Genomic DNA, 72089 nt, shown 5'->3' with positions numbered 1-72089 from the left:
TTTGGTGTCTATTTCTGGATTATCTGTGCTCTTACACTGATTTTTGTATCTATTCACGTGCTAGTATCTTACAGTTTTAATTACTCAAGCTTTTATTATAGATTCTAATAACTGATAAAACCAGCTCTCTACTTTTTTTTTTTTCAGGTTTTTCCATGCCATTCTTGCATATTTATTTTTGTAAATAAATGTCAGGTTCCTACAGGTATCTTTATTTAGATCATATTAAAGTTATCAAATCCACATCTTTAGGATGATGAGTTGTGTGTTCCAACCCAAGAAAATGGTATGGGTTTTCCATCTGTTCAAGTCTCCAATTAGATCATTCCTCTTAGTGTTTTAAGTTTTCTTCAAAAATATCTTGCATGTTCCTGATAAATTTATCCCTAAGTCTATTATCAGTTTTGTTATAGTTAAAATGGGATTCTTCCATTATATATCATAATTGTCTATTTGTACATAAAGGAAGTTAGTCAGTTTTGTATAGTAATGTTGTTTTGAGAAGTCTTTCTGAATTATGTTTATCATATTTAAGTTGATTCCCTCGTGTTTTCTATGTATTCAATTACATCATAGAAAAAGATCAATAATTCAATATTTGCTTTCATTCTGTCATTTTCTCTGATTTTTGGAGAAAAAAGTTTGAAATTTTAACAAAAAATAGTAATTTATAATAAATTTTCGTTTTTTATAGAGATATTATTGACATTAACATTATAATAATTTCAAATATACAACATAATGAATCGATATTTGTATAGATTATGAAATGATCCCCACAATAAGTCTAGTTAACATTCATCACCATACACAGTTACACATTCTTTTCTTCTTGTGATGAGGACTTTATGATTCTCTCTTAGCTCCTTTCAAATATGGAATACAGTGTTATTAACTATAGTCACAATGCTGCACACTACACCCCATGACTTGTTTGTCTTATAATTGGAAATTTATACCTTTTGACCCTCTTTACCCATTCCACCCACCCCCCAAACCCTAACCTCTGAAACCACCAATCCATTCCGTATCTATAAGCTTTGTCACTTTTTTTTGTTTTTATGTTTTTGTTTTCTTTTGTTTTAAAATTCTACATATAAGTGAGACCATATGACTTTTGTCTTTCTTCTGATTTATTTCAGTTAGCAAAATGCCCTGAGGGACTTCCCTGGTGGCGCAGTGGCTGAGAGTCCACCTGCCGATGCAGGGGATACGGGTTCGTGCCCCGGTATGGGAAGATCCCACATGCCATGGAGCGGCTGGGCCCATGAGCCGTGGCCACCGGGCCTGCACGTCCAGAGCCTGTGCTCCGCAACGAGAGAGGCCACAGGAGTGAGAGGCCCGCGTACCGCAAAAAAAAAAGTGTCCTGAGGCTACATCTATATTGTCTCAAAGATACAATCTTTATTATGGCTAAATAGTATTTCATTATATGTATACATATACATATATCCATACATGTACATATACATATATCAATACATATACATACACATATCTATACATAAATATATATCAATATATATGCATATCTATCAATACATAGACGTATATGTATACCAACACACACATATATCAATACATATATCAATACATATACGTATATCAATGCATATACATATGCATATATCAATACATAGACATAGACATATCTATAATATCTTCTTTGTATATTCATCCATCAGTGGATACTTTGGTTTCCATATCTTGGCTACTGTAAACAATGCTGTAATGAACATGGGGTGCATATATCTTTTGAATTACTGTTTTTGTTTTCTTGGGATAACTACACACAAGTGGAATTGTGGGATCATCTGGTAGTTCTATTTTTGATTTTTTAAGGAATCTCCATAATGTTTTCTATAGTGTGGTAAAGTTCTTTAGTGTGATTTTTTTTTTTTTTACAGAAACATTTGAAGAAATAAAGTATTGGACAATATTTTAATTCCTGGAATTTATTGTATAATGGAGGTTTTATGAATCTCTATCAAACTTATCATTACGCAAAAGAACTTTTGCTTTGTCTCTTACTTCACGTGAAAGAAACTTTTTGAAATTAAAGTTTAGAAGTATTCTTTGATCAGCTATTAATGAAGATAAATGAACAAGTCTCAAGTAACAGAGAGTCATGTTAGTCTCTGTTGAACATGAACATACAAAGAAGATCAATTTGATAGTCACTGACAAATTGACAGAAGTTAATGTTCAAAACCAGGAATTGTAATTTTGTAATTTTTTTCTGTGACAAATATGGTTACAATTTCTTTGTATTATGTCACTTGTGTATATCCCTGAGCAATGTACATTATTATTTTGTATATTTTAAAGCTTTCTATAACTTGTATCACACCATATGTATTCTTCTGAAACTATGTTTATCCCTTTAATGTTTGTTTGTGAGTCATCTCTGTTGATATATGTAGTGTTAGATCATTTATTTTCACTGCTCTATCGTGTTCCATGGCATGAATATATCTTTTTTTATGCATCTTCCGGTCGGTGAATATTTATGTTGTTTCCAACTTGCTGCCACTGTCTCTCTAGGTCCAACCCATATAGCTATGAGTAGAGCAACTCAGTTAGAGGGTGTACATTTCTTAAACTTTACTAGATATGCCATATTGTTCTTCAACATACTTATACAAATATATATTCTCATGAACAATGAGTCAAAGTTCCCACTGCAAGTAGTTTTTAACTTTTTCAAATGTGCTTGCAAAATGTTTTATCACTGTGGTTTGATTTTATTTCTCTAATTACCAGTGAGGTTGAACATCTTTTCATATGCTTTTTGAATTCAGGTTTTAAGCCCTTGTTCTATAAATCTCACTGCTGCTTCTCCACATCCCCTAACAACCATTATATTCTTGATATTGTAATTGTAGAAATTGATATTTATTTATTTAATGACTGTTCTTCTTATCAATGGCCAACAGTACTTAAAAATAATTTATTGAAATCAATTATATGTTAACTAACCAGGAAGTCATTAATTTTGTAATTATTCATACAGATATTTACTATTAGATATCATATGTATCTGTATTTTTTCTCTAATTAGAATGATTTAGTATGTTATAATTTTTTGTTAAAGCGAAAATATTGAGAAATACTTATTTTTTGTCATATTCTTCAGCAATACAGAGAGAATTATCATCTTGGGACATAAAAATAATTCCACAAAAAAATCTAAACAATTTAAACACACATGAGAACTTGTGGAAAATACAAGTCAACGTACAGACCTGTGTTCAGTGTTTTGTGAAATCCAAACTTCTGATCCTAGCCTACAAATCTCACTTTCCTGATCTCATGTCCTTCCAAGCTCCCCTTCCTCATTTGGAGGAAGCAGCCACTCTGAGTGGTCCCTCTTCTTAGAAATACCCAGTTCGTGTCTGCCCCCAGGCTACAAAACTGGGGTTCCCCTCTTCCTGAAATCCCCTCGAGATCTTCTCAGGGCCTGACTTCTAAACCAAATTAACCCCAAACTCTCTAATCTCTCTCTATCACATTCTTTTTATTTTCTTCATATTACTTTTTTTCACCTTCTGATATGGTCCCTTTTTACTTTTTATTATCTGTTTCACAGATAATAAAGATAATAAAGATCAACACTGTTCCAAGGGACCAGGGCTCCCTGTATCCCCGGTGCCTGGAACTGTGCCTGGCATGCCAGCAGGCAGTAAAAGTACTTTGAAGGTTTACTCATTCAAGGTCGTATTAGAAGTCACACACTTCTCACATTAATATATTAAAACTCATCCAAACCTAGGAAACTGTACTAGTGACAATCACAGTATTGTCATGGTGGCTTTTATGACTAATGCAATGCAATTCAATTTACTTCTTGCATTTGGAATGCCAGACCTTGGCTTTCATGTTGAAGAATGATTCTCCGGGACTAGACTAATTGAAGGGCATTTGAATTACAAACACTTGACTATGTTTTTTTGTATATGGAGAAGAAACATGTGTGAAAATAAAGCCAACTTAACCATTTCATTGGTCTCCTTATCTGATAATGATGCTTCAGTAATAGCTGCTCGGATGCTGCCTGCAGGAAAGAGCCCAAAGTCATAATTATTCAACAAATAATAGTCGATTCATTATTCTAGCTCAGTCTAAAAGGCAGATGACACGGAAATTTCAGGTATGTCTTTAAAGCTGCTTTCTATTCACATTGCTGAAGAAACCTTTTAACACAGAGACCTGAAAGGTTAGTGGATTGGGTCTTTGCAGATGTTTTTGAGTGCTAAAAATAAACAAAACAAAAAGTATCATTAGATGTTGAATCTTTATTTGGATTCTTTTTAGAATATGAAAAAAGTGGCCTCTTGTTTTAAATTGTACACATTAATGCACTAATAACATGAATGTAATAGGCTATAGAAGCAAACCACATTTTTTAGATCTACTAATTGCAAAAAGAAAAAAAAACCATACTCATAATTCAGAGAGTTGTGTGTTGATTCTTATCTTTGCAAACATTTTATTCCAGATGTGACTAATTAGTAGTATAAACAAGTTTGCTCACGGAATGTTTATATTACTTAGTAAAAAGCATAATTAGGGAAGAAGCTACAAAGAACTTACCTCTGGGAAAAGCTGCAGGTTTGGGTGATTAGCATCTTACTCTGAACATCCCCTAAAGACCCTTTGTGGGGATCATCTATTATGACTATTTGGCTATTTTTTTTTGCATTCTTAGTGTTAATATATAAGCATGTCCATGGTGCTTATTCTTATATATAAATAGTAATATATAATACTTGTTTAATATCACCAATAACACCACACAATTATCAACAAGGAACTGAATTTTTGAGAAGTAACTCAGAAAGATCATTTTTTCTATCAGACTAACTAGAAGTCATGACTCCTAACTCCAAAACCTGAAGTATTTTTATACAGGTTTCTGAAGGCCCTTGCCTGCATGTATATATCACTGTCCATCTAAACTCATGAGAATTTGGAATCTCTTGATATTTCCTGTATTATTATTTTAAAAGCATAAAAATAATAATTAAATCATGCCAACTTAGCTGATATCATCTGAGTATAGAGACACTTACTTTCCATATCTAATTAAAAAATTATTCAGACCAAATGGATGCTCCCTAGCTGAGAGCATACTGTTTGTATTTCAGGTAGTCAATTTTGTTCTTGTATCATTGGAGATACTAATCCGCTAGAGCAAAGCTCATCTATAGGTGGATTCCAGGTAGATATATCTTCTAAACTGAGTTCTTTAGGGCTTTCCTCTATCCCATGAACCCATCCCAATCCATTGAACTGGATCTGATAGTCATTGAAGGAATGAATGGATGAAATTTTCAATGCACAATTACAAATGGATCTTTCTTCAAAGAAAGTATTGTTGACCAAACCCTAGACAGAGAACAAGCTTAAGTGTATAATTAAGGCAAACTTTGCTTCCAATTGGCAGTTAATGAGTATTTGGGATTATGCACAGAAATGACCAAACAAAACAAAAAATCCCACCATGCCTTACATACGTCTCCCCAAACACAAGTATATTCCACATGTAATCCTTATATCTTTAGCCAAGGCTATAGAGTTTTTGCTTTTCCTTCAAAGTCATTTTCATTTTACATATTAAGACTTTAGTAAAATTCTGAACAAGTTTGCTAGGTTACCTATTTTAAAATTTCAAACTAATAAACTAGAGCGTTTAATATATTGTTTTAGCCGATTGTGTTTTTGAAAAGAAAAAAAATAAAGCCTTCACATGGAGTCAATTACAGTAAAATTAAGGGACACAGATATTATATTATTTAAATGTGCAGTTTAAAGCTACATATTGAAAGTTACGGCCCATTAATGTAAATTATTTTGCAGTAGGAATATCTAATTATCTCTTTCAGATAATAAATGTAAATGTTTCAACCTATTCATAATAACCTGCCGGGAGAGAAGCTGTACAATTAGAAATCCAGTATGTGCCCCAAAGTTGAATTGTCTATGTAATTCACCCTTGGTGTCTCTGCTGTGCCATTTCTGGATGTCTGTTTTATAGATCAAGGGAAGAAAATATATTCGATTTTTTTGTGTGCTGAAATTACATTTTTATAAGCGCAATTATTTGGGGTGATTAATAATGTCAGTGATGTTTTTATACTTGCAACTAACATGGTTCTCCATAAAATGCATCCCCAATAGTGAATTATATAAATTAATTCCAAGGACTTTTTTCACCCACTGATTTCATGTCAGAATTGTTAACTTTTCCATAGTTAAAGGCAAATAAAATATTACAAGCTTCAGATCTGAAATATATACTGAAACAGATCATTTTGTAACACAAATAAGAATTTGGACACCCTTTAGAGGTTGTGACTTGCCCATGTTTCATTTATAGGCATTTTCAGACTAGGTGCTGTATGTATTTCTGTTTGAACATTACAGCAGCAAACCCAAACATCAAGAAGGCTGAAGTCCTAGATATGCAGCCATGATCTCAAAAGCATCATTTCGTTAAGAAAATGTCTTGCTGTTAGCAAGCAAAGAGCCGGAAAATAAGGGCTTCTGTTATAATGAGAGTGGAAGAAAAGCTTGCCATATAAGTGGAAGAAATTAAATATTTGGTTTACCTTCCCTTCCTCCTGCTCTCATTTTTAAGATATACTCTTTTGTTTAATGAATTGAAAAACACAAAGTTAACATGTATTTTCTCAATACTGTGCTTCAGAATTTTTCTTATGTCTTCATGTTAACATGAGCACCGTAGGTTGACATGAGCCAGGTTCTTGAATTATTTGAGTTTCTTTAGGTGGCAAAACACAATGTTCTTCCAGGATGACCACAGGAGTAGGGGTTCACTGTAAAGTTTCACGAGGGAGAACAACAACTTCATCTGCACAGCTAAACCAAACAAGAAGGTCGCATAGTCTCATGAAAACTAAAATATCACTGGGAGAACGGAATGGTAGTTTAAGGCACAGCTTCATGAACTATATTATTGTCACCCTGACTCTAGTTTCTGACATTAAATAATTTAACTACTGTCCCTTTTTTCCTACTACTCCATCTACTGCTTACTGGTTGGTTCTCCCTGCAGAGTACTGATCTGACAGATCTGACAGGTGACTAACCCCTGAGGCAGAGGATTCCTCCCACATTGTCTTTAGGTCAGAAACCCATCTCTTTTCCATTTGACTGCAGCCAGTGTGATCACAACTGGATTCAGAACATGTAGATTCATGGCTCACAATTTTTCAGAACATAGCTGAACAGAATCTTCCCCAAATATTCCTGGGGTTTTAAAGTATTCATATTTCTGGCATGCTTAGTCTTTCCCACAAGATTATTAAACTTTAAAGTACTTTGCAGCTCCTTATGTCTTGAATCAACATCTCTGGTCTTTCAACTTGCCATATACCACACCCATCCTCCCATACTGAAATAATTTTAAAAGGTATCTGAAAGCACCATGTTTTCTGACAGCTCTTTTTTTTACATATCTGTGACCTTTGTCTGGAATGGCTTTCATCAACTCTTCTACTTGGCTAAATGCTACTCATCTTTCAAGATTCGGCTCAAGCACTAAAACAAGTATATCTTGTTTCCTTCCTGTCCAACAGCTCTTCCTCCTTCTTTTGGTAATTTTTTTCTTGGCAAAACACTGTTCTCTTACTTTCAGCCTGTATTGTCTGGATGAAGCTTACCCTGTGCTCGGACATCAAGATTAAGGAGATAATATTGATCAACTAGTACTTTTCATTCTCATAGTCACGTGTTTGGATCAAGAGTGGATGTGTGCCCCAAGAACTTGAAATCATCTGGGGCCATTTTATAGAGTTATTAGGAAAGAAGTTTTGTTTGTTGGCTTGCTTGTCTTTATAAAGTTGATTGGTAAAATTCAAGCTTGGAATTTCTAATGTCAATCTTTGTTACCACGTGGGGATAACCAATGTATGAGAAAGCCAAAACAGACATATCTGGAGGTGAGAGAAGGAAAGAGGAACCTGGCAACATTACCCACTGGAGCACCTGGATCAAACTGCAACTGAATATATGCTGCTCCTGTAATTTTCCCTTATGCATGACAATAAATTTCTCTCTCTTTTTTTCTTTTTTGGCTCAAATGAGATTGGTCTGACTTTTCTACTATCTGCAATATAAAAAGACCTAACTAATCTGAGTTGTTTAAGCCAGGTGCTTTTTTATAGCACTTGCTACGATGTATCACATATTTTTCCTTGTTTTTTTCCTGCTCTAGACTGTGAGCTCATGGGAGGCTGTAGCTGTGTCCCATCTTCATGGACCAATGTCTGATGCATTGTATGTTATATCACTGGCATTTTTACATATTTGCTGAACAAATGAAACAAAGATGGATAAACGTTTTAGCTGTTTGATCAGTAGCGGTAATTTTTAAATTGCTAAATGTGTTTATTTTAGTTCAAAAAACACCAAATGTATATTTTAACTAGTAACATGTGTTTCTTAATCAAATTTAAAATTTTTCTCTCTTCAGTGTTTCCCTACCAAAAAAAATCCAAAAAATTTTGCACTGTGTTTTCTCAGTGGAAGTATCCTTTTTCAAGCTTCAGTCTATAGATTCCATTTCACTGGTTCAACACAGTGAACAATTTAATAGAGAGAGAAATGAGGTTGATGAGGGAATCAAGATCCGGACCATGGAGGGTCTCAATTTCTATGCTAAGCAGTTTGGATTCGGCAATTTGGAGCCATTGAGGAGTAACCATGCAAGATTCACACTTTAGAAAAGATCCTCGCGGCAGGTTCAGGATGTAGGAAAGAGTCAAGGGATTCCCCTGATGTAGAAAAGACCCAGCCTAGCTGAGCATAATTGTCCAAACCACCGAAGAGGCAGTTGAGAGTAAAAAGGGAAGACGTGTAAGGAAGTAGTAGATGCTGAAATTAGGGACTGGATATAAGGGATGGGGAAAGAGATCAAAGATGATCTCAGACTTCTGGCTGGGATGATAGCCATTAATTAACATTAAAAAAGTAAATAGGATAAGTAGATGGAGAAGAGAAACTAACTTGATTTTTGGACAAATCAATTAAAAAAACGGAGAAAGAACTTGCCAAGAATAAACTTGTGGACTTCGTTTATCTTTGCCTTTTTCTGGCAGTAGCTCTTTATCTGGCAGCTAGAGCTGGGCCTCAGGTTCTTCCGCCTTTAGGATGTCCTGTCCATGCGACCCCACCCCGTCCAGGACGTGAAGGCAGAGCTCACCTCTGCTGACCTGGGTTTACAACATCCTCCGAGGAGCATGCTCATGGCAAGATTTCCGCAGATGCTCCCATGTCCCAGCTTTAAGGGAGCTCTTATCTGGCATACACAGATTGCTGAAATTGGGCATGGTAAGCGGCATTCCACTCTAAGGTCTTCTTGTATGGGCTTTAAAAAAAGTTGAAAGAATGTTGAATAGTGTTTTACTTATGAAGTTTCCTTAATTCCCAATGAGTGTCTATCATTGTGACATTCTCCCCCTGCTGCTCAGCACCAGGTGGGAATGCTGCAGACAGACAGGCTGAAGGAAAGCCTTCCTCAAGGTGGGCATTGGGCCGGGTAGAAATCCCAAATTGCATTTGATCACTTGTATCTGATTTCTCCCTCTTTCGCCAATAGATGTCCCTGTAGCAAATGAAAGAATTTTGAAAGGAGTCCAGGGGTGTAATTAAGTGAGACAATACAGATGCCAGAATTTAAACGCTGCCAGTTTTATGTAATTTAATTAATGCTGTGGAGAGGAAAAATGCTTTGCCTGTGCAGTATTTTGTGCAAAGTAAAGAGGCCGCTGATTAAAGGGCCTCGTTCTGACAGAATCCAGAGAAGTAGAGAGTTGATCCATAGATGGCTCTATTAGATTAGAAAGAACAACCACAGGCAGAGTCCTGTTTATTATTTTATGTCTGACATTTTAGGAGTCTGTGTAATGTCATCATCTATAGAAATTCCAACAGCACACCAATTGTCCCATACAGGTGTACCTGTCTTTTCAGACAACCTTCTTAGACATCCATTACTTATAACACCTGTTTCCTTCATGGGAGGACTGGACTTTACAAGGGGCCTTTCCTTACAGATGAGAATGGAGGAAAGAAATTTTGAAGTGAAGGGATGATTCTTTTGCTTAAAAATACAGATATGTCAGCATTGTTATTACCAGTTTTACTCAGATTTATTCATCCAGGACATTTTGATAAATATATATTCCATCTTCCTGAGAGAAGTAGTGGACAATGCTTTAGATGCAGACTCAAAATCAATTTTGGTAATAACTGTGGGTATAGCTCACAGCTCCCTAAAAGAAAATCAGGTAATATGAAAAGAAAAAGCAAGCCTGTGATCAGCAAAACACCCAAATAAGGTCCTGCTGTCTCAGGTGGCCCCTCATTTACAGCTTATGGATTTTAAATGAGGGAAAACTTTTTGAAAGTTCAGAGAGTTTGGGGTTTTAAATTTGTCTTCATTTAAAGTGTTCCTTTTTTCCCTTTGTGCTTTATAGTTCTTTTCAAAACTTTCATCCACAGTACACAGTACACACTGCGTTCCAGAAATTTAAAAAAAATAGGATGATAAATAAAAACGATGAAAAATGAAAGGGTGTGATGACAGTGAAGGTCAGAGGGCTCCTATGACGTGAGGCTTAGTCCTTCACTCTGGATACATCATCCTAAGATTGCTTCTATCTGTTTGTTTTCATCAGATACGATTGTAGTTAAATGAAGTAGTCAGATTAACAGTTCTAGTTAGAAATACAGATTCAGTAGAACCAAAATAAAATATTGGGGCAATTGATCAGCTTTTGATAGTTCAATAAATACATGCCAAATAATTCAAGTGCAATTACAATAACATGTCCCTTCTATTTTAATTAAGCATACTTAAGATGTACATGCAGCCACACTTAACGTAGCTCAAATTTCAGAAACTTTATCACTGGCTAAGGGCAGCGACAAAGGCATGAACAAAGCCACTGGATACCGTCTCCTCTCAGTGGCTGTTTGATTTATTTACTGCTGAGTAACAAACTACTCTCAAAACTTTGTGGCTTAAAATGACATTTCATCTGTTCACGATTCTGTACATCAGGTATTTAGACAGGGTTCTGCCTGGCACTTCTTTTGCTCCATGAGACACTGGCCAGGATTACAGAATTACAGTCAGGTGGCTTCACTCCCACGTGTCACCTTGGAGGGGAGACTGCAGGGCAAGAACCTCTTCCTATCTCCACTTACCCAGCTTGGGCCTCTTGACAACACTGCCGGATCCCAGGAGAGGGTTTCAAGAGGAGCTAAGCTTGAAGCTTCTGATGAAGGCCCAGCTGTGAATGTTATATCTCATCCTTCCACTGCACTCTCTTGGCTAAATCCAGACAAAAGGCTGATTCAAGGGGAGGAATTCAAGGGGAGGAAAATAGACCCTGTTTCTCAATTGGACGAGTAGCAAGAATTCACAGCCATCTGTAATCTACCAGAAACCGTCCTCTGGCCATGAATTACTTATATTCTCTGACATGCAAAATACACCTTTCCCTCCCAAGAGCCCATAATTCTCATCCCATTATGGCACCAGGCACTAACGCAATGACCAGGATCTAATCTTCTGAGTTAGACACAGGTGCTCATAAGGCTTCTGCCATGAGGCTCCTCAGGTAGGGAGACACTTGAATTAAGAAAAAAGTCGCAGACAAGACAGAATATACATGGAGAAGCAGGCATCGAATGACTGCAGTCAACACTTCAAATCAAAGAGGGGAAATGGGAAGCACATACAGTGATTCTGAAACCCAGCCACGCACGTCTTCAAATTCCTTTGCTCATTGAGGACGACCTAGACCTCCTCACAGGAAGGAGAGCCACTCAGCATTTGGCTTCTCTCTTTGGACTGTGGGCTCCCCCATCTGACTCTTCCTTCCTTTTCTATAAAAAATGATCTATGCTTATGACACATTAGCTTGCTGCCTACCCACAGAGTATTAGGGGGAAAAAAAAAAGAGTCCTCTTTCTGTTTTGTACTTTTGGCCAAAAATGACACAGCTTCCTAAACAACTTGATGGGATGCCAGTGTATAAGACCATCAATCTAGTCCATTGGGCAAACGTCATGCTCACGTTTGTCTTTGAGACAGGCTTCTCTCTGCCTGGGCTCTGAGTCGGGGAGCTATGGAAAAATGCCATTAAGATTTTTAGAAGAAATTTTGTCCAGCTGAGAAGGAGTAACAAGCACCTTTTAAAACTCTGAGATCTTAACAAAGCGTTCTGCTCCTACACACCTGATGTGACTTTAACCCCGCGGCCTTGTGTTCATGGCAACATCTGTCTTTGATATTTGCCTGAGTCACCTTTTACCTTGAGAAATATTTGCCCAATGGACAGGCTAGAAGAAACAGTTTAATTTTTCAACTTAGCAATTCTGAAGTTGGAATACTTCTTTAGAATTTGGCTTAAAAAAGCAAACAGTTCCTTTTCAAATCCATCTCTCTCCCCACTCTTTATGATTGAGAGCTAAAAGAAGCCCACCGGCACTTCCAGCCTCCTGCCTGGAACTCTCCTTTGCTAGATCCGCAGGTTCACCAGGTACACGCTCTATCTTCCGTGCTCCTGCAAGTACCAGTCTGTCAAGTGTTCTTCCACTGCAGGTCACATGTCACCACCCTTCCAAGCTTGAACAGCAGTTTGCTCCCTGCCCTTCCAGTTTGCACTACCAGTCTTCCCGATACCCTTCACAAGAGCCATTGCCATCTCTTTTAGGTTTTTGTTAGTGAAGAATCCCACTTCTAATACTATGTTCTGCTTCAATTTTTCTATTGCCGTTTAACAAAACACCTTAAACAACAATAATTTATTATAAGTTACAATTCTTTGTATGACCAGAGAGTTTCTCTGCTTTAGTGGCATCATAGTGAGTGCTGGGATGACAGAAGTTTCCAGAAGGTCCTCACTCACACAGCTGGCAGTGGTACAGATCACTGGCTCAGTACAGCAAGGGTTGGGGGCTGAGAGTTTTTCCATCAGAGCTTCTCCACTTGGCAGCTTGAGTTTCATCCAAACATGGTGGCTGTGTCCCAGGGAAAGACATTCCAAGAGTTAAAGGTAGAAGTTCTAGATCTCACAGAGCCCAGCCTCAGAACTTATATAACATCATTCTCACCACATTCTGTTGATGAGAGCAGCCCAGGAGCAGTCTAGAATCAAAGGAGGTAAAAAGAGTCTATCTCTCAATGTGGAAATTATGAGGTCAAATTGCAAAAACATATGTGGAATGGAAGATATGGCACAGCCATCTTTGGAAACACTTGGGGATGCTGGGATGGGGTGAATGTATTTTGCATGTGAGAAGGACATAGATTTGGGGAGACTAGAGGAGAGCGTGAATTGCGTCCCTCCCCAAATTTACATGTTGAAGTTCTAACCAGCCACCAGTTCCTCAGAATGTGACAGTATTTGGAAATAGGGTGATTGCAGATATAGTTAGTTAAGAAGGGTCATATTGGAGTTGGGTGGGCCCCTACTCTAATAGTGATGCCCTTATAAAAAGGAGAAATTTGGACACAGACATGCACACAGGGAAAATGCCCTGTTAAGAGAAAGGTAGAGATCTGAGTAAAGCAGTAAAAGCCAAGGAATGCCAAAGTTCACCAGCAAACTACCAGGAGTTTGGGGAGAGACCTGGGACAGACTGTCTTTCAAAGACCTCAGAAGGAACCAATCGTCCAAACTGCTAGAGGATTCACGTCTGTTGTCTGAGCCACCTGGTCTGTGGCATGTTGTTAAGGTAGCCCTAAGGAACTCATACCGGTAGCCATGGGATCTTTGTTGAGCACCTATCCTGGTAGGGAAAACAAGAATACCAAAACTCCCTTCTCTTCAAGGATCCAGGTTAATAGAAGTAGCAGTGTTTTCACAGAAATACAAATACTCAAATGATTTCTTTCCTAATGCAGTTTCTGCCACATTTTAGCAAAAAATTCTCATGTAGTGCTATAATCAGGAGCAAGGCATGCATGTTTGTGACATGTGTGTGTGTTGTGGTTTCCCCTCAAACCACGAAATATAAGCATCCTCCGTGACCTACAATGGAGAGGCTTTTTCCCTTGGCACTACTGGTCCTTTCATTTTAAGGCTATATACACAACATTTAGACCAGTGTTAAATTTCAACTACCTCTTCTACGGAGGAAACCCCTCCAGAAAGCCAGGATTAGCCAAATAGATGCCGTCCACACCCAAGTCTTCAGACTCACAGGTCACTGTCGATTTTGCGAAGCACAGCAATTTCTCGACCGTTTTATTCTGGTTTCCTGGGCAGCTGCTTTGCTAGTTCACAAAAGTGATGCTGCTACCTCAAGCCAGTACAGCACATCAAAACTCCAGTACAGATGCTGGAATATGTATGAGGAGATGACAAAGACCGATCTGTCTGTGGAAGATTCAAATGTGAGCATCTGCTATCGTGGCATGAAAAAGAATTAGACTCATCAACTACAGTGATTCATGATGATAGCTGTGTTTGCTCTCAGAATATTAAGGGAATCAACCATTCACTTAATTGCCAAAAAGGACTCTTTTTTTTTTAACCATACAACAACTCTCTCTCATTCTCTCAATATATAGATTTTTATAGAGATAGATATCCCCAAACGGTCTCACTGGCTCAAGCATAAATGTAACAAAGACAAATTAAAAGGAGCTAATATATTTGATTAATGCTAGGTTCCGTATCTGAACTTAGAAGCATAAATATCTCTTTATAAGTGATACTGTCTGCAAATGAGATCAAATCAAATTTCAAGGCACTCTGTTAATGAAAAGTATTGATTTTTATAGCATTTGGGCCAAACCATCGCCAATTTTCAATCCCCTTGATATCTCTTTCAGCAAAAAGGGCTTCATCCTTGAATACACAGATGCCCTTCTCTTTCTCCTCTTCCTCTCAAGCTCTAGGCCTCGTGGCTTTTCTCTTCACCTTCTCTTCGGTGTTGATCTAATTTGTTCCTGCAACGTCAGTCATCACTTCCAGGCAGATGACTCCCAAGTCACTGTCTTAATAAGCTGATACCTTCCTTTCCAATGTCTTTGTCCTTTCTGACTAATCTGCCCTGAGTGTTTCTTGCACTTTCCTCTCTACCTTCCTGTTCAAACAGTTTTAAGCCTCCACTCCACTCTTTCAAATTTCACCATCCTTAAGAAATTGAGCTGAAAATCCAAGTCATCCCTCCTTCCTGACTCCTTCCTGGTCCATTATAACTCACGTGGTCCTTCTTCTTCCTGAACACTGGAACACATCAGCAGCTCATACAGAGACTGGCCTTGGTCTGTCCCAGGCAGTAGAATTCAATGACTGAACATGATACTTTGAGAGGGTACCTGATGTGGGGTAGGATAAGTGAGCGAGTTGAGGGAAGTAGGCACAGCTCAGCCAGTATGATCCATCAGATCAACTCTAGCAGTGATCAGGGTGACATTTATCTCTGCAAGACTACTCACACTGAAGCTGTAGAGTCAGCCTCACTATTCAATTAAACATTAATCATATACTACCACGTGACACCTCATGTTTTATTGAAGATTTCTATTTAAATCTAATGTTTTTAATTAGCTTCAGTGTGTTTATATTTGGTCTCCCCAGCTACAGCATAACTCTCTAAAGAAAAGATGACATCAGGTTTCTCATACCCCTAAGAGGGCCGAGATCTGTTGAACCAGTAAAATAATAAAGATTCACCCAGAAGACACTCCATTTAAACACTTGCTACTTTGATTGATTTAATCAACCACTAGAACCTCTTAACTGATTTGCAGTTATAACTGAAATGGAAATATTTCCTTAGACTGAGTAACGGAGTCAGGAGAAAAGAATGAAATGGAAAAACTATCACTTGTGGTGTTTTGAACTCAACAGTTAAATGAGTGTGCTGGAATCAGGACTTCTTTATTGTCCTAATAGAAAAACACGTGTGTTTAGAAATAGCCCAGATTCCCCCCTTGAGATACCCCCGTATGGATCTGCTTTCAGCAACCGGTAACAAAGATATTGATTTAACCCCACTTCCAGAGTAGAATGTGATTTCTAAAGAAAACACCCTTTGAAAATGGTAATTTTTATTTGAAAATAATGTGTAGAGGCATCTTGCTTGACAAATAGTAGTGTCCTTGTGTGCTAGGGCAGTTGATGTCCAGAAACAAAAAAAAACTTATTAATCAGCTGGAAAGAAAGACATCGTATCCTGTGAAAGACCTTCCTACAGAAATCCTTGTACTAGGTTACAACTGCCCTTCCTCTCCCAGGTCCTCTAAAATAAACCTTCACAAAGTGCATGTGAAAGTGAATTACTCCTTTCCCACGTGTTTGCTTTTTCCACCCTGCAGATATAGGTGGTTCGGTCAATTTAACAAAATGTTATATTATACGGTCAGCATCATAATAGCCTAGTATGGATTAATCATTGTTGATGTACCTTGGTTGAATAATATGAAACAGGGAACCAGAAAGTAAAAGCGACTAAAACCAAAGACTCTTTAAAAGAAGAGAGAAAGCAGGAGTGGACTGGGAGTTGGTAACCAAATTAAAGTCACTGAAATTTCTGAATCTGAAAGCTCTCTTGCTTCTATCTCTATACCCACCCATGGGCTCCATGAATATTGTATGAAACAGGCTGGCTTGGGGGCCTTGGGACCTTAGTCAACATAGATCCTGTGTATACAGCTGCCGGACCTTTTGAGGTAAATCTCCATCTTTGTTGCTTAAGAAGATGTATGACGGTTGAAAAATTATGTGATGAACGTGTATAACTTGGCTCCTTTTTGCCTGTATCTTTTTCTACACTCGGTTACGCTGGAATTCCCCCTGCAACTACAAGTGAGGATTGTAACTGTGGCTGGGCTGAGGCAGGACTGCCATCCTGGAGAGATTCCTCCCATTTCTGAGGCTTGTCGAGTACCAGGAATACCTGTGCAGAGGTAAATCTCACAGACATATGGCCTGTTTGCCACCTGAGGCAGAGGGACTGTATCTTCCATTTTAACTCTCATAAAACATGTTTTGGGACCTAGACATTTTTGATGCATAAATCTTGGGCACTGAAAGTTCGATCTTGTTCTCTTGAATCTGGAGTTATTTCAGGCCATGTGCCACTGCCCATATTTTCAGTACAACAAATGATGTGAGTGGGGGGACAGGCGAGGGGAGGGCGGCAGTACGTTCACACATGTGAAAAAATAGTATTTTCTCCCTTAAATGTTTGTTATGCTTTCATGTCAGGGATTAATTACTCTAACAAGCAAAAGAACATGCCCAAAGGCAGAAACCACAAGATCAGTGAATCATGAAATCGTCACTGGAAACCACTAGCGATGGAGCCTGTTCCACAGCAGAAGTGGCATTGTTGTTCTTGTTGAACCTATGCTGGGAAAACTCCAGAAACTCGGAACTCACCACCTCCCTGGAAGCTCATTCCCACTTAAGACCATGCTCCCGTCTTCTAACAATATTCTTTTGTTTTGAAACAAAATCTTCCCCTCTTCAACTTTCACTCCTCCAAAAGGTGGGACTAGAGTCTTAATGAGAAAGTGAAACATTCTTGAAAACACAAAAATAAAATTCGGTGATAAGAAAATAAGAGTAAGTGGCCAAAGTAAACAGAATTCAAAAACTTCCTGTTCTAACTTGGAATATCATTCACAGTGAACATGAATATCTCCTAATGAGGATGTATACTCCTTTTAATGGACTGCTGTCAGAAATGAAGCCTGGGGAAGGAGACATCTCCTATCAGGCACATTTTTAGAAGATGGAAGTGCCCAGGCTCATTTAGCAAACCCACAAATTCAGTAATTAAAGGTGAGATGATTTGGGCTCTCCATCAGTAGACCCTGCAGAAATTACTTCCCTTCATTACATATTAGAATAATATTGTTTCAGACCTCGAAGCTCACTGGAAACATTGGTTTTCAGCCTAGCTCCTTTAAAAATATCTATATTTTCTCTTTCTTGCTATCTTTGCTACTTTCTTTTTAAAATTTAATTTAGTTTTTATTTTATATTGGATTATTGCTGATTTACATTGTTGTGTTAGTTTCAGGTGTACAGCAAAGTGATTCAGTTACACATATATCCATTTTTTTCAGATTATTTTCCCATATAGGTTATTGCAGAATATTGACTAGAGTTCCCTGTGCTATACGGTAGGTCCTTGTTGATTATCTATTTTATACATAGTAGTGAGTATACAACTGCTCCCACTTCAAAGGGCAAAATAAGTACCTATAAGGACGGACCCAAGGGTCTCACCACAAATACAGATTCTCACAAAAGGCAATTAAGGAAGGGAATAAAGACAATAGGTAGAGTCTAGCAAATTTCTTTTACTCCAGCTGTCCGATTTGCATTAGTCCTGCCAAGATTTGGGTTAAGTATAATCCATTTACAGTCACACTCATTTTCAGAACTCTGTAAAAGTATGATGGAAATGAACTCACGTTGCCTCCTTCCAAAAACATCCCAGGCTTGCTGTCTCAGCCCTCTTAATATATCCTCAAGAGCATCATTAGTAGGTTTGTAGGTTTGCAATGAAAAAGGTGGGAAACAAAGGTTTGTAAATAAGGTTACCGTGTCCTAGTTCTCCCAGTGTGGTCTCTGGACCAGCAGATCAGCCACGTGGGAACTCTTGAGAAATGCAGAATTTCAGAACCCACCCTGGACCTCCTGTAACAGGAACTGTGGGTGGAGCACAGCAATGCATGCTTTAATGGCCCTACAGGAGAATCTGGTGCACCCTCAAGCGTGAGAACCACTGCTCTGGGCCACAGGGAAAGAGTAAAAACGCTTTTCATGTTAAGAGTCTGGACTAACCTTTCCCCAAAAGGCAGTAGTTATGAAACTCACAACAGCACAGGATTTTCCAAAGGAGGGGGCTAAAATTAAAAGCTGGAAACCTCACTGGCGACTGCAAAACTTTAAATTCTCACTCTTAATTTTATGGTAACAAAGCTTGCTGCCATGGGAATAATAGGATGTAGTCAACTGCCCTCAGTGATAATATTTCATCCAGGCTTGATGGGGCAATTTGAAAATATCATTTAAGAGACAAGTTGTACAATAGAGGACGACAAAAGTGTAATTATCTTTGGAGAATAAATCCCCAAACATCATATGGCTTCTAAATGTGCGTCTCTTATTGATTTAAAACTCTTGGCTAATAGCTGAGTTTCTCACATACTGTTCCAAATATGTAGGCACGTGTAACTCCACACACACTTTTTAAAGGGTTTTAAAAGTATCTAAAGATCTTGAATATTCTTGAAAACCATAGTCTGATTCAGTTATCTTCCAACATGAATATAACTTTTTTCTTTACTAAATTTGACACAGACTAATAGCAGAAGAAGGAGAAAACATGGGAGAGAAGGAGGGGGCAGGAGAAAGCAAAGAAGGAAGCAATCTAAAAAATATAACATAAAACGAAGGTAAAATTCACCTGAATTCCCATAATTCAGAGAAAAACACTGTTTCTTGTTTGCAACTTCCAGATAGAGGCCTGATGAATATACTGGTGGTGCTCATGGAACACAGCAAGTCTACAAAACAGTCATCCTACTTGTGCTGTTCTCAAATGTGCTTTGCTTTTCGATACACATCAGAGACATTCTTTAAGTTAATACCCGTATATCAACATCACCATTTTCTTTGTTTTTTTTAAAGATTTATTTATTTATTTATGGCTGTGTCGGGTCTTAGCTGCAGCATGCGGTGTCTTCGACCAGGCATGTGGCCTGCAGGTTTTCTCTCTCTAGCTGTGGCACGCAGGCTCCAGAGCACATGGGCTCTAGTTTGCAGCACGCAGGCTCTCTAGTTGAGGCGCAGGAGATCAGTAGTTGTGGCGCACGGGCTCAGCTCCCCCCCCCGTGGCAGGTGGGGTCTTAGTCCCTTGCCCAGGGATCGTACCTGCATCCCCTACACTGGAAGACGGATTCTTTACCACTGGACCACCAGGGAAGTCCCTACATCACCATTTTTAATGTTACATGGTGTTCCATTTTCTATATATGGCATATATGCCATGATTTATTTACTAATTTTTTATTTTTATTTTTTGCTACTGTAAACAATATTGTTACAACTATGCCCAGATACTTGGGCATACCTATGCACTGTGCTTGGAGAATATCACTGGAAACTTGACTTCTACATCAGACGATATGTCGCTTTTAAATTTTGATGCATGATGGCAAACATCTTTTCAGAAAGTGCGCCAATATCTACTCTCTCCGATAATGCAAACTTGGGCACATTCTTCTAAACCTTCAGTTATATTTGGTTCTATCAGTGTTCTAAATCTGCAGCAATTGGAGGACCAAGATAATCTGCTTTCTTGGTTTTTATGTTAATGTTTTAACTCTCTATCTTACTGAAATCTCTCACTCTTTCTGGTAATTTGTCAGTTGATTTATTATTTTCCAGCTACACAATCTACAAATAGAGAATAAGAAGCCTACGACTTTCTGGTATCTCCACTTCTTAATTTGCGCTTTTGTCTAATTTCCTTATTTACTTCCCTTATTCCTGGCTTTAATGGGAATGCTGTTAGTGCTTTAAAATTGCTGCTCACACTGGCTTTCAGTTCAGATATGCAGTTTTTATTATGGGTTATCATTGACTTCTTCTTTTATCATTTAAAAAAGTATCATATAAAACATGGAGTAGATACAGAATTTTATTGGATGTTGCTTTAGTACTTATTGGAGTGAACATATAACTTTTAAGGTTAATTTTATTAATTAAAATTATAAAAGTGAAAGAGCCATTCTTTCTTAGATCAACTAATATTTGATTTTCCATTTACTGCCAACTTTAAAAAAATTATTTTCTACATAATCTGTTATTGCTGTCGTATTTTCATTTTCTGCGTCGTTTGCTTTTTGTTCTTTCTTTTTCTGAGGGAGGGAATTTCATCATGCTCAGGAGTCAAGGAGGTTTTAATTGTTTCTTCTTTAGGTAATTATTTACAGACTTACCTCAATGCAGTCTGTGCTAGACACCTGGTCCTGGATCCACGAGAGCCTGCATTTCCCTTCTTCTAATTTCCTCTGTCACTTCACCGCCTCCAAGGTGTCACTCCAGGAGTCCCTAGCCAAGGAGGGGACCATCCAAGTCAGAAAAGCTGACCCTCTGGGCTGGGCCTGGAATTGGGAATGCTGTGGGTCAAGGAGGAGAGGTGGGAACACATAGCTGCAGAAACTGAAGAGATTGTCAAGAGCTCCCACCACCACCACCCCTGCCCCCGCCCCGCCCTGCCCCAGCCCCGCCCAGCCCTGCCCCAGCCCCGCACTCCTCTGGCTTCCATCCTCTCAGAAGGAGTTATCAGTTCCTTCCATGAGGCACTTCATGCTGTTTATCCCTTTCTCAACTCTCGTACATGCCTCATCCCTCTGATTGGGCTACTGTGCATACTACAAAAGTGCTTATTTTTTTCTGCCTGGTATATCTTTACATATTCTTTTTTAATTGTCAAAATATCCAAGTTACTGTGACTCAGATTATTGATGGGGGGAAATAAGGTCACATCTATTTTCCTTTTAAAGTTTTAGATATTTCTCTTACTTTTCTAATATTTAAATTTGTTGAGAAGTTTATGATCAGTGTTTTGGTTTTTTTTAACCTTTGTAAACAACTTGCCTCTTTTGCCTTGTGGTCTGTGGGGTTCTTTCTGTAATCTTCAAGTTCAAAAGCTTCACCAGGGCATGTCTTCTTTGTACTGAAGAATTTTAGCACATTTTTCGGGAACATGACAAATTCCTTTGACAAATGTTCATGTCCCTTTATTTCAGGAGAGGTTTTTTTCCTAATACATGTTTGAATAGCTTTTGTTTTATCACTGGATTTGATGATTGCTTATTGCTCACTGGAAGTATCAGTATTTGAATCTCTACTGTCTATATTCTTCTAATGATCATCATTTCTTTGCATCTTGTGTGATTCTTATTTTCTTTTTTTTTTTTTTTTGCGTTACGCGGGCCTCTCACTGTTGTGGCCTCTCTCGTTGCGGAGCACAGGCTCCGGACGCGCAGGCTCAGCGGCCATGGCTCACGGGCCCAGCCGCTCTGCGGCATGTGGGATCTTCCCGGACCGGGGCACGAACCCATGTCCCCTGCATTGGCAGGCGGACTCTCAACCACTGCGCCACCAGGGAAGCCCGCATCTTGTGTGGTTTTTGTCAAGAGAATTCCCCTTTACCAATCTAGTTTTCTGTTGGTTTCACTATTTACCATTTCTATCTCATTTTTAATTCCACAATGTTGTTATTTTCTGCACAATTTCTTGACTCAATTATGCCAGACTTTTAAAAATATTATTCTGCTAGCATCTAATTTCTTTAAGAATCTGATGCAAATCAGTGTTTTTCCTGTCTCCTGGGAAAAGCATTTCTTCAGCTCTCATTGATAGATCTTACTGATTTATTTCTTTTTAGTGTTGAATATTTTAACCTACACCATACCATTTTATTTTTGTGTTGAGCTTTGTTTACCCATTTTTGATGGGGCAGTTCCAGTGGGTCCTGCTCTTTGCCTAAACTTAATAGAAGTAACAGCTTCTTGAAGCTCCTCCTATTTTCGCTAAGCACTGTTTGGGTCTTCCTCTGAACTCTTGTTGGAGGACCAGACACCTACGTCCTGTGTTTTCTGTCCAGCTGTGCAGTTGCCTGAAGGGATTGGAAAAGCATTGAGAGCCTGGAGACAGCTGGGGTGGGACAGGCTTTATTTCATGGTTTTCCTCAGAATTATCAGAAATTCTGCTTCATAGGTCAGCTCCCAGGTGGGAGGATGGCTTCTTCCAGAAAGCCCCATATTTCAATGGGTTGTCCTGTTCTGAGATGGGAAGCTAATGATGGTGAAACAAATTAGACCAGTGAAGCGCAAGGAGGTTTACTGCAGACCCTACCCCTCTTCTTAGGGAAGACAAGTCAGAGGGAAGATTACTCTGACTGTGCTTTGAGGCTGTACTTACATGCCCTTTTTTGTCCTAAACGCTATTTGGCTGCATTTGTTTTCTTTCCCATCTCTGCTGCAAACGTGTTCAGCGAAATTCCTCAACACAAGGTGCCCCCATCCCTCCCACCATCTACCACACCTCTCCCACTTAGCCAGGGATCCATAGGGCTGTTTAGAACATGCTGTGGTCACCACTTGTGTGTCCAGAATGTTTTCCACTTCATCCAAATTGTATGCTCTGAAGTTTTCTGTTCGAACGAGGAATTTTGCTCTATTCTTAGTTCTTTGTATTACTTTCTGAGGACATTGTTTTTGTGGATTGAAGAGAAGAGCCAGAGGAGTTTGTAAACATATAATTTAGCGGACATCTTTCCCAGAAGTTCTTGTCTTGTCATTTAAATTAACTTTGTAAGCAGATTTGATTCCATTGAATATATGCACGACTGGACGAATGACATATCTCCAGGGGTCCTTTAACATAAATATATGACATTTTCCCTAAAGTCTTTTCAGAAAGAGCTGGAAAAGAATTCATTTGGCAGAAAATCTAAAATTTAACAGGTGAAAACAAACGTTGCTTTTTTTTTTTTCTAATCATGCAGTCATAGACACTACTCTCATGTTTATCAAATAATGTCTAACAATTATATTCAGATAATTGGATTTATTTTCAGGACTTGAGTAAAAGTTTTGAAATATGTGCTTGTGAAAATAAATGGAATCTTTCTTATTACAGGATGTAGCCTTAATTATGCACCTATATTTGCATCATTCTTATCATTGCTAACAGCACTTCCTACCTGCACAGAAAGATGCAGAACAAAGAGTGGAACATTAGCCAATGATTTCTCATTCCCTGTACTTGAAGATAGAGTTACCACTTTCACAGGCGATAGGATAGCTTATGCTTTACATAAGCCTTTCTAGTCGTTATTTTGATATATTCCTGTGCTTCAAAAATGTAAAATAGAGCTTCCCTGGTGGCGCAGTGGTTGAGAGTCCGCCTGCCAATGCAGGGGACACGGGTTCGTGCCCCGGTCCGGGAGGATCCCACATGCCGCGGAGTGGCTGGGCCCGTGAGCCACAACTACTGAGCCTGCGTGTCTGGAGCCTGTGCTCCGCAACAAGATAGGCCACAACAGTGAGAGGCCTGCATACTGCAAAAAAAAAAAAAAAAAAAAGTAAAATAAGTACCTAATTGCATAAGACATCAACGAGATATATTTGCCTGGCTTTTGGCAAGTTGCTAGGCAAGCACTTTCCCAAAAACCCAATCAGCCTTCCAAATCTCTTTCCCAAGGTCCTTCCAACCACTGCTCCCAACCGTGTATGACAAATTCAATAAAATGAGCAAATTAATGCCTTATTCTCTCTCTAAATGTTGAGATTGAAATAGAGAGATTGTAATGGGGGCATTAATTTGGTTTGCTCTGGGAGGTTAATGGTAGTGGGGCTACATCTCAGGGACCACAGCAAGCAGGTTAAAGAGCATTATGAGTAGAGCCACTCAGGTGACAACACTGTTCAGAGGTTCCCATACTGCCCTCCAGTCACAACGATGAGCAGATGCCACTCTTGTCCTGCTCTGGAGTTCAGGTAGTGGACACACTCTGTTTCCCCACGCCTCGGCTTCTCAAATGCAAAGGAGGTAATACTTATCTCATAGAAATGATATGGCTATAAATTTTATGAGCTTTAGAAAAGATGTTTAAAGTCTTGGATTAAATCAAAACCTAGGACTCAACTAAGTGGTTTTTATTGCTGCCCTTACATGTATTATATCAAAGCCAGAAGCAGGGATGTTTAGAAGTTGTTCCATTGTTCCTTTTACGTGTTTATGTGCCAGGTCTGCACTAAGCCATATAAGCAATGCAATGAATTGAAATGCATGAAACTGTACATAAACATTTCTCCTTTCTCTTCTGAGTCCTCCATTGGGTTTTGAAATGAGTGGGCTCTGCACACACTGAGAATCTCAAGGAACACAGAGAGAGAAGGCTTTCATCGTGTCTCATCCCCTGAGTGGGTGCATCAAGATGAAAACTGAGATTTCAAAACCAAAAAACAAAACTGTAAACCTATCTCTTCTAAGGAGTTTTCTTGGCAGGATGTCATTATCACTTACATTTATAGGATGCTTTATTGTTTAAAAATATTGTAATGTAGATATATTGTTGCCCTATATCTGTTTCTGTGTGCGCGTGTGTGTGTGTGTGTGCGTGTGTGTGTGTTTGTACATCCTAACACAACCTTGGACTGGACAGGGCTGGCTTTATGATTCCACCACATGAATGAAGGAACTGAAGCCAAGACCTCCTGGCCAAGTAAATGGGAAGCTTGAGAAAACGCAGACATTCCCTGACTGTAAGTTTATGGAACCTCATGATCTCTCCTGGTTTGAACACCCACATCTATAAAAACTTCCCAAAGAGCTTCTCAATGCTAACAGGAGAAAATATAATCTATACTCTCTCTCTTTTGATCTCATCTAATACTCTTCCTTAAATACCAAGGTATTAGCAGACAAACCACGTGGAAATGGGTAAGTAGATGAATTGCTTTTTGTACTGCATTACACAATGGATTAGAGTGGATTAAAATTCCATCATTCATCTTCCCCTGCTTCCAAACCCCACTGTTATTTTTACCATTTTGTTTAAGCCTAGTGGATATGTTTACATGACTTATGCTCTTCAGCTATGAAATCAATTTACTTTATCCATTATACTTTCCAAATGATTGATGCAGTACAAATACATAATAAAAACTAGTAAATACACAGGAAAAAAAAAAAAGTCCCCTGCCCACTTACGGCTAACGTACAGTGGAATGCAGGGCACACATTTTGACTGTCTTGATCATACATTTTTTGATTAACATGTTAGAATCCCCAGGACTTTTTCAGGACAGCAGTGTGATTTGATTGACTAGTTGAGTTGCACGTTCAGCCTTGAACGAAGCCATCTGTGCTCACACTGGGAGCCATATTTACTCCTTCTCTCCCCGGGCTCTTCATCGAATAATTAATGCATAGGGAGAGCATCCTCAGGAGTCCTTTTCGCAAAATGACTTCTTCAGTGTATCAGAGAAAAAATGTGGTACCTTGGGAATAAAGAAAGTGTTAAGAAATCAATGCATATCACACTGCTGGATATAAATGCATATCTTTTAGATTTTTAGAAGTTATTTTCAGTTATTTGCAAGTGGAGGGAGAATAGGTATCGCCTATATCTTTCAGTGCTTCCTTTTAAAATTCCCCATAGATTAATGTCATGCAAACAAAAATACTTTTTTTAAGACAGAATGAAAGGGCATGAATAGCAAAGGTTTACATGTTGGCATTCTGATTTTTTACTGATGAGAAAATAATTTTAGGTAAACTTGCCATTTTTGAACCATATTGCATAAGAAAAGAAACTCAACCAAATGTAAACTTAAAGAAATGTACAGATGTCTGGGTATGGGGCTGCAGCTCCATGTCACACAAGCCAAAGTGCAGCGGGAAGCACATAAAAAGAAAGGAAACTTCACACAACCATTATGATCACCTAATTTCCTTTCTATTTGTCCTCTTGATTTAGACCTGAAGGTTTCCTGGCTCCTAAAGTCTGTCAATTAATAGTTCCTAGATTGGAAGAAACATCTAAGCTAATTCTCCATGGAAAAATAACTCTGCAATCTCTGCCTCGACTTTGCCTCTTATGTCCATTTTGCATACACGGTTGCTATGGTTAGAACCCTGTTGTTCCATTTGTTTAGAGAATTGATTGGATTTCCAAGAGGAAGTTTGAAAACTCCTATGTGGACGGGGGTCCCAAGTTTACCCTTAATAACTGCTCTGCCACGGATGGTTAGAGGGAGGGAGGGGACTTCAGGAGTGACAGTGTGAGCAGGGTAGGTAAAAGGTCTCTCTTGCTTTTGTACGGGTATGTGTTGGCTCACTCCATATGCATTTGAATTTAGGCATTCCTTTTCTTAGGAATTGCTTCCAATTTCTAAAATTCCTGAGAAATCACTCCCAAGGTGAAAAAAAGCTTTCTTCCTTCTTAAGTGCAATTTCCTTTCAAGCATTTTATAGTTTGGTAGACTTGACACTCAATGTGCAATTTGTCTCTTTCATAAATGCTAATTTCTAGTATTTGCAAAAGGCGTGTATTTTGGGAAGCGCTCATACATTTTGGAAGCAGCCGACCAGAGAAGGAAATCACCTCTGTCTATAAATACAGCTTCTGTTGCTGTCACAGGTTCAGTAGCAAAAAGGAGAAAAATAATTTCACTTTATTCCTGCCAGAAGATTTCCAAGGCTTGAGCATTTCTTCGGGAACTTTATAATGAGTCACAGTTGCTATCCTTGTGCCCAAATGTTGGGTCTCCGTGGCACCTGGAAATGAAGGCACTGAACAGCAGTCCTGCTAAAGGAAGGAGGTCTACTTGAGTTCTTTGTGGAAAAAGATCTCTACTCTCTCTTTCCCTTTCTCACACTGAAAGCAGAAGGGGCAGAATGTATTGAAGAGAGAAAAGTGGTCAATTGGTAGAAACCAAAGATCCATCTCCTTTGCTATAGTTAAAATATGAGAAACAGAGTTATGTGCTCATAAAACCATGAGCCTCAGGCCTTGAATTTGCCAAGGCACTAAAAAAAGAGAGGTTACTGTTTTACCGTCATTGATCCAGTGCACTGCTGAGATTCAGAGTTACTGCCGGATTTATTATATGGGGGTAAACCTAGTAGTAGCTAAGTTGAGGGTGCTCTTTTGCACTAAGTTAGCATTTATGACCTATCACCAGTATACTTTGTTCATCTTTTAATGCTTCACCCGGAAATATAACTTCTCATTAAAAAATTATTAATCTCACTACATGGTAAAATAGCTGAAAGAGTTAGAATAAATATGAAGTGTGTGTAAAATGCTGGGGCCTATGAAATAGCCTAGACATTAATATCATTTCCCATGTCAGCTATGTCTGCAATTAGACAGGTTTGCTGGGTCTGCTTGTGAGGGTTACTCCCTTTTCCTTAGTAATCTGACCTTTTAATTCACCAGTAGTTAGACTCTGATAAAATAAAGATTCCCTCATTTTAAGAGTGATGTACAGAATGAGGGAAGAGGACTCTTGAAAGCCAGAGGAAGTAATGCCATCGATCCACCTGTCAAGGCCTATACAGGCAAAAATAAATAAATGGAAACAAAACAATTCTAAGTAAATATCATAAGTATTACACAGCTATTAAAATGAATATAACCAAACCTCTGTCAGTTAATTGGAGACATTTCTTTTAAGATATTATTATTTAGTGAGAAAAGTGAGATGCTGAGAAGGACATATAATACACCTCATTTTGGTGAGGCACCAGTCCGCACCCCAGATGTGCGTTTGCACGAGAGAGATTGTGAGCACGAAGCAAAGGAGCAAAGACAAAGGGTTCACGTGGTTGCCCTGGAGTGGCCACCTGGGCAGGGAGCTGAGGGAGGAACAAAAGCAAGAATAAGGTGCAGAAGACAAGGAAACATACATGATGCAGTACTGTTGCTGTAAAATTAAACACGTACACACATACCCATAAAGAGATGTATGAAAATGGGCTTCCCTGGTGGTGCAGTGGTTGAGAGCCCGCCTGCCGATGCAGGGGAGACGGGTTCGTGCCCCGGTCCGGGAGGATCCCACATGCCACGGAGCGGCTGGGCCCGTGAGCCATGGCCGCTGAGCCTGCGCGTCCAGAGCCTGTGCTCCGCAACGAGAGAGGCCACAACGGTGAGAGGCCCGCGAACTGCAAAAAAAAAAAAAAGAGAGATGTATGAGGACATATTTGCCAAAATAGTAGTGGTAGCTATTTCAAGGTGGCAAATACTCAAGTGATGCTTCTTTCTTTATATACTTTTCTATATTTTAACGGGAGTATGCATTATGTATTTACAAAAACAAATTTATTTCACAGTGATAAAAATAATCAGTATAATAAATATTCATTTTAGCAAAATTCTGCTGAGCGGGCATCTTTATAAATGTAATGCATGATCAAACATGTAAAACATTTAAAAAATCATCCTATAGCCAAAAAAATCCACATTGTTAGTACAAATATGCAGAAGTCTTCAAAATATTATAGCACAGGGGCTTTCCCAAGAAATGTACCTAAAGTATATGCTTAATGTCTGATTATTTTGGTCATTAAGAGAAGCTCAAACTGTTGTTTACAACAAACCAAAATATGTAAGATGGCACAGATGTTTGTGCCTGTCCATGGTTTTCTTTAAAGGAATCTGTAAAATGCATGCATGCAAGGTCAAGGATCTTCAAACCCAGCCTTTTCATACAAGTGCTTAAGGAGTTTTACAAAATGTGTCATCTTAACAAAGTGACTATTTTCAATATTGAAAAAATAAAAACAGGATATACAAAAAAAAAAGTTCTACTTGTTACCATTTAACACACTGAAGACCACTAGTACATCACTTTGTACTGGCCAATTCACTCAATTTTTATAGAGATCAGAAATACAGTTTTTCCAAGTATTTACCTATGAATATATTTGAAGTTCTTGTAATCATGCAATTGCTAGAAAGCCTATAGCCGTACACTCTTTCTTTCTTCTTCCTTTCTGTTATTTCAGTCTTCAAACAGAAATGCAGAGAAAGGCACTACATCTCCCACAGATGCCAGGCACTTTTGGATGGTGGGCTCTGGTGCACCCTCACCAAGGTGCACCAAGGAATTGTGTAAAACCAGCAAATACAATACGTGTATCACGTTCAAAATTTTAGAACTTAGAATAAATGTGTACGCTTCAACTATAAGTTTTAACAAACTAAATAGCATACATTCAATTTAATAAATTATTAGCACACTTGGAAATTCAGCTCAAGTGTTTGTTAGTAATGAAACTAAAACTTAAGTTGCATAACAAATCAAATAACTGTGAATGATTTTAACGTGCAATGAACATTGAAACGTAGGCATCTGTGATTTTAAAAACAAGATCACTAAACACCTCAAAATGTTGTAAAGTACCTTGAAGGCTATTTTCTACAAGTACTAGGAATGTTTTAACTGGTTAAAGAACTTGGCCTTTGACTTTCTCCAATTTGAACACTTTCCAGTTAAGGAATGCAAACAGTTTTAAGATACTGTATTCCATCACTCTAAGATAGATTTTTCTTTATCAAATTTGAAGACTTCCGTCCCCAGCGTATGTCTCACAATTGATGGCATTGTTCCATAGCAGTCAACCTGACATGGGTTGTGATGGCTTCCACTGCCTGGATGTACCTGGTCCTGCTGGTGTGATTTCTTCAGTACTCACCACTATTTCTAGCTTTCCTTGCTTCCTTGGACATGTGGAACAATTAAACGTAACCGCTCCTTTGAACTCAGGGGTGGCTATGAGACTTTGTCCAGTGGGATGTGAAGAGAAGGATTATATGTCAGTTTCAGGTAGAAGCATATTTTCACGCTCTTTAAGCACAAACTTCATTTGCTCAGTGACCAGCATCACCTATGCAAAGGAGATCCAGTGCATGTGAGTGACTTTTGAAGATAAAATGATGTCAAATGATAACCAAATTCTAGGATTCACTCTCTACATAGCTTCTGGGTTAACCTATTGGGCATATAGTTTCAGAACAAGTTAATTTTATTGCCTTATTAAAGTTAATAATCAGACAAATATGACTATCTCAGGAGGGGAGGAAAATGAAAAGAAAAAAGAGGTAATGAAAAAAACCTCAGTTTCTCAGAGTGAACTTAAATATTGAAGTCATGGCATACGATTCCCCTGGAGTTTCAGATTTAACAAATGCCATTTCACACTCAACAAATATATTTGTTAAATTCCTACTATGTGTCAGGCACTGGATTGGGTTATAGGTGGTGAGGAAAATAGGATTCAGTGGGTTTCCTTACAGAGCAGAGAGCTTCTCAGGAAAGATGGACCATTCAGGGATAATCACACAAGGCCCCACCTGCTGGGAAGTGGGTTCCATTAAGTGATTACTAGGGGGTGAAAAATTAGGCAGAGACCTGGAGGAATAGTGCTCGGATATTAAAGGGGAGTAGAGAGATTATTTTCATCAGCGGGAACTAGACATATGAATGCCCAGGAAAAGAACAAGGCACATTTAGCCACCAGACTGCCAGAGCCCACAGTGTCGGAAGACTCGGGGGGATGCTAAGTGGCTCAGCTGTGCAGAGAGAAATCTGGTTTAGATGCAAATGACTCAGGTGCATTTACGTTATAGTTTTTAAAACTACCTTGAGTTTCAGATTTCAAAGGGAAAAGTTTGCGAACCACATCTTAAAAGGAGAAAAATGTATCACTCTAGGGAATTTCTCAAAGACTAGCGAGAAAGTAAGTTTTAAAGTTTCCTGTAATCTACGAAGAATGAAAGCATAGAGCTTCCAAAGCTGAAGATGGTAGGGTTTTTTAGCAACTTGCAACCAAAAGTTCGCCGGGCTGAAGCAGCATCATTCTGCCCGCCTTAATGCCAATTATCTTAAATTTCAGAAACTGTTGGGTGCAATAATTCTAGGAAACTTTTTAGAAGTATGATATAGTAACTGTGTAACAGAACCATAGTAACAGAACACATAACTGTGTAACTGTGTAACAGAATCTGTGTAACAGATTAAGACACTTAGCAACTGCTGAATGGTCTGAAATACGCCCTGGATAGTTGTGAGTTAATTACTGCAAATGTATACCTCTCTTGCATATTAATAAATGAATATTCCAGAATCTGGACTGCATCACTTAAAAAATAAGAACTGTAACTTCTCTATATCTTCTGTGTCACTGTCAGAATTTCCTTAAAATTGTAAGCTTCTAGAAAGTGTGAACCAACTCTGCCTAATTCTTTGTATAAATTTTGACATGATATTAATCATTAGTAATAATGGTTACTTTTTGAGAGTAGACGATGAAATTAAGTGCCGAAATGATAACAAATCTGAGCCACAGCTACTCAAAATGAGCTGCATTCAGCAAATAAGAACAAGCGTAAAAGGTCTCAGCAGATCTGCCAGAAGTTGGCTCGCAACATAATTAGCAACTAATATTGACAATTGTCAGTTTTAGCCAGAAGTATATTTGCTCATATTCCACAAAGTGGACATCAGCTCAACAAACATTCAGCGTAACACTAACTTCTCTATTTAGTTTTTCATATATTTATATTTTAAAGGAGATTGTATCTATCCTTTAATGCAGTCAGATAGATTAACAGGTCTCAAAACCAGAAGTCCAACTGACACTTGAAAAATTCATTTGAAGTCGGAATTCTGGGATTTCAGTTCAAAACGCGCTTACTTCTCTGTCTTTTTCATATGTCTTCCTGAAAGAATATACACAGACTTTTTTTTAAAAAAGGGAAATATTAAAACACTTCAAACAGGTAAGTATGCCAATAATGGACCAGAAATTTGGGGTACTTTCAGGACTGTTTGTGAAGAAACTCCATTCCATCATATACCCTCCCGTCCTGTGTAAATTGACCAGCAGATTTCAGCAGCTTTTGACACGAGTGCCAAAAACTACTCTATAAAGTTGTCTCTGTTTGAAGGAGAAGGTGGCTCCAAGGCCTGAGAGGGAAAGAAAGAGCAGAGTGTGAGGCAAAGTAATGTTCCAGTTCTGAAGTAGGGCTTCCTTGCCCTGGAGAGTCTGGAATTCCTTGGATGGACTTCCATCCAGAAGAGTGGAACTTAGAAGCCAAAATTTGAGTTCTTGCAACCATTATAAAGGAAAGACCACAAAGCAAACACCAGGCACTGGTGAATTTAAAATAAGATTATAAATATACCCAAAGGCGTAAGGGAAGACAGTTGTGTTATAAAGCAGAAATAAGAGACCATATGGGAAAATAATTGGTATGAAAAAGTATAATAATTTAGATAGAGAACACATTGATGGGGGAAGTAGTAGATGAATAGAACCAAGAATGATATAGAGGGCTGGAAATTCAGACGGAGAACTGTCCCAGGATGCAGTAGGACAGAATAGAATAGACACTGTAGAGAAAAGCTAAGACACATGGAGGGTGAAATAGATTTTCCAAATCAAGATAATAGGGGCTTGAGAAGGAGAGGAAAGAAATAGATGAAGTAATAGTGACAAAAGCTTCTCCCAGAATTAAAAATAAAATTTCAGATTTCAAGTCTTCTCAAGTTCCAAACAGGATAGATAAGGAAAACTCACGTTTGGCTATCACAGTAAAATTTAAGAGCAACAAAGATTTTAAAAATCTGAGTGTATCCAGAGGAAAATTAGATGGATAGATACATACATACATACATACATACATACATACATACACTTACAAAAGAACAGATGCCTGTTTGACACCAAACTGCCCTCAGCCACACTAGATGCAAGAAGACAGTAAAGCAGGATTTTTTAAAATTTCAAGAGAAAAAAAAGATGGCAACTACTTTGAGTAAGCATGAGGACACATCCTCTTCAGCCAAGGTCTTATTTTCTCCTTCACCCCCCCATCCAATCCCATGTCAAATCTCTTGACTCCGCCTCCAGAAATACCTCAAATGTAATTTCCCCGTTCTATTTCCAGTGCTTGGAACCTATTTTATACCCAGATAAGGAATCCTCTGACCAATGGGTTGCAAAGGTTTCTAACTGATTTGCTCGCATCCAACCTCGCCAGGTCAACACTGAGCACGGTTACCTTGTCTTGTCATATCTGATTCCCAACTAGATTGTGAACCCCAAATGAGCAAACTTAAACTAAATTAATTTTTTCAATTTGCTAAAGTGAATGGAAATGCTTTTGAATGGCAGCACATTCAAGAAAGACACCAGGAATCTTCTTCCCTTTGAGGCATCCATCTCCATTAAGTCCTCTGCAAAGATAAGCACGTTTCTGTAATCAACAAGGCCCAGAGCAGTGCAAACAGGAAGACCTGCTGGGGTGGTCACTCATCTGCATGCAGGGGACATGAGAACGTGGCAAAGGAGATGTTGTAAATCACCAGAGAGCTCTGTGAAGGGGCCTCTCAGAAGGCCTGGCTCAGAATTATTAATTAAAGCTTCCTCAAGGCTGGTTTGTTTGCACATCAGTTGAGCTAAGCCACACTGGTATCACTGTAAATAATAAGACAGCCTGGTTAGGCCTAGTCATTAATTAAGTGTCTTTGCTGTGAATAAACAGTGAAGTCTTTCAGTCTGAGCGGGCCTATGGCACACTGATAAATACGCAGCTGTTGACACACGTGGAGCACAGCTTGACATCTTCATCCGTTAACCAGAGCTCCCTCCCTGGGGATGGGCGGCTCCTGCCACAGGGAAGATGACACTTCTGCTGCACTTGGCCCCCAAACTTACATCATACGCAAGTTTACAATCTGCGTTGGGAATAAACAAAGGGGGAAAGGGTCCAGACCCTTAACTGTGACCCATAACTGTCGCATTTAATTGTCTGAGGCACTGGCATGCTTGCGGTACACAAATTTGGAGGGAAACAATCTAGGGCTTTACTTTTATGAAAATGTCCAAATCTTTTACTTAAAAAAAAAAAAATCATTTGGGGTCCAGTTGCAGACTCTTTCTAAACGATTAGCTGTTTTCTAACTTTTTCTTTTTCTCAAATAGTTGCAACAAATGCCCTTAAATTGATGAAGGAAACTAACAGGCATCATGTTTATACCATTTGGAAAATAATCCTCTCTACAGCAAATGCTCATAAGTTTCCTCTTACTCTTCTGCCTCTGGAAGTGCCTTGTAAACTATAAAATACGTACAACACAGAAGGGATTGATTCTTTTTCATTGTAATTTCTCCATGACGCTGGAGCTGCTAATAAGGGTTAGACTACAATGTTGGTGAACCTAGCCAGCCTTCTAGAACCGAGGAATTCTCAAATTCTCCCAATAATCACCTCTATCCCAAGACTGCCAAGGAAGCTGTAAACAAGAGCCAGCACGATGGGGGAGAAGCATCATCGCGTCAGTAATCATTCAAGGCCAGTTGCTGCAGGCGGATCCGCTGCCAGCATTTGCCATGGGGATGACCAGCACGATCTTCCTCTCCCCAGGATCCAGAGCCTAAATCTCGCAATCTCTGTGCTGCAGTGTGGAGAAAGTGAGCAGAGGAAGGTGGGAGGTGCAAAGACCACCCACCCCATTATATAGGATGAGGTTGATGGAGAGACTGTCCAGCCATCCAGGCCTCCAAGGGTTTGTCCACCAGAAGGGCCAGAGCAGGAAGTGCAAGGACAGAAAATCTGAACCTCCCTGACTTTCCCACCCTTGGACGTGGTACCACCTGCGTGGAAGATTCTGCCTGATCAGATTAGCAGCAGTTCCTCACTTGGTGAAGAGACCCTTATGGATGGGTAAGCCGGGCCTGATACAGCCAGCTCGGCCTGGAGCTACCACTTTCATCTTTTCTTACCCCACCAAGCACGATGATCCTTGAGGGTAAACTACATCCCACTCATCCTGTACCCACTATAGACTCTGGCATGGGCTTAACCCATCCTGGTGCTCAGTGCTTGCCACCTGAGTGGATGCAGTCAGAATGGGCCAACAGCCTTCTTTGTGTATGGAGATACTGAGCAATTAGCTGGCCCAGGGACAGTTGAAGGGAATTTTCTCAGGATCACCAAAAGCTACCTTCCAGGCTCACCTAACATGGCATTATGAGAATCCTTGGTTCTAATTTGAGCCATCTAATAAGTAAAAGGAAAGTACAATGGACTGAGGGCCAGGAGACTATATTTATTACTAAACAGCTGTGTAACCTTGGGCGAGGATGTTGCTGTCCTGGAGAAGAGCTCAGGGAATGAATGAAGCCCCATCACGAGCCAGGAAGTCAGCTAGCTCTTGATGAAAATGCAACCACAGAACAGGCTTCTGTTCTCCAGGGGTTTACGGTTTAGGCAGGGAGAGACTTCTGTGACACATAACAACCCAGCTGTTCATCACAGAGCACATCCAGGGACAGTTAGAGCAGGGCCAGCACTCTTTTTTTTGTTTTGTTTTGTTTTGTTTTGTTGCGGTACGCGGGCCTCTCACTGTTGTGGCCTCTCCCATTGCGGAGCACAGGCTCCAGATGCGCAGGCTCAGCGGCCATGGCTCACGGGCCCAGCCGCTCCGCGGCATGTGGGATCTTCCGGGACCAGGGCACGAACCCGCGTCCCCTGCATCGGTAGGCGGACTCCCAACCACTGCACCACCAGGGAAGCCCCAGCACTTTTTTTTTGACTGAAGTGGCCTGAGATGTTTGTGGTGTTATTAGTTGGATATTTAAGGATTCTGTTACACTGAGAAAGGACAGGGTGAAATTCTAGTTGGGGTGAGAGGCAATACAAATAGTGAATAGAATTTGAATGTCACATTAGAGAAAGAGACAGAAAAAAAAAAAACAAACAGCCTGGTTTAGTGCAGAATAAAAGACTAGATAAAGGTGTAAAAAGTCTAAACTGAGGTCAGATTGAAGAGGGCCTTAGATGCCAGGCCAAGCATTTGGGTTTATAAATTAGTAATAAAAAGCCATCATTGAAGAGCGTGATATGAAGGCAGTGATTTGAGTCAAGCTGGCGGTAGTGTGTAAAATGAGCCAGAAGGGAGAAAAACTGGAGCTAAGGAGATGGGTACAAAGTCGTTACAATAATCCAAATGTGAGTTGGTTACAGCAAAAACCAAATTCATCGTAATATGGTTTAAAGGAAATTATGATTTCAGAGACACGAAGAGGAAAGAATGCACAGCTGGGGGGGTGAGGAACAAAGCCTGAACAGAAGGGGCTCATGTCAGCTGGTTCAGGAAGATCCCTTGAGCCAAGGTCAGATGTGCTCACAGTTTACATTTCTGAAGCATCCTCTGGGGAGCCCATTAAAACACTTGTTCCTGGTACTATTCCCTGCAGATGCGCATTTGGTGGGTTTGGGATGGAGCCCAGAAATATGCATTTTAACAAATATTTCTGAGCAGCACTTTGACTACACTTGGAGCAATTTTAGCTTAAATTGTGAGTAGTAAAAAAAAATAAATTATATCCTCAACAATCCTAAGACTGTCTCTGGTTGACACATACTCTCTAGGCTTGGACTTGAGCTTCAGACTTTTCTGTCTTCTCCATGCAAATCAAATGCCTCTGCATCTTGATCAGGACCAGCCTTTCCATGTTTCAGAGTGGCCACCCAGGGCTAGTCTCTCCTAACAAGCATTTGTGCTTTCACCCTTGTAAGGAATCACACTTTGTCTTTCCTGCGAGATGTCCTTATCTTTATAGACAAGGAAGCTGAGGACTATAGAAGGCTTTTGACTTCAAATCCCTTACACTTTCCACTAGAATGTGTTGGCCAAAGGAGTAACAATTTTGGCAGGGCCTTTCTGAAGAAAATAACCCTGTTTCCTGACCCAGGGGTGCTCCACTGATGGTGCCAGAGACCAGAGGTTGTGGAGCCTGTGACATTCTTCATACCTGCTGGGCACCCACAAGGCCATCACACGTGAACTGTTAGCTGCAAACACCGGTTCACTGCAAATATCTAAAGCAAGGAGAGCAGCTGCGAGAGTTCAGTTTTCAAAGGTTCCACATTAACTGAATTCTTAAGAGAAGAAATATGAAACAAACACATAAAAATAGACAATAGACAAAGAAATACCAGCCAAGAGCAGTGGACCAAAGACATTTGTGGGTTGGAGGGGAATGACCTCTCAACCTCTCTCATCTCTTCTCTCAAGGACTCACTTTAAAACCTGACCTCTATCGCACCTTGCAGCCTAATCCTGCAGAAAATTGGCGGGAGCCTACCCCGGCTTCAGTGAGACTCAAGGCATTCACACCTCTTCACTGGTGACCACATTACCCTAATGATAATAAAAACAACAGCGATACTAGCTCTTTTTTTTTTTTTTTTACGTCTTGATTGGAGTATAATTGCTTTACAATGGTGCGTTAGTTTCTGCTTTATAACAAAGTGAATCAGTTATACATATACATATGTTCCCATATCTCTTCCCACTTGCGTCTCCCTCCCTCCCCCCATCCCTATCCCACCCCTCTAGGTGGTCACAAAGCACCAAGCTGATCTCCCTGTGCTATGCGGCTGCTTCCCACTAGCTATCTTATTTATTGAGCATTTAATATTGTCTAGGCCATTTGTGAAGCACTTGTAATCCTTAGGAGGGACAAAAGGTGAAAAAGGTAAGGTTGGTAGTTTATCCTTTTTATAAGTGAATAAACTCAGAGAGGTTACAAATGCTCCTTAATTTCAAGAGCAGAATTTGAGTCCGGGCCTGTCTGACTTCAAAGCCTGCCTACTTACCCATTACCTGGAAACAGGCATGCGGTAGGCAAGTTGAATACCTTTATTTTTATTTTAATGGATGATGAGGTGAATTAGAAGGATGCCCGCTTAATATGAATTTTGTACTTTACCCCCAAAAAAGGCAATTCAGTTGTGTATGGAAGCTTTACTCGTACTTTATTTTTGTCAATAACTCTTTATAATGACCCCAAATTTTACTGTCATTTTAGTGGAATTAAACTCAGAAAGTTCCATTTTACGTGCTGTATCTCATTCTGCTGCAATGACAGTTTCCCCTTGACCCTGGGCTGCCAGCATGAGTCCTCAGACTCTGGTACAGAGGGAGCCTCAGGAAGAACGAGGCTTTCCCACCTGGCTAACCAGGTAAAATTTCCTTTGCTAAATACTTCAGGACCGCTGTGCTATATTTTTACCATAAGACATCCTCATTGGTAGGATCAAGGAATGTAAGACCAAAATTTCCATGACTGTCCAAGACATGAGAGAATATCCCATCTGCAAATTCTTCTCGGCGCACCTCATTCTAACCGACTTCAGCTGTACTCCACTCCTTTGTATTTTGCCCTTCATGTGGTTAGATAACAGCTGCTCAGCAGTCTTCTATAATTACAAGAATCTGAAAAAATATTTTTCATTGTGCTAAACCCATATGAGAGTGTGACATTCCTTTTCCTTAAAGCCGAACATCTCCACTGCAGAGATGCCTGAAGTCTCTGTCTGAAGATGCAGACTGAGATTTCAAGAACTATGTGATGTTAGCAGAAAAAAATATAACACTAGGCTTTTTTTTTTTTAATTTGGGTTTTTCCCATGTGTGTATGCCCATTTTTTTCCAGGCATGTGTCTGTGTACTGTCCGTGTCCCACATCTGAAAGGGAAGCTCTAACCAGTAGAGTCCTCACATGGAAAGGCCACACACTTTCAGAGAAAAACACAGGCTGACTCCAAGATGCTCTCATATGTTTGCCCTAATAGGTTTCTCCTTCACGCTTCCCTCTAATGGCCAGTAGTCCCAGACACTAAAGAGATCTACCCTTCCTGAACATTCAGAGTCCCAGATTTTATTCTTCATGCAGCATCCTGGCATGTAACCAGCAGTCTGTCACAGCAGACAGTATTTAATCTACAGAGTTATCCACTCACAGGATGGATATTGGAAGGAGCTGGATATCACGGCAAAGTCAGACAGCTTTTGAACTCTTCTTTTTGAGAGATACAATTTCTTCCCAAGGAGCATATAGAGCATAGAATAAGAGGTAGGCTTCCTTTACCATTTAGTTTGGGTTCACATTTCACATCTCAAAATTCAGGAAGAAAAGGGTTCCAGTGTTATTTGACCCAATCCTTACTTCAATTCTCCTGGCATTTATCTCTCTTGTGTATGAAAAGCTTCTTTTGAAGTCAGAACTCCAGGTGTGGAGGAAGAAGGAATTCATCAAGAGAATTGAATTCAGAAAGATTAAAATGTAGAGTTTTAATATAGCTATAGCTGACACATGTCAAGGAGATAAAAGAAAGATTTTGGATTCTAAGAACAGTGCCAGAACTATGAAGTACTGCTTTAAAAATACATATTATTTTGATTGAAATTTGTAGGGGAAAAAAATCAATATAATTAACCAATCTTGTAAATGGATGCATTGAGAGAATGCACTTGGCCCTACAGTGTTCATTTTTTAAATGGCGGCGGGGGACAACAAGTTTTTCTGAACACATTTCTGATATGTTTTCTAACAGGCAGTATTTCTAAGGGTACTTAACCTAGAGAATCTTCTCTCTCCAATTTTATCTAGAGCTCGTCTCAAACTATTAACTCTAAATGAAAGTTGGTAAGTTATGCCCATTTATCAACACAGTTACCATAAGATATCACAGTCTAAGAGGTTTGAATGAGTAAAAATTTGGAAATGATCAGTTAACCTCTCTCCCAAAAAGAGCAATTATATTAAAAATTCACACTTATGTAGAAAAGAAAGATGAAATTCTGAGAGATTCATTTCAACATTTAGACCTTCTCATTAGTATCGCCTTTCACACTCAAGTCTCTAAACTACAGAACGCATTTGTAAGGGTGTTACCATCAAACAAATATTCCTTTATGAATATCCCAGAAAACCATTGCCAACAACTCTAGTCAGCTTGTGTTTCCAAAATCGAAGGTAATCCTGAGATGTTTTCAGGACAGGTTTGCCCTGAATTTTCTGATTTGTGTAGTTATAAGGAAAGTTCAAATTCTAGAAAGAAAAATTTTAGAATTGCACGTAATATTATTATTATTAAACCGTGAGACAGTCATTGGAAGAACAAAGTTCAAGTTCAGTAAATGTTTTATGTTACTCCATCAACTTGCTGCTTTATAAATTACGATTGCCAGATTACAACCTTAAGGTTGATATTTTCCTTGATTTAGTCTCAGGAAAAAAAGAAAAACAGATGTAAGTCATTCTCTCCTTTGCTCTTTATATATGTATATAAAGGACATTAGTGGAGAAATGATTTCAGGGAAAAGTGATGGATTCTATTTTGTCTGGCAAAGGCATTCAAGTAGACGCAGTCAACTTTGTGATCTGCTGGTCTAGCCTGAAGCTCGGAAAAGCAGTACAGGGTAAGTACATGGCCTCCTGATTCCTGGGCATTGACGGTGACTGAAACCGTAAGAATAGATGAGATCATCCAGCTAATAGGTAAAAACAGGAAAGACACGAGGACCTGAGTACCACCCATAGATGGTCAGAAGCCCGGAAAGGAGAGGAGGAAGGAAACAGCTGTGCTTCGATGTCAAGGAAAAGGAGGGTAACAGATAGGAAAGACTATCCCATTGTGTCTAAAGCTCCTGGGGAGTTGAATAAGATGAACGATGAAGACTGACCATTGAACTGAAGACTCATCATTGAAATTTTACAACAGATCATTTGTGGCAAATGATTTTGTGAAGACAAAGCCAGAGTCTCTGGCTCAGGTTGAGACTGGGAAGAGAAGTGGAAACAAGAAATGTAAACAGCTCTTTTGAAATTTTTGGCTGTGAAGAGGAAGAGAGAGGGACAGCAGATGTTCCAGGGGATGTGGTGATCAAGGGAGGTTCAATGCTGTTTGTTATGAAGATCAAAGAACATAAGGATGATCCAGAGACTGAGATCCTTTGAGAAGACACAAGAGGTAGGATTCAGAGGTGGAATGTCTGCTCATGCATTTTGCAAAATGGGAGCACAGTTATTAACCCTACTTTACAGGAAAGCAAACAAAGAACAAAAGAATTTATTGCTCCAGAGAGAGTCAGATATGCATTCAGTTCCTAGTTCCACCTCCCACTAGCTATGTGCTTGGGCAAGCTTCTTTTTTTGGGGTAAAGATAGTTATATCTACTGTGAAGAGATGGGGTGAGATATGTCTGGGGCAAGTATGAAGTGCCAGCAGCACAGTGTCTGGCACACAGTGAGCACCCTGGATGTTGCCGTGGTGCTGGTGGGATGGTGTTTTGGGATGTATGGTTGTTGGGGGATACAGAGTTATCAAGTCACAGAGCCAACATTCACACCTATGTCATGACTCCAGATTCAGCGTTTGACACCACCCTGCATGCAAGAGAAATTAAAAGCTATTTTGAAATAAATTAAAATGAAAATTCATCATGTCAGTATTTGCAGGATAAAACAAGAACAGGGCTTAAAGGGACATTAATAGCATTGAATGCATATATTAGAAAAGAAAAAAAAATCTAAAATCAATAATGTGCATGCCCATCATAGGAAACCAAAAAAAAGGAGAGCAAAGTAAATTCAAAATAAGCAAAATAAAATAAATAATGAAATTTTATTATGGAAATCAATGAAATTCAAAACAGGAAAACAATAGAGAAAATTAATGAAACCAAAAATAGTTATTTTTAAAAGATCAATAAAATTGTAAGCTCTCTACCCAGACTAACAAAGGAAAAAAGAAAAGACACAACTTACCAATATCCGACATGGAAGAGGGGCCATCACTACAGACCCAATTGGCATAAACAGAATGATAAAGGGATACTAAAAACAACTCGATACCCACAGATTTGATAACTTGTATGAAATTGACCAATATCTTGAAACATCCTGCACTTTGCCTGTTGCAATGATACCACAGTTGTGTCTGTCCCTCTCTGGTTTTTTGCTAACCTCTGTGCTGGATCCTCTTCCTTACCCTCCATTTATAAAGGTAGACTTTTCTAATGCTTGGTTTAGTACCAAGCAATTAGGGAGGTATGTTTGCATGTTTCTCCAACGAATGAGTTTCCTCAACCTTTTCTTTTACTCCTTAAATTCAGGTCTCACTTATCTTACTAACAGGATTTTAACTGTCAGCTCTGTGGAGAGAATGTGTCTTCATATAATCTGTCTTTCATAACCCAAAAGCTCCAGGTTCATATTTCCAACTGCCTGAAGGCTACTTCTACCAAAATGATCCACCACTATCTCAACTTTAAAAGTTTATAAACTAAACTCATCTTTCTTCCTTTCAGCTCCTGAGGATACTCTCAGGATGCCCAAATTCTGTTTAATGTGCTATTGTTCCCTAATATGAAAGCCTAAAGTTTCAGATAATATCACTCTTCCTTTTAAAACTTTCCTTAGTTTTTAAGCTCTGAACATTGTTTCTTTGTAATGATCTTGGATTCTATCTCATTTTGACAATTGCTTCTGGCTCAGTATTTTATATTTCATTGGACTAATACAACAGTATCCTAAAATGTCTTCCTGCTTTGTTGTTCTCCTTGCACAAATTCACCCAGCACCTAAGTCCCAGAGCTAGAGAAAAGAGATGTTTTCAGAAACTGAAGTTAGTTTGGTATGGCTGCATTGTATCATTCAGCCTTCTTTTTCTCTAGATCATGCTCATATCCTAGCATGTAATTTCTGCATCCTAATTTTTTTTTAAAATGTAGAATGAGCTCCAGCGTTTACTTTTGAATGCTCAATAGTCTCTTTATTAAGCATCCCTCAAATACCAAATTTGACTGTGCCATATGCTCCCTTTGGGGACCCAGATGGATTCAACAACTTACTGTATGAACTTATGCCATTTGCTTAACTTCTATGAATCTCAGGTTCATCATTGGTATAATAGGAGTCATATTACCTATGTTTTAGGATTTTTGTGAAAAACAAAAGAGATAATTCGCTCTAAATGCAGGAAACTCAAAACTCCATATAGTTAAAGTATGGTAAATGTAGTAGCATAAAAGTAAATGTTTGCATAGACAAAATGGAAAATACAAAAGGCAAATTGTAGAATATGTTTGCCATATAAACAATAAACACATTTTAAAGTATATATTAAGCTCTTATAAGTCAATGTAAAAAACTAGAAAATGAGTCCAATAGAAAATGGCTAAAAGTAGTCAGTAAGAGAGAAAAAATACAAATGGGTTTAACATTATTAAAAGATGCTCAACTACATATCAAGTAAAAAGAAATCCAAATTAAAATCACAATGAGATTTTTTTAACCCATCGAAATGATAAAGATCAAAAAGTAGGATAATGCATTCCACTGATGAGGATGTTGGGAAATCCAAATTCTCATACATCATTGACAGGAATGTAAATTGGTACAAACTCTTTGGAATGAAATTTAACAATACCTAATAAAATTTAAAAGTTCACACATCCAGGCCAGCTATTCCACTTTCAGAAATTAATTTTCTAGGTGTACTTACACAAGTGAACAAAGATGCAAGTATAGAGCTATTCATTACAAAATCACTTACAGACTTAAAAGATGAGAAACCCCCTCAGTTTCCATCAATGTGGGGCTAGTGTAGAGCTTGGAGTCCAGAGCCCAGTTAAGCTGGAACTAGTTTTCCCAATCCCTTCCTCGTAAATTTTCTGGATCGGGGCTTACCAAGAGAAAAGTGTCAGGTGAGCAGAGCAGAAGTGCAGCCCATATTGAGTTTGAAGGTTGGCGTATGGCAGGTGCCATGCACCTCATGTGCAGGCTGCTCACTTACAGGCGTGGCAGCCATCACGGTGCAGCTCCTACAGCTTCTGCTGCTTTGCCCCTGGGAGGTTCTCTGCATCCTGGGCAGGTGCGAGTTTGGCTCTGTGGTAAAGGGCACCAGCTTATCCTGCAGTTGCCCTGAATGGTCAACGATAGAAGTGGTGAGAGAAAGACATGGCTTCACTTTATCTTCATGGCTTCCCGATTGTTCTTGATGCACCCTCGAAACTTTATGCCCAACTGCCAGCCCTCCTGACTTCCAACCGACCACCACTGATGGAGCCCACAGACTTCATAGGCTGCCTAACTGGCCCCCAGGTCTAATTCTTCTAGATCACTTAGAATGGCTCTGCTTCTCTCTTCAGCCCCAACTGATGCAATTTGTTCAGTAAATCATGAGGATTCTGTAGCCATCAGAAATAATGAAGTGGTTCTATATTTGAACATACAACAACGTCCAAGATATTATTAAATAAAATGAGTGAGGCTCAGAAAAAATGTATATTGTGTGCTACTTGTTAGGTTTAAAAACTGGGAAAATGCACACACACTCAACACTAATACACACATATGCTTGCCAATCACGGACTATCACTGGAAAGACATAAAAAAATAGCAACTCTCCTCTGGGGAAAAGAACTGACAGTGACAAGGAGGGTGAGATTTCACTGTATATCTTTTGTACTGTTTGATTTTTTCCCCATGAACTTGTGTTAATTTTTAAAATAATAATAATGACATTCAAAAAATGAAATAAGGGCTTCCCTGGTGGCGCAGTGGTTGAGAGTCCGCCTGCCGATGCAGGGGACACAGGTTCGTGCCCCGGTCAAGGAAGATCCCACATGCCGCGGAGCAGCTGGGCCCGTGAGCCATGGCCACTGAGTCTGCGCGTCGGAGCCTGTGCTCCACGGCAGGAGAGGCCGCAGTGGTGAGAGGCCCGCGTACCACAAAAAAAATTTAATAAATAAATAAATAAATAACATTGAAATCTCACTGCATAAATCCCCTGAGCATAAGAGGTGCTCGGTAAACATCAACTTCCTTGCACTCCTCATGGCGTATCTCTCACCTCAACATCTATGGAGATGCATCCCGTGTTTCTTTCCTCAGTGAGACAAGATGATGCTGTGAGCAGTTACAGACATAATGAACAGAATAGATCAGGAAATGAGTAGGTGCTCATTTACGTTAGTCAGTCTGAGAGCCAATGACACAGCTAAAAATAAGGGCATTGCTGCACCTGAGTTTAATTGTTGGAATAGACAGGAAAGAGCTTTCAATAGCTTATCCTTGAGGAAGGAAAGAAAGGGAGGACCTCGTTAAGTATAACAAGGCTGCAAGGTGGAGAGAAATATTCCCTATGGCCATCAGCTTTCAGTATTTTACTTCTGTTTCCCTGAAAAGAGGAAGCATGGACACACCATGTGAAAATATGAAATGCCTGTAATGGAATAAAAATCTAAAACACTGAATTTTGCTTTATTTACAGCTAAAGCGTTTAAGAAATATCAGTATGTATATGTAGTGTGTGAGTACGTGGTGTGTGTGTGTGTGTGTGTGTGTGTGTGTGTGTATACATTAGAGCCTTAGGAATACATTTTTAAAAATTAAAATAAAAAGAGTTTCCTCTGAAGTCCTAGTGAGGAGTATATGCAATCTGGTTTGATGCATACTGGCAAAAAATATTTATGGAAGATTATAAATTTTGTGAAATATTCACACACAAATATAAAATACTCTGGTAAAAATATAACTTAAAAAACTCATTACTTTGAACAAGGCATATTTTTGGCTAACTGGTTGTAGGAATAAAAGTCATATACTACGGGCTACAGGCAGAGAAAACTAAACCATCCTCCTACACTCTTAGAGCTTCAGAAACTCGCCCGCTCTTTCCAAATCACTCCCTCTGAGTTATTCCAATGAGATTTCAGCAACACAACCCTAGTTCACCAGAGCCATTCTTCCTTCTCCCTCCTCTGCGATGTTCTCACCCCTACAAAGAGAGGGGTATTACGTCTGAGGGGAAATAAGAGAGTAGATGGACTCTGGAGGGGGAGTTTTCCTTTTTAAATGTCAATTGGTCAGAGAGGATTTGAGGAAAGGAACAAAAGCATTTGCCCTGCTGTGATGTCGACTTATCTCTCATCACTCATAAGCATCACAATCATTACTATTGCCAGGAGTATACAGACCACTTTTCCTCCCCAATCAGCTTATAAATGGTTTTACAAATGGATTAGAAACAGCATAGATATGGATCATTTCACACAGCACCAAAGTACAGTCACCTCAAGGGGAAATGGGGGAACTTCTATATAAATCAGGGCAACATTAAGAGAAGGGTTAAGACCAACCATGAAGAATGGCTTATTTGCTCGAAGCTGTAGGGAATATTAGGCAAGCAGAGGACATTTCCTTCCCCTGGCTACAAGGTCAATGTGGCCTCATTGGTTGAGGTCCGAGGTTAATGAATCTTGCTTCCAGATGGCAGTGCTGCCGTAGGACGAACACGCAGCGTTTTATCTTCTGGAGAGAGGCTAATCAAGTCGGGACAAGTCTTTCCCAGCATCTCGGCGTCTTGCCAGCCATGAAGCACAGACCCGGGAGAGGGATCCTGAGCTCGGATGACCCAACTAAAGACCTTCTGATGCTCAGAGATTCATCAGAACCCAGGCATCTGCATTCTGGTGCCCTCTTCTGCAAAGGCAACATGGGGGTTTTCCTATAGGATCAAAAATCATGAACTACTTTGTCCTTGTGAAGAAATCTGTCAGGTTCATTAGCCAGGGGTGCCTCACATGGGCACTACCAGTGTAACTTGGAAAGTATTTGCTGTTCCTATTAAAACCGCCTCTTCGGATGCTGCAAAGAGATGCTCTACTGAGTCTCCCATCTCCTGCAAGTCCCACCAATGCCCCTAAAGCAGCGTTTGAGAAGAACTAAGAATCTCCTGTCAGTCTGGCTTTGCAGAGACAGAGAATCAATCTACGTTACCTTGTTCGTGGCTATTAGAAGTGAATTTCCTCAGGGCAGTTATGAGAGATGCCAATTTTTAATGAGACGTGTACTTGATATTTACCATATTTAGATGTAGACCTTCCTCAGTGGGATTTTTGCTAGCAAATCTCACGGGTTTTCACGGCACATTTATGTTTATAGTAAGGGTTAGTAGCACACACACAGAGTAAACATATATTTTAGAAAATATTCCGGAAGCTCTAAAGGTGGCTGTGTTTGTACCTAGCTACTAGTGAGTGACAGCCCAATGCTTGTCAAATTCAACCTGCATAGACTCTTGTTATCATGCAGGTTCTGATGCAGTCTGTCTGGGATAAGGCTCGAGGTGCTGCAGTTCTAATAAGTCAAGGGAATTCCTGCCGCAGGTTGGTGGATCACCCATGCAATGGCAAAAAGCTAGGTTACCTGTACTTTTCAAACCCGAATCCAAAGGATTTTTCCCAGCCAACACACTTGCATGGAAATTCTCCTGGTAAGAATTCCTCCTGGTTGTGATTGGATGTAATTAGAGCAGAGCTACTCCGTGACAGCTCCACCACTCAGGGGGCACATGGGGTAAAAGGTTTTCACTAGGGAAGTAAAATTTCTGAGAACATAGGTGTCAAGTAGCAAGACACCAACGTTGCCCTCCCTCCACACCCTGCATTCTGCACTGTTCCTTTGGCCTGGCTCCAAACAGAAAGCAAAGGTGGAATTTGTTTTAAAGCCCAAAAGCGAATTCTCCTGATTTTAGTGACAACTAGGAAGCAAAAGAAAAGGTAGCCAGGAGCCCTGCAGAGCAGAGCACGGTGGGGGGGGGGGCAGGGTGGGTGAGGGGCACTTCACAGACAGCATTGTCATGAAGAGGGAACGCACTGAGATGCCACACAGGGGCCCGAGCCCTGGAGCCCACACAGATGAGGTGCAGGTGTTCCAAGTCTCCAAGTCTCTGGGGAGGGGAGAGGGACACCGGAAGGAAAGGTCAGGCAAGCTCTAGTCCATCTGAGATATTAGAGCCTGCAGCATGGCGCTCTCATGGGAAATCCAGCACTGGCTGTCTCTGGGGAAAGTAATCTGAAGTAGTAGTAAGTCAGGTTTTGTACTGAAAGCACAGAAGAAGAAACAGAAACAGCCACAAACCAGAATGACTCAGAAGCCCCAGCATAGGGGTCCATAGTTCCTTGTTTAATGGTTCGTCCACAGCTCACAGTTGCTTGACTACCATCTATGTCAACAGAAGAAAGAGCACTGTATTTGAATCTGGGGTAAACTATTTCAGCTCTGAACAAGTTGTTCAGGTGGGACGGGGAGGTCTCCAGGGATGTACCAGAAACCTGCAGTCTTGGGCTCAACCTGGCATGTAGAAGTGGGTGACAGCAATTAACACATTTCTTCACTTTTTATTGTTTTATGTGTCTTCCAGGCATGAGATGTTGTGCGTAATGCTGAGGGAGAAATAAAGGTATGAGCTCCTCAAAGGCGTCCACGTGACTGTTCTCTCTGTTTCTCCAGTGTGTAGTATAATCTGTAGAACACAGTGGGATCCAAAAACATTCACCAAATGAAAAAAAAAAATAGTAGTTCACATGAAGCATTTACTATGTGCCAGGGGCTACAGTGAAATGCATTATCTGAGGTGAGGAAGAAAGGTTAGTAGAGAAGACACAGCTGTGCTTCCTGGGGATTGTTAACTGATTGGTCAGGGTCCATTATGAATCTCCTGCAAAGATTTCTTCAGCAATCAGAGAGCACAGGTGACAGTACAGAGGAATGAACTCGATTTCTGATTAAATCTGGTGTCTCCAGAACACTCACCAGAGGATGCACCTCTCTGTTCCTGCTCTGATGGTGTTGATTGGGTGTTTGTTCTGAGGTGCCCGCATATTATCCCCCTAGAAGCCAGGTAAATAAAGAGCCATAGCGGGTGTTTCTGGAACTTGAAGACATTCTCCCTTCTGGGTATGACGTGACTAAGAATTGGAAGTGACAAAATTGTACCTAACTAACATTTCTGATAAAGTCTATGTATCCTGAGAGTTTACGATGCCTTCCTCTCCATAAAAATGCCCGTATGTTCAAGCATGGATGTTAAGAATGCTTAAACCGGAGCCCAGCTCTTACAAATGGAATCCAGAAATAACGGTCTAAGATACACTTCATCTGAAACTGCAGTTTTAGGGCACAGCTCATTAAGATCGTCTTCCTTGGCTCTCCAGTCTCATTGCAAAACCATTTTATTGATGTGAACCACCAAAAACAGTCAGAAGAAGTCTGGTTTACTGCCCCAGTAGCTCCTAACAGCACCTTCATCCAAGAACTCCAAGACAGAACTAAACGGCCATGTAGTTTATGTGTAAGAATGCAATTAGCCTCAACTATTTTCTTAATGGGGAAGAATCCGGAAAGTTAAAGCTCTCCCCTGCTGTAGCAAACCAAAGTGTGGGGTGATAAACAGCCTTTCTCCCTCAATTTATGTTGCTTAAATTCAAAGTTGTCTTCTTATCACCCGAGATTCCCCCAGAGGAATTTTGTAGTTTTGCAGCAAATACCGTGTGCATGTGCTCATTGAATCACTCTCAAGTTTCCTGCAGGAGAACTTCAAAAGATCCTGGCATGGTACAAGAGGTAACGACTGCCCTCCCTGGGAGTCAGTTCAGAAAATATTTTCCGTACAATGACTTGCAAGAGCTCACAGCCTACCACTTGGAAAAGCCTCAAAAGTGATAATTAGAGCAATAGGTATTTTCTTATGACAAGGAAGTGTACCTCAGTGACGGGTGTTCCAAATTCTCAGATTTCAGTTTGCAAAATACAGTGTCATCATGGGAAAACACTTACCTGCATAACACAAGGCCAAACTGGAATTTAAGGGGGAAATCAAACAGCTTTCTGGGGTACCCATACCAACATTGGAACTCAGGTCTTTCAGTCCAAAAGCTCATGTTTTGGTAGAGCAGCAACAATACAATAGAAAGAGCATTTTCTATTGCAGAGACCAGAGTTGAAGCTTATTCCATGCTCTATGGTTTTCTAGCATCGTGGTCTCACAAAAGTCATCTAACCTCGCTCCGTCTCTGTAACTTCATCTGTAAAATGGAGATAATAATATCTATAATATCTATTTCACTGAGAGGATTAAAGGAGATACAAAAGTTTCTTAAACAGTGTAGTCTCAGAGGAAGTTCCCTTTGCTCTCCATTCCTGGACCTCTTCGTAATTATTTTGAACTCTTTTATAAAAACAAGAAAGTGAGACAGAAGTGAAGCAACATGATCATATTAATCTAAAGGCCAAAGGAAGCATGTGAGGAAAACATAATCTACCCTTGCCTAGCAATATAAACGATGGAGAATTCAAGGGAAACACCAGATGTGACTCTCCTGGAGAGCTTGCTGTTTGTTTGTCATGGTTTGATTTGACCTTTTTAGAGCTGGAAACTATCGTAAGGTGATCTAAAGCAAATGTGTCATTTAACAGTCCAAGGGACTGCGTAGTAAGACCTGGCCTTTCTTTGAGCCAAAGTCCTTCCCACCCAGCTGGAGAGACAGCAGTAAACAAATCAAAGTCCCAGCCCACATGGGGTGCCGACTTTGGGCTGGAGACACACAATGGGTAAGTCAAATAGGAAAAATCTGTTGTACCAAAAAGATGAAAAAGGAGACTTCTGATCCCCAGGTTCCAGCTTTGGATCTCGGGTCGTCAGGTGACACCACCACCCACTTCTGTGGCAGCATCTATCATACCCCAGGAACTCTCTCCTCTTCCTTAAGGACTCCTGGCTCTTCATTCCCTGAACACTATTCCTGCCTTGAGTCTTGGTGACTTTGATATTCACCTGGAAGATCCTTTCAACAGCCCAACTTCTTAGTTCTATGACCTCTTCTCTGTTGATCTTCATTACTACGCTCCAGCCAACTCACTCCCGTTGCCGAATCCCAGATATTGTCATGACAGCAACAGCAATCATTCTACCTTCTAAATATCAAGCATATTGCTCCCCAACTCTCCCCCCACCAACACATTTTAAAATCAGTCTCTACACTAGAGGAAGCCTAGCTGATACGTTAATTTTTTCCAACCAGCACCCACAATCCACCATTTTTATCTTTCCTCTGCCTCTCACCCGGTTTGCATCTTTTCTTTCTTACTCAAGTTTAATTCCATAAGCAATTATTATAATCACTTGCTTGAATTCACCCTCAATCCCTTTCTCCTATAGGTTAAACCAAACCATGGTTAAACCCAACTTGTGCCCTACTGTACCTGCACATCTGCAATCAAACAGGGCTGGAGAAAAATTTGTTATCTCTATGCTGACTAATATTTTAAATCCATAATCACTAACCTCAGGTGGGCCCTTAATAAAGTCTGTCTATAACATTATATTCCTTATCCTTTTCCTCTTCTACTCTTCCAGATTAATATTTCATATCTTACTGTCTCTCCTCAACCCTCACTCACCTGCACTCACACCCTCCTTCTTATCCAATAATCTTAATTCTTATTTCAATGAGAAAAATTGACTAGAGGAAGACTTCCACAGGCTCCACTATCACACGGACAACCCTTTTTTCACAGGTGTCACGCTATGTGGGTTTAGGGGTCCAGACTGAAGCTAAACTCCCTGCTTCAATCCTGCCGCCACTAGATGGGGGCATCTTGATCTAATTACTTAATCACTCTGGGCCTAACTTCTCATTTGTAAAGTAGCTATAATAGTATCATCTACTTTGCGGTAGACGTTGAGAATTAAAGGAGTTAATATATGTAAAGTACATAAATAGTGCCTGGCACAAAGCACACACCATATGTATTTGCTGTGATTATATTTTCTACCCATGCGTACGCTGTCTCTGCCCCTGTTCTTGTGGATGAGCAATCACCTTGCTCTTAGCAAAGGGTAACCCCTTCCACTAAACACTGGCTCTCATCCTGGCTCACCTACACAAGGACATTGCTCCAGCAATTCATCTTTTCCCACTGAATCTTCTCCCCAAATATGTAAAATGCTATTATTTTCTTATCTCCAGAAAACTCCCTTGACTCCTACATCTCCAGCTGCTGTATTGTTTTCTCCTTCCACTTACAGCCAGACTGCTATTTGAAGAGTGGTCTATCGCTTGTCTTTGATTTCTCCTCTCTGCAATACCAACCTCAAGCAGACTTTAGCCATTAACACTCCACCACAGTGCTTTGTCGAGGGCACCAGAGTGCCTTCAAATAGCTTCTTCCCTTGGCTCTTAGGACACCACAGCCACCTGCATCCTCCCTACCATTGTGGCTACTCTTCCTTGGACTTCTTTGCTAGTTTCTCCTCCTCTCCTTGAACTGGAAATGTGGAGCCTCAGGGTTCAGAACCTGGCTCTCCGGGATCTACCCTCACTCCCTTGCTGATCTCTGCCCATCTTGTGGCTTCGAATATCATCTACACGATGTTCCCTTATGTGGATGTCTCCAGTCTGGACTTCCTTCCAGTCCCCTAAATTCCAACCATCTCCTACCCCACATGCCCATTCCAACCTACCCAGCCCTGAGCAGAGCTCCTTGCTGTCTCCTGCAAAGCCACTTCTCCACTCCATTCCTTGGGCTCAGCACGTGGAAATTCTTTCTTCCAGGTTCTCAAGCTGCAAATTTTGGAGCCAACCCCTCTCTTTCTCTCATATCCCAGATCTTATGCATCAGAAAATCGTGTCAGTTTTATATTCAACATGCATTTGGAACCTGGCCAGTTTTTGCCTCCTCTCCTTCTTGCTTTTTGGTCTAAGCCATCAGAATCCCTTGTCTGGGGATTGCAATGTCTGCATCCCCGGGGGTCCTGTGTCCACCAGGGCTCCCTGTCAGTTTATTTTCAGCAGAGTGCCAAAGGGGTCATGATCCTTTGTAGTTTGGAGTGTGTCACTTTTTTTTCTTTTTTTTTTCTTTTTTATATTGGAGTAGATTTGATTTACAAAGTTGTGTTAGCTTCAGGTGTACACATATACATATATCTATTCTTTTTCAGACTCTTTTCCCATTTAGGTTATTACAGAGTACTGAGTAGAGTTCCCTGTGCTATACAGTAAGTCCATGTTGATTAGCTATTTTATATATAGTAGTGAGTGTATGTTAATCCCATACTCCTAATTTATCCCCCCCAACCTTTCCCCTTTGGTAGCCATTAGTTTGTTTTCTAAGCCTGTGAGTCTGTTTCTGTTTTGTAAATAAGTTCATCTGTAGCATTTTTTAGATTCCACATAAAGTGATATCATATGACATTTGTCTTTCTCTGTCTGGCTCACTTCACTTAGTATGATCATCTCTAGGTCCATCCATGTCACTGCAAATGGCATTATTTCATTCTTTTTTATGGTTGAGTAATATCCCATTGTATATATGTGCCACATCTTCTTTATCCATTCCTCTATCGATGGACATTTAATTTGCTTCCGTGTCTTGGTTATTGTAAACAGTGCTGCAGTGAACATTGGGGTGCATGTATCTTGGTGTGTGACACTTCTTAAGGTCCTCTGGTGGTTTCCTGTATCACTTGGACCAAAGGCCAAATCATACTGGCACGTGAGACCCCACAAAGTCTGCTTCTACACGTCTGACCTCGTTTCCCAGACCCTCCTTCTTGCTCCCCCTATTTCTGCCATGCTGCTTCTGGAATGCCGCAGGCACGTTTCTGACTCAGCACTTTTGCCTGGCTGTGCTCTCTGCCTGGAGGGTCCTTCCCCTGGTGTCTGATGTCCACCCGGTTCTCGCCCTTACTCCCTTCAGGTATCCATTTAGATATCTTCTTCTCACTGAGGCCTGTCTTGGATCTAAAATGTCACCATTCACCACCTCAATATTCTCTACCTCTTCTCCTTGCTTTATTTTTCCCTTTACCCATTGATATATCCAGAGGCAAGATAGATTTTTCCTATTTGACTTACTTTTTGTGTGTCTTCAGCCCAGAGTTGGCACCTCATGTGGGCTGGAACTTTGATTTGTTTACTGCTGTCTCTCCAGCTGGGTGGGAAAGACTTTGACCCAAAGAAAGGCCAGGTCTTAGTACCCAGTCCCTTGGAAGTAACCTCTAACCCTTTCTAATTACTTGAGTGATAGCAGTGTCTTAGTCATTCGTGGAGACCCCTTGGCCCACATCTGATATTTTATACTAATGAAGTGGCTCTTGCTGGCCCCTCAGACCACCTCCAAGGAAGAAGGATGCTGGAGACTGAGTGTAAACATATGGGCAACCAGTCAGTCAATCAATCAATCAGTCAATCAATCATGCCCACATAATGAAGCCCCATTGAACACCCTGGACATCAAAGCTCAGGTGGTCTTCCTGGTTGGTAATACTCCATGTGTATTGTCACAAGCCCATGCAAGGAGAGCTTTGCATTTGGAACCTCACTGATGCTGTCACGTGTATCCCTTCATTTGGCTGATTTTAACATTTCCTTCCCTATAATAAATATAGCCATGAGTACAACAGGTTCCAGTAAGTCCTGTGAGTCTCTTCTGCAAATTATTGAATGTGAGGGTGTTTTGGGAAATCCCCCAAATTGCTGTTGTTGTCAGATGTGGGGGTGACTTTCTGTGGACTCTTCCCCCTAACTTTTCATTTGAACCCTAACTCCTTGAAGTTGGGTCAGCAGTTCTGGGCAGACTTGGCCATCTGCAGGCTGCACCCTTAACCTTGCATGTTGGTAATTCTGGGTACCAGCACTGACACCTCTTCTTAGCACCTCACAGGCATCCATAAATAGGTGTTGGATGAAAAAATGAACAGAAGAATACAAAGATGAGCTATAACCAAGGTTCAAATTTGCAAGCATTCAAAGTATAAATTATTAAGCTTATCCCATATTCAGCATAGTTTTCTTCCTGGTTTCATTTGCTTCTCACCCCCCATGGACTTTTGGGACCTGTAAGGCAAAGGACTAATCTTCACTCTTGTATGAGCCATTTCAGAACTTAGCCTAAAAGGTCATTTGTGAAAATTTGATATATAACATTAAAAATGACATCTTTTTAATTCAAAATTGTCATGTGGTTATTGGCATTTATGAAGTAAGCAGTTTGAGATATGAAATTATTAATGTGTGCTGAGTGTGGAATAGAATAGACCCAAGAATTTTAGTGGTGTTTTATTGCATAATGGAGATATATAATGAAACAAATGTACAGGTAAATTAAGACACTACTAATGCTAATATTAAAATATCAGTTTTAATTTTTTAACTTTCTTTTTAAACCCAAATTATTTTAATCCCTTTAGACTAAAATTTACACTTATTTTTTAAAATACTACCTTTCATTTTTATCTTCTAGACCATTATATTCTTAGAGAATGTAAACCTTAACGTCATACAGAGTGAAACATAAGAGGATGACAATTAAAAAACTCATAATAAACCCTCTGTTCAAGTGTGGAGGGCCTCTAAGAATTGCATGAGACCTTCCAGTGAGAAGATAGCCTTTGCACTTTTTAAAAGGCTGTGAAATGCTTACCAGCTGATGAAGAAAATGGAGTGAACTTCCTTTCAAGTTAATGGCAAATAAAGGCTTCCTACTTCCATACAGATTTAACTTCTCCTTAACAATCCATAACCAACCAGCAAGGAAACAAGAAGAAGAGAATTATGGACCACCTAACTGGAGATTCAGTGCAAGTCAGGATTTGCAAGAATTTCTGGCAGAACCTCGAAACACCATTTATACCCCGTGTGACACAGTACAAATTTCACTGAAACTGGAATGTCAGTAATCAACAGTGAAATATTAAATTATGGCTTGGGGCTGAACAGAGACTCTATCAATTTTATTACTTTGGGAAATGTACACACACATTAATATTTTTCAAGTCCTTTTCCAAAACTGCCCAGCAATGAGAAGTAAGACCAAAACTAACTTTGACACAGGATATTTTTGGGTGACAGAACTAACAGTATCTTTTTTTTTTGTGGTACGCGGGCCTCTCACTGTTGTGGCCTCTCCCGTTGCGGAGCACAGGCTCCGGACGCGCAGGCTCAGCGGCCGTGGCTCACGGGCCCAGCCGCTCCGTGGCATGTGGGATCTTCCCGGACCGGGGCACGAACCCGTGTCCCCTGCATCGGCAGGCGGACTCTCAACCACTGCGCCACCAGGGAAGCCCTAACAGTATCTTTTTTAACTTGCCATTCAGCATGGGTCATTCATCTACATTAGAAATATGAGCTGGGATAATGAGATATTCCCACAATGAGATGTGAACTGAGTGAGTAGCATTCAAGATGTAATTTGAATTTAATGCCAGGTTCATAAAATAAACAAAGCATTGTAAAAAGTTTAATGGTCTTCGTTGCGGGGAGGAGGGGCTACTCTTGTCACGGAGTGAGAGCTCTAGGTGCGCGGGCTTCAGTAGTTGTGGCACGTGGGCCCAAGAGCTCAGGCTCAGTAGTTGTGGCACACACGCCTAGTTGCACGGGCCTGGTTGCTCTGTGGCATGTGGGATCCTCCCAGATCAGGGATCGAACCCATGCCTCCTGCACTGGCAGGTGGATTCTTAACCACTGTGCCACCAGGGAAGTCCCTGAAGAACAGTTCTGTGCCACCATTTGGACAGAAAAAAACCCTTCACTCCTCCCTGTTTGCTTAGGTGAATTGCATGGCCGGTTGGATCCGTTAAACATGTGCATGAATCTCACTCTTGAACCAAGCTACAGATGCAGCTTGTTCTTTGTTGCAGGAAAAAGAACAAAATATATTATAGGCTTTTAAAATTGTGCCTGTCATCATGGACTACCCCTTGCAGAAGAAAGCCCTGAAAACACTGGCTACAAATGAGGCACAGGGATTTTCACTGTGTGTACAGAATCGTGAGTAAGGGGGCAAGCTTTGGAATCTCAGGCTTTGAATCTCAAGATTCAACCTACCACATACTATATGGACAGGAATAGGGTATATAAATTTTAGGGCTTCAATTTTCTTACCTATAAAATAAGGATTATAATACCTGCCTCCTAGGAATGCTATAGAATGAAAGGACATGATATTTAAAAGAGTTAGTACTGTGCCTAAAATATAATTCTTAATAAATGGTGAATAACTATTAGTATTAAAACACACATAGGACAAATTTACATATTTTCAATCATAACGTGGAAGCCAATTGTATGTGTGTACAGCACATTTTTTAGAATTCAGAGATCATAATAAATTTTGATAGATATTCCTAGCTTTGCAAGTAAGAAGTGTTTGCCAGATAGAAAACCTGAGGTGAAAAGAAATGACTTTTCCAATATCACAAAAGAAAATTTTCTTTTAAAGTTTCTACCAATACAATGAGGTCCGAGATTGAAGTAAGAGAAACTGTAACTTCTATCACAACAGAGCAGATGCCCTGGGGTTGCTGCTTCCCTCCGTAGGGTCAGTGGGCCTCCACTTTTTTTTTTTTTAACATCTTTTTTGGAGTATAATTGCTTTACAATGGTGTGTTAGTTTTTGCTTTATTACAAAGTGAATCAGCTATATATATACATATGTCCCCATATTTCTTCCCTCTTGCGTCTCCCTCCCTCCACCCTCCATATCCCACCCCTCTAGGTGGTCACAAAGCACAGAGCTCATCTCCCTGTGCTATGTGGCTGCTTCCCACTAGCTATCTGTTTTACATTTGGTAGTATATATAAGTCCATGCTACTCTCTCACTTCATCCCAGCTTACCCTTCCCCCTCCCCGTGTCCTCAAGTGCATTCTCTACGTCTGTGTCTTTATTCCCGTCCTGCCCCTAGGTTCTTCATGACCTTTTTTTTTTTTTTCTTAGATTCCATATATATGTGTTAGCATACGGTATTTGTTTTTCTCTTTCTGACTTGCTTCACTCTGTATGACAGACTCTAGGTCCATCCACTTCACTACAAATAACTCAATTTCATTTGTTTTTATGGCTGAGTAATATTCCATTTTATACATGTGCCACATCTTCTTTATCCATTCATCTGTCGATGGACATCAACATGGTTGCTACCAGGTCCTGGCTATTGTAAATAGTGCTGCAATGCACATTGTGGTACATGACTCTTTTTGAATTATGGCTTTCTCAGGGTATATGCCCAGTAGTGGGATTGCTGGGTCGTATGGTAATAGTTTGGAGGCCTCCACTTTTGATGACAAGGCATTCTTCTGATTTGCTGAGATCCTGAACCTGTCAAGTTCCTTCCTAAAAGAAAGTGGAGCAGTGTCGGCTTGTGAAGATGGGGAGAAAAATCACGCAGAGCCACCCTAACTGGATGGTACTGTAAATGCACAACCCCTAAATGGTTAGCTGAGAAAGTGGGGTTTCTCTTCACAAATGAATTAATATGCTTGTTTAATTGCAGTCTATTTTTTCTATAACTACAAGAAGCTCTGGGGGGTGTCTTCGTGTTGGCAGTAGGGGCTTCCGTGCGCCCCTGTTCTTTCCCTGGCTTCCTCCCTGGCTGGGCACCTGGGACGCTTTGAGGGTCGTCCTGGCCGCCTCCCACTTCCCCTCCCCCTGAGGCTTCAATGTTTCTCTTGAAATCCCTCTATTTAAAGGTAAGATAATCAGCTTTTGTTCCATTGGCTTGGATCAAAGACAACCTCTGAGCAAAAAAACAAAGCCTCGCTACGCTGGGGGTGGCCAGCCTCTGCGCTTGCTGGCAAAGAAAAGGACTGGGGTTTATTCCTTTCCCAGGACTGGAAATTCTCAGGCCCTGGAAACCCTCACAGCAGAACGTCAAGTGTTTCCCAAAGACAAACATCCCTATTCTGCAGGGACAAGGGCTTGGCAGGCACCTCCAGACCGGGCGGGCAGTTTGGCACCCGGTCCTCTGAGGGGGGAGCAGGCAGTCCCCGTGTCCCATCCGTGGGACGGGACTGGGCGCCGCATCAGGAAGTGCTCAGTCAGCTCCGGGCCCTCCGTCAAAGCCGGCTTTCTCAATTTAGAGCTTTCCTAATTGTGTTCTCTGACTCCTCTAGGGCAATGGTCCGCTGCGCTGCGGAGAGCAAGCCGGGCTCTGCCAGCCGCGCACCAAAGGGGCGGACGACGGAAGGGCCTCACCCCGAAGGACGTGTGGGTTCAGGAGGCGCCTTGGCTGAAAGCTACACAAGCAGGCGCACGTACAGGTAGTGGCACTGGCAAAAGCAGATTTACCTTGACACAAAGCCATTGCAAATGCGTGCTCAGAAAATCTCCCTAAAAGGATAAAATGAGGAAACTGGTGAGATGATTTGGCAGCCTCGAGCTTTCCAGATCATCTCTCGTTTGTTAACTGTGTCGTTGAATGAGAACTGAGATACATCCCTCCCGTTTGAGTTAAAAGGAGCATGAATGACCCTTTTACTCCCATCCCCACCCCTTGAGCTCTGAGAGACACCTGGTAGCCACGCCCAACAGCCAGGTGCGCTGCGCTGCCCCTGGAAAGATGGCTTGGAAATGTACGAGGCCGGCTTTCATGACTTCCTTTATCCTATGTCAAAGGGAAAGAGGGAGAAAGGTCTACAGAATTTCTTAAGAAAAGGAGCATCTAAGTATTTTCATGTCTGAACAGTATTCCACAAATCCACTCACTGCTGGTTAGCACTTGCGGTGAGATTTTGTAAAATTATTTCTGGACCCAGATCTTCCTTATCAGGAAGATCAGGCGAAGCTGGGCGCGGCTGATTGCCAACCATGCTAAGGACCCTCACTAAGACCCTCCCCAAGACTCTCCCCGGTCACCAGTTCCTCTGAAGCTCCCTGATCCTTGCTGACCCCAGCCCTGGCGCTGCAGCCTCTGATTTTCTTAAGGAAAACAAGTGCCCCATTCTGTGTTGTGCCTCATTTAAAAATAAGATTTAAAGCCTTCCTCTTCCGTTCGGCCCTGTGTTCCTCATTCAGCTTCTGGCATCTGTTCCTTAGTTCAATCTGGGAACACAAAGATTCTCCTTTGCACTCTGAGAATCCTTTCACATTTTTCCAACTCCACTGAAAACATCCAACATATATACCACAGACAGACAGAGACAGAGAGAGCCCACTGACATGGCATATCTTTCTATAAAAAATAATGATCATATCTCCAATAGCTTAACCTTCCTGCTTTACCAAACGCTCATTGCGTTTGCCAAATGATCCTAGATGTCATATCTAATTAAACCTAAACAACAGCCCACAGGATGTAGACTAAAAATCCTATGTCTTTGGTTTTTGTTTTTAATAAACACAACTAATTTATTAAAATACCACGTTAAAACCATGTAAAGTTGGCTCATTAGAATTGGATACACTCTCAGTGAGTACTATGTTCTAAACTTCATAGAGAAATTTGAAATTTTCTCCTCAATAATTTCTGCAAGGTTTTTAGTCAAACGAAGCAGATACCAGCAGCACCTTCACCAGGGTCATTAAGTTAAGACGAACATTCTGGAGAAAATTTTTAGCACTCTGTAAAAATATTTTATGGACTCTTAGGATGCCCCAAATGATATATAGTTAGGAAATCAACTCAGTCTTTTGATTTCACTGCCTTCTTTCCCCCCTCACTGCAGCAAACATGGGACCTGGCTGTTCTGTTTTTTGACTTTCCTGCTGTAATCAAGGTTGGAACACATTTGGTAAAATTTAACCAGAGCATATGTTCTTTTGGTCATTGCTACCCATCAGTTAGATGAATAAGAACACCTAATTGCCTGAGTCTATGAGAAGAAGTCGATGTAATCTGAGGACAAGTTATACTCATCCCCCAGGCGATACTAGTTATCTTCCCAAAAATAAATGTGCAGACAGACATACAGATACACCTCTCTGTCCCGGTTCTTTTTTGTCAGTTATGACCTTGTCACCAGATTCTCAGGAGATAAAATTAGCAACATTCCTCAAAACTGAAATATTACCATTTTCTCAGAATATTCAAAGTACCACCAACAGACCTCAAATTCAATTCCATTTCTTCTCAGTTACAGAAAATTCCTCTCTCTCCACTAGCTTGTATCTGTGCAATGAATGGAGGGACAACAAAAAGAAATTCATTTTTAATTTGGAAAGTTCTGGATAGACAAATTGATCAAGGGCACAGACCCATGCACAGGTGTCTGATTAAAACAAAGCACTTCTGTATGGCAGTGAGGTGAGGGAAGTTCTCTCCAACAAAGAGTGCTGGATCCATCGGCTACCTGCGCAGGAGACAAAATGGATTTGAACACCATCCACAAAACTCAATTCCTGATAGATTTCAGATCTCCTTGGGAGAGGTAAATAATAAAGCTTTTAGGGGAAATTATAGAGGAAGTTTTCTGTGATGTTGAACTAGGAAAAGATTCTTTAAACAGTATGCAAGTAATAACAATAGAAGAAAAGTTGATAAATTGTTTCATGTTAAAATTAAGAAGCTCTGCTCTTCAAAAGACACAATTATGAGAGCGAAGAGGCAAGGCACATTCACAATACAAATGTCTCACAAAGGATTTGCATCTAAAATACGTAAGGAGCTCCTGCGAATCAATTTAAACAAAAATAAAGGCAGACAGATAGAACAAAAATGAGTAAAAGTATTGAACACATTCTTCACAAAAGAGAATATCCAAATGTCCAATAAGCAAGTGAAAAAGTGGGCATATTTATCAGTGTTGACAAAAAAAATTAATCAATAGTCAACCTAAGAAAGAAATGGAAATTTTTATTCGAGCCAAACTGAGGAGTATAACCCTAGAGACAGTCTCTCAGAGAGCTCTGAGGACTGTTCCAAAGAAGTTAAGGGGAGGCCAGTATATATGTGATTTTGGTGAAGGGGTACAGGCAATCAAGCACACACCTCAGTAGAAGGTTGCTGCTAGCCACAGGAAACAGACATCTTAGTTAATGGTTTTAGTGCTTTTCTAAGTACGGAAAGACGCAAGAATCCAGGTTCATAAAAAGCTTCTCCTGAGAATATCTAACTCTCTGAGGGCTGGTTCTGCCCGTTTTCCCAGAGCACAGAGGGCCTCATCCTTATCTTTGTTCTGAATTCCATTCAGGGTGTCTTGTTGGTCAGCAACTTCAGTGGCTAATGATACAATTCATGTAGAACTGGATGGTGGGCAACAGTCTTTATTTTGCAATCCCTTCCCTTTCAGGCTTAATTTTGACCAAGGTTTAGGAGGCATTTCCTGACCCATTTGCCCCAAGGCGCTAGGAATGCTCATCCCCGGGTCAGGGGAGGATTTTGTCGAGAGGTCACTCCTAGTGCTGTTACTGGACTAGGCCCTGTTAACAGCAGCCAAAAGCCTGTGGACCACCTGTCTTACTGGTCTGTTGTGGTCCAGGAAACAGTTCCCTCTTGTGGCTTCTTCCCAAATCTAGAGTCACTCTATTACAATCCTTGATCTTATAGGAGATATATTTGATCGATCCTTTCAAGTCACCTAATCATCATTAATTTTATCTGAGGCTCAGTCACACAATTGGTAATGCAAGAACCAATAATCTTGTAACAGGGGCAGAATACAAGTAATATAGCTAGTAACACTAATAAGGTCATAAGTAAGTATTTAAGCTAAGACCTTCCAATAGGTGTGGCCCAGTGTCTCCCCCGGTTGCCTGACCAGTCTGCTCTGCACCAATCACTATCTTTAAGGGAAATTATGTATTGGCATTGGACATAAAGTCCACCAAAGATGTCTGCAAGTACAAGGCTAGTGGTGGGTGATCGTGACCCCTTACAAGATTGAGAAAGGAGTGTTATCTTCTAAGGAGTTACATGGTTGGTGCCTGAAAGGTAAAAATCGACCTTTATGGCTGAGCTGGTATTTCTGCAATGGGGAGGTCTGGTTAATGCATAATGTAGATGCACAATGCGCATCAGAGGGAAAGGAGGAGGCTTAAATGGGCAAAGAAAAATTTTATGTTTACATTTTTCTTGTCTTGCCTTAATATGTGAATTTTTATTCCATCATCAGTCAGCATGCAAATGCAGATTAAAGCCACAATGCCAAAGGGGTGCATAACCAACAGAACGGCTAAAATAAACAGATGTAAATAGCAGTGTTGGCAAAGATGTGGGGTGACTGGAACTCTCATACACTGCTCTATGAGAGTAAAGGGACACAACCACTCTGGAAAAGTCTAGCAGTTTTATGTAAACTAAACTTACAATTACACTCTAACCCAGCAATTATACTCCTAGGTCTTTATATCCAACAAAAATGCATGCATACGTTCACCAAAAGCCATGAAGTAGAATTTTCACAGCAATACTTCTCATAATAGGTCATAACTGGCAACTATGCAAATAGCCGTCAACCATAGACTAGGTAAAGAAATTGTGCTACATACACTTATGGGAACATTATGTAGGATTGGAAATAAACAATATTCAACTACATGCAACTTTATGAATAAAACATAACATCACAGAAAGAAGCCAGACACTAAAGAGCATACACTGTGTAACTATTGGTATAAAGTAACAAGTCAAACACACTACTGTAGGGGTAAGAATGGGGCTAGCTGCCCTCGGAGGGAGGGCGGGAACAGTCTGGAAGGGAGGTTAGGGAAGTTTCTGGAATGAAGTTGGTGGTTGGTTTCCTTATCTGGATGCTAGTTACCCAGGTGTGTTTAATTTATGGACATTCACTGAAATGTATACTTTTCTTTACGTAAGATGCTTTTTATTTCTTTTAATTAAAAAATTTTAACTTTATTTTATACTGCAGTATAGTCTAGTCATAATGTTGTGATAGCTTCAGGTGTACAGCAAAGTAATTCAGTTCTACATACATATGTATCCATTATTTTTCAAATTCTTTTCCCATTTAGGTTGCTACATAATACGGAGCTGAGTTCCCTGTGTATATGATGCTTTTTAAAAATAGAATGTGTCCATTTGCTGTAACTTAAAAAGAAAAGAGTCAATCACAAAATCTTAATGAACCCCATTATCTCCAGAGTTTATAAAATAGTTATAATCACATTTCATTGTACTTTCTGATACTTCTTTTAATGTGCTTTTTTTTTACTGTGGTAAAAGTCACATAATGTAAAACATGCTATTTTAACCATATTTAACTGTACAATTCAGTGGCACTAAGTACATTCCCCTTGCTGTGCAACTCTCACCATCTCCCAAATTTTTCACCTTCCTAAACTGAATCCCCATTAAACACTAACTCCCCATTTAAATTTCATAATAAACCTAATTGAAGGCGAGGCATTTCCAGAGAAATCTCCTGTGACCCAGCTGGCTGGCGAGGTTTCCTTCTTATGACGGTTGCAGCAGATCCTCATTCCGCAGCCTTACTGTTTCAGTGCGCACTGGCCTCAGCTCCACAGCAGCACGGGCATCCCCCTGCCCTAGCCTCGGTCCGATGATGAGGGCACTTTGACCACCCCTGTGACTGACCTAAGTGCCAGGGCACTAATCACTTCTGGGAGCTGTCCTCTAGATGACTGATCCAGCTCCTTCGTCCCTCGGGTGAGCTCAGAGGCAGCCGCCCACAGGACTGCCTGCCCTTGCTCATCTCACCTCCCCACGTCCCTACCAGGTAGCCATCACCTCACTAATCTACTTCCTACGCACCAGTCCTTGTCTGAGGACCTACTTCTGGCAGCAACTTAAATGAGCACAATGTGATTGAAAGCTAAGACTTAATTTGTTTACACTCAAAGACTAACCAGATGTGAAAACAGTAGGAAGTGATACCCAAGATGAAGAGGGAAATAGGTAGGGTAAGAAACTAAAATGTGAATTACAGGTCAAATAAAAGGCAGTTAGGAGCAAAATAGACTTTGGAAAACCCAGTTGATGTTATGAGAGAATTTGTAAAGCTCTCTCACAGTTCAGGAAAAAAAAAGAGCAGGGAGATTCCATTTACGGATAAGAAGTGTTCCGAAGTAATTAATTCAGAGCAACTTGGACAAGAGCAATAATCACATAAATTACTAAAGAAAATGCTTCACAGATGAAAAAAATGCAAAAGAAATGGAGATGTTTCAATATTTACCTGAAATGAAAAGAAAGCTGTATTTTGTCCCATTCTGGCACATTTTATGATTTATAAGGATGAAGAAAATAAAGTGTTACAACCACCCAAGAAAAAAACAAACAAGCTTCTCTCCAAATGGAAAAGACTTTTTTACAAGATGAAATGCAAGAAGAGATCTTAAGACATGCCAGACAGAGGTTTGTCAGTGAAAGTTCATGAAATAGGAATTTTTAAATTCAGTTATTATACAAGTGTAAAGGCAACAGAAACCTTTTCCTCAAAAATGCATGGGGGGCTTCCCTCGTGGCGCAGTGGTTGAGAGTCCACCTGCCGATGCAGGGGACACGGGTTTGTTCCCCGGTCCAGGAAGATCCCACGTGCCGTGGAGCGGCTGGGCCCGTGAGCCATGGCCGCTGGGCCTGCGCGTCCGGAGCCTGTGCTCCACAACGGGAGAGGCCACAGCAGGGAGAGGCTCGCGTACCTCAAAAAAAAAAAAAAAAAGCATGGGGTCAGAAATGTTCAGCAAATATGCCATTCCTGGGTAATCTATCGAAGATAAACTCCAGTAATCAAGCAAAACGTATAAAAATTGAAAACACAAAAATAGAGATGCCATTGAATGAAAGCAGTGATCGACTTTCCTGCTGATGTTTCAGTGCGTAATGAGCAAATAGTCGCAAATGGCCAAAGTAGAAATCTCAGTAAACCAGGAAACGCTGCAGGAAAGTGGAAGAATCCTTCTGGTTTTGGCATCTGGATAGACATTGAGTGTAAATTCTCTTTCTGAGGAAAGGAGGACTCTGTCTGCCTCAAAAAGCCACCCCCCTGAGGGCACTGGCAGGACAGTAACAGAGACCTGAGGCCACCCCTACCTCCCACTCCATCCCACCCCCGATTTCTGAGAACTTGGAAAGTCACTTAACCATGCTAAGCCTCAGGCTCTTTTATCCACAGAATGGGAATAAATATTTACACCTCTGTGGAAGCATTGTTATAAGCAACACTGAGATGGTTCACTTAAAACAACTACTTAGCTAATTTTCGAACATCAGCCACTTAGTTTGCTGGTGGTTCTAACAAGCGTCTTCTGCTGGATGCATGTTTAGAGGAAAGAGTATGGTCTCACGTTCAGCTCTAATGTAGGACTGCACCGTCAGGGATGGTGTCCCTCAGTGAGGTGTCATCAGCCCTAAAGTTGGAGGAAATCCTCCTAGATTCGGGCACCACACTCTGTGTTGCAGTTTCCGTACTGTACTATCCTGTGTTTTCCTCCCATATGTTTTCATGGATATTTTCATAGGTAGGTCACAGGCTGTGTAATAACTTGCTGCCAGATACCATTTTAAACTGTTCAAAGCAGAAATCTTAAACAAAAATAGGAAACCAGAAACAAAGTAGAATCAGGAAAAAGGAGAACTACATGGGACACAGATTACAAAGGCATCCACCAATTCTAAAACTTGTGTTTGTTGACGGAAAATTACAGTCACCCTAGGAAAGACATGGAAATTTTTATTCGAGCCAAACTGAGGAGTATAACCCTAGAGACAGTCTCTCAGAGAGCTCTGAGGACTGTTCCAAAGAAGTTAAGGGGAGGCCAGTATATATGTGATTTTGGTGAAGGGGTACAGGCAATCAAGCACACATCTCAGTAGAAGGTTGCTGCTAGCCACAAGGAACAGACATCTTAGTTAATGGTTTTAGTGCTTTTCTAAGTATGGAAAGATGCAAGAATCCAGGTTCATAAAAAGCTTCTCCTGAGAATATCTAACTCTCTGAGGGCCGGTTCTGCCCATTTTCCCAGAGCACAGGGGGCCTCATCCTTATCTTTGTTCTGAATTCCATTCAGGGTGTCTTGTAGGTCAGCAACTGCAGTGGCTAATGATATGATCCTTGTAGAACTGGATGGTGGGCAACAGTCTTTATTTTGCAATCCCTTCCCTTTCAGGCTTAGTTTTTTTTTTTTGTGGTATGCGGTCCTCTCACTGTTGTGGCCTCTCCCGTTGCGGAGCACAGGCTCCGGACGCGCAGGTTCAGCGGCCACGGCTCATGGGCCCAGCCGCTCCGTGGCACGCGGGATCCTCCCGGACCGGGGCACGAACCCGTGTCCCCTGCATCGGCAGGCAGACTCTCAACCACTTGCGCCACCAGGGAAGCCCTCAGGCTTAGTTTTGACCAAGGTTTAGGAGGCATTTCCTGACCCATTTGCCCCAAGGCGCTAGGAATGCTCATCCCCGGGTCAGGGGAGGATTTTGTCGAGAGGTCACTCCATGTGCTGTTACTGGACTAGGCCCTGTTAACAGCAGCCAAAAGCCTGTGGACCACCTGTCTTACTGGTCTGTTGTGGTCCAGGAAACAGTTCCCTCTTGTGGCTTCTTCCCAAATCTAGAGTTACACTATTACAATCATTGATATTATAGGAGATATATTTCATCGAACCTTTCAAATCACCTAATCATCATTAATTTTATCTGAGGCTCAGTCACACAATTGGTATTGCAAGAACCAATAATCTTGTAACAGGGGCAGAATACAAGTAATGTAACTAGTAACATTAATTAGGTCATAATTAAGTATTTAAGCTAAGATCTTCCCTTAGGTGTGGCTCAGTATCTCCCCAGGTTGTTTTACCAGTCTGCTCTGCACCCATCATTGTCTTTAAAGGAAGTGATGTATTGGCATTGTACAGAAAGTTCACCAAAGATGTCTGCAGGTACAAGCCTAGTAGTGGTGACCCCTTACAGGATTGAGAAAGGAGTGTTATCTTCTAAGGAGTTATATGGCTGACAGCAGAAGGAAAAAGTTGATCTCTATGGCTGAGTCGGTATTTCTGCCATTGGGGAGGTCTGGTTAACGCAAAATGCGATGCACAATGCATATTTGAGGGGAGGGAGGAGACCCAAACAGGCAGAGAAAACACGTATGCCTTGTGTTGCCTTAACATGTGAGTTTTTATTTCATCAGCTTTCAAGTGATAATTAATGCAAGGAAAATCAAAATGTTACTATTTGACATGGGATCCATGAGGTTATTACCATGGTGACATATTGTAAAACTTAGAAGCAGCAGAATGAAATCTCATTTTGTAGAAGCAAGTGACAAACAGCACATCCTCTATATTAAAATACGTTACTAAGAAACAAGCTATGGAAAATACAATGGAAGAATGCACATCAGAAAAGGATGTTCCCATTTAAAATAAAATCACATGAACCAATTCCAAACAAGCACATTTTATATATTCCAGAAACTTTCACAAGCCTATTATCCATGCTAGAATTCTCACCAATTAAGCATATTATAAATTGGGATGATTTTTCTGTGAAATATATAATAAACCATATCAAATACACATAAAATGTTGTTCAACAATATCACGACATTAATGACTTTTATGAGTTCTGGTATTTTAACGTTAACTTTTATATGCTATAAGTTCATTTCTCCTCAATACATTAAAGTTTGAGTTCATATCACATGCCCTTGGAACAAGTTATTTTAAAATGTGTCTTTTTTAAAGTTTTGCGATCCTTTAGAAATATGATCCAATTCATAATTGAATAAAATTATTCATTCATGATTTTTAAGAACTCATGCTGAAAAAAGTCACAGTTAAACTAGGTTTGAGTGTTTATTCATATTGTTTTAAAATTATTCTTAGAATGTGGGTGCAAAATATAAATGTTTCATTTTCCTGAGTGCCCTCTGGAGAACTTATCAATTAAGAATGACCCATGTAATATCACTGAATTTAAGGGCACCATGGATAGTTCTGCACTACCTAAGGTCACAGAGTTAAGAGGTTTCCAAGTGAAAGCTGCTTTGTAAAATTCTTCTCAATTAGGGATATTGGTGTCAAGACATGTAGCTCTTCTGAGCACCTATATTGACATTTCACGATTGGAGATGAAGAAAAATTCATTTATGTTATTTTATTTTCCAGTTTTACTTATGTTCAATGTTATTATGTTGATATAAATATATCTTTACACAATATTGTGTTAGGAAGAGCTACAAAATGTGTTAGAAAATTTGGAGAGGCTGAGAGAGAGACATGACAAAAATTTGGAAATCACTGAAATAGGGTCTAAAGTTAATCCTGAAATGCTTCCAAGAGAAAGTAAATTCCATTTTTCTTGTTTGTTTAATTAACTCATTTCTGCAATAGGAAAGAATCCAGACTTGGTTGAAAGATGTTACATGAAATGCAAATCTAATGAGAGAAGAGGCACTTTTTTCTCCCAGGCCCTCAGCACTCTGATCTCAGGGTCAGCCCCTTCTTCCCCTTCACTTCCCCATCTAATCACCACTAGGCAGTCCTTGGAAAAAGACTAAAGGAACTGCTTTGTCTTCAGGGCATCCCCACTTTCCCTTCCAGGGTTTCTTGTTTGATTGTTTTTAAGCCAGAGTAGACTAATACAAATACCCTCTTGGAGCACTAAAACACAGTGGGCTAGGAACCGTGCAAAATACTTCAGGCATTACCTCACTTATTCTTACAACGTCACTGTGAGGCAGTGTCATTGTCAATGGCAATAATTTTTCCCACCTTCTCCCATCAAATCAAGTTTTGCTCACTCTGATGATACCTGTGGATTTACACGTGGTGCCTTGGAAAAACCCTGGGGTTATTATTTCTTCACACTGGTGTCATGTGCCTATATGTCCTCTAAGTCACCACCAGATGACAAACTTTGATCCTTGATAGCATAAACCAGTGCCCACCTCCTCGTCTGAATCTGTGAATCTAAAGAAAATGGATTCTTTATTGTTTAACTTGAACTCTTATGACTAATTCTCAATCATTACCAAGACTTAAGATAAAATTCAGAGGCATTTTTTGAAATATCTTCAAATACCAATCTCAAATAAGAGCATTTGGTTTTATAACACTTTAATACACTCTCTGAGCTTCTGTCATAGAATAGCTTTGACTTAAAGTAAAATTGCTTTTCTTATCTGAAGCCTCTGTGAAGCTTGAACATAGTATGTCAGTGTGTGCTTCTACCTGTAATGAAGACTTTTACAGTTTGCCTTCAAATCACCCACATAAAAATCATAGCCTTTCTTGTCATGGAATTCATCAGATACAAGGTATCTAAATGAAGCTACTGCTGTCTGTTACAATTATTGATCCCAGCTAGACCCCCTGCTTCTGATCTTTAACTAAACAACTCATTTATTAGCTGTGTTACTTACCATCTTCACAATCCATAATACTATTTACCTTATCCAGTTTGGGGAAGATTAAATAAGTAATACATATAAAACCCTTAACCTGCATATACTAAGCCCTCAATAACCTCACTGCTTTCAATATTATTATTAGTGTTATTACTACCGTATGTATAATATAATCCCAAGTCAAGAGATAGAAGGATTTGTTTTTTATTAATCTCATGATGACACAAAATGAAATGGAATTTGGGCAAAGATAAGGTTTTTAGATTAACTTTAAAACCAAAATAGTAAAGTACCAATTATTACCTTGCTTTTAAACTTCTACAAAATCTTTTCTTTCCTTTTTTCTTTTCTTTGAGACAGGAAAATAAAAATGTCAAAGTTAAATAGCCTAATGAACCCTCATTTAAACATTTGATAGGTACTCAATGAATGGTAAATAATTGTTTCAATTTTAAGAAGCTCGAAATTTTTCCTTTGGCCTTCAAAGCACATCCTAGCTCTGCCTGAACTTTGCTGCCATGACCGCTCATTCTGTCCTCCTCCTGTGCTTCCTTTATCACAACCAGACTGCCATTCCTCTTCTTCTCTAAAGCACAGAAGAAACAAAATACAGCATAGACAATGTGCAATTCTTTCTAGATCCAATTGGAAATTTTCCAAGTGTTATTTTTTAATCACTTTAAGTATTCGCCAAAATGTCTTTATAGCCTTCATCAGACTGAAAAGATGTGAAAAGACAGAGTCTACGGGGCTAAGTCTTAAGGCTGTGCATCCATTGGAGCTGCTTCACACCCCAGGCTCTGGCTGTATCAAACGGAACACTCTTTCGGCAGAACAAAGTCTAGTTTCAAATGTCATGATGAAAGGCTGTGCGTTTGTCTCTCTTGCATTGAACTTAAGTTTGAATAATTTCGCTCTACTTGGGTTGACTTGATGCTTGTCTGTCCTACTTAGCAAATTAAAATTTAAGATTCTGTTCCTGTTCAAGATGTGTTTTTTATAATCATGAAATGTGAGAGACATTGAGTACTCATCCAGCTTTTGAGACGCTTACTATCAAGCAGACTCCTTAAGCCAATATGCTAAAACAAAAATCCTTAAACATAGAAAAAGGTTTTATTGTTTGTTTGGTTTTTTAAAATTTTATTTATTTTTTATACAGCAGGTTCTCATTAGTTATCTATTTTATACATATTAGTGTATTCATGTCAATCCCAATCTCCCAGTTCATCCCACCCCCCCACCACCACCACTTTCCCCCCTTGGTGTCCATACGTTTGTTCTCTGTACCTGTGTCTCTATTTCTGCCCTGCAGACCAGTTCATCTGTACCATTTTTCTAGGTTCCAAATATATGTGTTAACATACGATATTTGTTTTTCTCTCTCTGACTTACCTCACTCTGTATGACAGTCTCTAGATCCATCCACGTCTCTACACATGACCCAATTTTATTCCTTTTTATGTCCGAGTAATATTCCATTGTATATATGTACCACATCTTCTTTACCCATTCATCTGTCAATGGGCATTTAGGTTGCTTCCATGGCCTGGCTATTGTAAATAGTGCTGCAATGAACATTGGGGTGCATGTGTCTTTTTGAATTATGGTTTTCTCAGGGTATATGCCCAGTAGTTGGATTGCTGGGTCATGTGGTAGTTCTATTTTTAGTTTTTTAAGGAACCTCCATACTGTTCTCCATAGTGGCTGTATAAATTTACATTCCCACCAACAGTGCAAGAGGGTTCCCTTTTT

This window comes from Monodon monoceros, unplaced genomic scaffold (assembly GCF_005190385.1).
Source record: "Monodon monoceros isolate NGI ecotype Baffin Bay Population unplaced genomic scaffold, NGI_Narwhal_1 Super_Scaffold_15, whole genome shotgun sequence".
Taxonomy (NCBI): domain Eukaryota; kingdom Metazoa; phylum Chordata; class Mammalia; order Artiodactyla; family Monodontidae; genus Monodon; species Monodon monoceros.
This window is presented reverse-complemented; position numbering follows the sequence as displayed.